Here is a 72,089-nt window from a genome sequence, read left to right on the forward strand (position 1 = left end):
AGTGTCTGAAGTGTCCATTCGACCCATGCCTAACCGGGGGTGTGCAGTCTGTAAAGCTACATCCTCTGTCGAGGAGTCCTCATGTACATATATATAAGTGGGTGCAATTTGAGTGTCTTTTAAAAAGTAAACCATCTTGCTGCATCAAGTGGTGTCACAGAGAACTTGGCCAATAGCCATAGAGTCTGTCACTCCCAAGTCTCCCATGTGGTGAGAGAACTCGAGGGCTTGGACTTGGAGCCAATCCACCACCGTATGCATAGTTCACTCTATCTGATCTATGCCACACAACGGGAAAGAAAAACCAATCAGTGTGTCTAAGGTCTCTGCACCTCTAGGGGCTTGAAATAGAACATGTACTCTGAATTAAGACGCCACGAGGTCATGAGATGTGTCCTCAAGAAAACATGTAAAGCCGTTCTTGAAGAAGTCCTAGCGACGACAAATGTCAAAACTGGTCAGCATGCGAGGGACTACCGCAAAGGGCGAAGCTTGCACTAAGATGGGCGTCCGCATGTAGGCCTGCTCCTCTTGTGCCAAGCGGCTCGTGGCAAAGACAATGCCAAGAGACCTCCGAGAGACTGAGGAGTGGCATGTTTCTTGGGTCGGCGGCAGGGCGTGGGAAGGGCAAGGAGACAGGGCGGAGGGACTGGAGGGGGAGATGGGTGGAGCGGGGGGGGGCTGGTCATGGCGAAGCTGAGGTGGAGGGGACATCTGTCGGCTCATCTTACTGCAAAGGGTCAAAATGGTTCCATGTGTGGGAAGCCACTGTTGCTAGCTTGGTGCAAATCGTCCATTGAGGAGTTCAAGGTGTCGCACCTGTCCGTGATGACAACGATCGCGAACCCTCACATGCCTGGGCACCTGTCTTGGAGGAGGTACTTGTTCGTGCACATTATGTCTATGCTGTTGAGCTTAGCTAGCCTTGGTAGGCTGAGTCTGTGTCGAGGATCGGGTACTCCTGCGCGGACAATCCTTTGCAAGATGGCCCATCCATTTGCAAATGAAGCGTTGATTTGAGAGTCCTGAACAATCCATGCTCTTGCGGAGCCATCCTCCACTCACCTGAGGTAGTAGGACTACATTCGAGAGAGAGTGTGTCTCGAACTAGAACGCGTATTGTAGGTATGCTTGCTACTCTCGCGTCAACTGAAGCTGCTGTACGCGGTCTCTCAAGAATGGTCCCAATCTTGGAACCAATCCTGGCAAGTAGCTGGAGGTATTCTCTCCTCAGGCCTGGGAAGCAAACTGAAATGGCAGAATTTGCTTCTTTGACAAGAACATTAGAAATTGGGCTGAAACCACGGTACCAGTGTCGAAGATGAGCCTGACTGCTCGGTTGGCCAACAGGATCATTGAAATGACCTTGGAATCCATCTCAAACTCGATCTAGTAGTAGCCATGCCCAAGCAGATCTATGCCAATAATCTTTCTCACCTCCACAAGAAGAGGGGCCTAGAGGAGGTCGCACAACTCACCTCTGTTAGGCAACTGTTGATAATCTTACAGATGACAAAGGTGGCTTGAAGACGCTCCACCTTTGTTGCAACGCTCGCTTGCTCCGAAGGTGAAAGAGCAAGTCGGATGGTGGGCTCTGTGAGGTTGGTCGAGGGGACTCCATTTGGGTCGAGCATGAGCCTCCATAGATTCTACAATTGAAAGTGGTGGTAGGCGTTTTGCTACCGAGGTGAACCAAGTACTGGATCAACCGAAGAGCATAATGAACCCGAGAAGACGATGGCAAAGGAGAGGAGAACAAGGTGGGAGGGGATGAAGTGGGCCGCAACGGGCAAAAAAAGGCGGGGAGGGGGAACGTGAGATTGGGAGGGATAGCATGAGGGTGGCGTGGGGCCAACACATGGCGACAAGGGGAGGGGACGATGGGCAATGCTTGCACGCATGGAGATGGGGGCCCGGGGGAGCAACAACAACGAGCTATGTTAAGAATTAGTCCCCACAAAATCTAGAACCAGCCTCGCCTTTGTCTCCCCTTTCTTTGCATGCTCTTCTAACGCTTTAGAACTCTCGGGTTTGTTTTCTGCTTGATCCTGCGATGTTTTGTTAGGACACTTCGCAAGAATGTGCCTCTGCTCTCCGCAACCGTAACACTTGCCCTCTTTGTAGTACTTAGTACGGTGCTCGACTGACAGTTTTGGGCCCATAAGACTTTTCTTCTTCTGTTTAACCTTCTTCTTGTTACAATTGAAGGAAGCTTGCCCCTTTTGAGCTGACACTGGCTTGTCTAAAGGGTATGTTAATGTATCGACATGCATACCAATTTCGTGTTTGGCATGCCCATAAGTCTTTGAATGGAGTCATACTTCTTTCGTAGCCACAAGTGCCGTATCTCTTTGGGTAAACCACAACAAAATTGCTCAACTTGTTGCTTGAAGGTAATTTTCTTGAAAGAAGAGGCAATATTGTTGCATCTCTTCTTTCACTAGAATTCCACGCCATCGCATTTGTGACACACCCCCTCTTGAAAGAAGAGTAATCGTCCGCTATTAGACTTGCAAAACTCACTTCGATTCTTTAGTAGACATTGTCTATATGCATACATGCTAATGCCCATCATTACCAGACAACACATTCTTTAGCACACATCACACTGCACAGTTCCACAATCTGAGGGTCATTTAGTTATCTCATCCCGCATCGGAGCTCTTGATATTCTGACTTAGCAAAGTTAGCCATCACACCCAAACCGCGTTGATCTTTGAAGGGGTATCTCAATGCACTAAGATCACATACCTATGCGATCTCATCCAAGTTGGAACTATTGATGCACTGGATTCATATGCTTCACAAATAATGATGCAACACAAATGATTATAGATGTGATAAAAACACATAAACTCTCCCATGTATACTTCCCTCAGAACCGACGTTGGGGCCATGAGTTATTCAAAGGCCATATGTACAGCTAAACACCTCCCAGATAGCAGCTTGCATTGCTTGGAGGTTTCCAGTTACAACTAAATGATGTCCAGACCCCAACTTGCGTCGTTCAGAGGACCAAATACAACTGGGCACTCTCTAGACTGCAACCTATGTCATCGAAAGGTTCTCAAACAGTAATTAAACCAACATGAAAACAAGAATCAGACAAACTCAATTGACACCAAAACAAGGTCAAACAGGTTCGAACAAGATTTAATCTAGTTCAAACAATTTTCCAAACAATATCCACAAACGATTTGCAAAACCTCAATCAAAATTCAAACAAGTGGTTCTTCTGGTTGGTTTTCACATCTCAAATGTTTATAACTACATCTTCCTCCATCCTGCTACCTGTTGTCCACAAAAAGCACCCAAAACATAATTTTGATCCATGTTGCAAAAACCCTAATCTGTTGTTGAAAACTAATTTTTTTCAAAATTATTGGAATCAAAATTCGTTCATGTGAATACATTGGACTCATCGAGAGGGTCAACTTTGACTTTTGTTGCATATCCAAATTATCAAAGGTTTGAAGAGATTTTTAGATGCCTTTGCAACATAGAAAAGTGTTAAAAGCATGCTTCAAGATCTTCTTAGGGCAAAAATGAACTCCTCTTTCTTCATCTCTTTCTATTGTGGTTCTTCTTCAACTCCATAGCTTTCCGTTAAACAACAAACGGCTGACGCTCTGATACGTGCCAACTGAAAAGAACAGTTTGGAATAGACTTTTAGCACTTCAAAACATCTAACTGAGAGAGAGAGAGAGAGAGAGAGAGAGAGAGAGAGAGAGAGAGTCCACACGAGAGACACAGAATGGTATTTCTTTCTTTATTGATTATTTGCAAAGTACAACCACCGCAATCTGCGCATTGCAAAGTGCTAAAGAGACCCCCAAGGCTCATATTTAAAGGCCCAAGGCCAAAAAACATCAGATATGAGAAGCAGGCATCAAAAAAATAGTTTCTTAAAATCACTTGTCCCTTAGTTCCGACCACTTGAGAACTTTGAACAAGCCCTATTTCACTAGAATGCCATTACATTTGTGAGAATTGATATACGGCCACGAGTTCATTGGGACACAATTATATTGCCTAGAGAGGAGGGAGACTTGGGGATTGTTGATCCATAGATGCAGAGCAAGGCATTGCTTGCCAAGATCATACTTCATTTTTAAATTTATTTGTATCAATTAACAATTTAACGAGGGGCTAAGTTTCTTCGTGCAATGTGCCATCTTGGAAATATATTAGTGTCCAGATAGTATGATAAGTAGAGCAATAGCCGGATTCAGTGGAGAACGTGTCATGACAAACACATGAATAAGGTGGTTTTCTAGTTTGTTTAAAGGGGTCACAATTTTATATTTTGATTGTGGCCACCCAAGAAAGTGGCCTTAATTTGGGACATATTATAAATACGTCTTTGCAGGAACATGCAGACTGAGTCTAAAGGGATGCGGAACAAGGTGGAAAGGTACGGAGTGTACGGTACGTAATCAGTATGTAAGGTACGTACTTCTATACGGATCACCCTTTAAAACCTTTAAAAAATGAGTGACTGGATCTGTTTGAAAGGGGGTCACATCTTATAACATTAAACTAAGACTAAAAACTCAGCATGTACCGTTGGATTTTGGGAGATGAGGAAGCGTAGAAAATTACGAACCTGCTTTCTCTCTCATGAAGCACCACCTGGCAATACATTCCATCCGATAGGTCATAAGAATTGAAGCGCTACCTATCTAGGAGGCTCTTGGCAGATTAGACACACATACACATAGAGAGTAGCTCTCTCTCTCTCTCTCTCAGGCAAAGGGTAGTGTACAGAAGCTTGTGTTCGTCCCTATGTGGATAGCAACACTCAGACAAGTGCTCTACTAGCTGTCTACAAAGTTTTTCAGCTCTCTAACGAGTTTTCAACGCCAAATTTTAGCATAGGCGACCCCGGTTTGGCTCTCCACAAGCAAACAGATAACAAAAGTGATCGCTTTCGCATAGAGGAACACAAAACAAGATAGACATAGCTGTTTACGGCTACAACTACATAAAATTTCAAACATTGGGCTAAAGATTAACATGCATTTCTGGCATGAGAATAGTTCAGGGACGGAGAACACTGCAAGCTGCTCCGGTTTATGTGTTTGTAAGAATCAATTGATAAAGTGATAAAAAAATTCTATTGAAGGGGGGAGGGGGGGCAACCCATCTTTTGGTCCTAGTGTCGTATCCCTCTGAATTACTAAAGTTTTATTGTGTGTGGATTCTTAACAATATAATTGGATAGTTTCAAAAAGTGTTAAGTGCTCGCTTCCATTTCTATGATAGTGGTATCAGAGCAAGGCTCTCTCTGTTCATTTTCTATAAGGAGAGACACTTCTTGTAAGAAACATACTCGTCATGGCAGAACAAGAAGAAAAGATTGAGTGCCTGAGGAGACAAATGACATAATTACAAGCTACTCTCGCTTAGCCAGAAGTGCAAAAGGCACTCAAGACCCTTGAAAAGGGAGATCAAAGATGGTGAAAGAACCACCTCAGAATCCCCTAGAGTCGACTCGGGATATACCTCAAAGTGGGGCTCTAGCACAGTCTTAGAGGGATCCTAGCGTGGGAACTTCCTGCCATCATGAAGAAGATCTGACCTCGCTTGAAGTGCGTGAACCCAAAAGATTTCAAAAATCATTTCTATGCTCAGTTCCTTCCTCCTGACTTCAAAACGATGTAAAGAAAGAGTGGGATTGTCTCTCAAAAAGAGCATGAAGCAGTTTTCGACCACATCGACAAGTTCTAGGAGATACTTCTTAAGGTTACTCTATTCATGTACCAGGAGTAGTCTAAAGGGGCCAAAGACAGAAAGTGTCGATCGTGTGAGTGTCGATCGTGTGTGTGTCATGGAGAGATGAATAAAGATGCAGATACACACAAACACATACTGAGTGAGGTGGTAAGAGCGAGCGAGGTCCGTCGGTAGGCGGGAAACACGAGCTAGTATATATTACAAAACAAACTCACCTGACATGTGTCGCTAATCCATGATTCTTAATCAATAGTCCAAAAAGTGTACCAATTCTCCACCCACTCTCCTATGGCCTTCTGAAGGCAACAAACAAGCAATTGTATTCGTGTCCTCCATCCGATTGACTTACATCCACGATTCGTAATTTGCACCCAAAATTCACCCACCTCACTCTGATCTTCTAAAGACAAAAAAAACTCATGAATATATATGTGTGTGTGTCCATAGGATGTCCTAGAATTATGCAAGTGAAGTTTCATTTTAATATTTTAAAACAATAGAATGCAAAAAAAAGTCAAGAGATGTGGATATGAAATGAAAGTGAAATAAAAAGATCCATTTACTATTTTAGAATTGAAATAACATTTAACTTATCTGTCAATCATCGCTGAAAACAATGAAAGTATGCCAAGGGAACTCAACTCTAAGGTTTTTTTTTGAAAACCAAAAAAAGAGTGTCAAATATCCAATGAAAGTTTTCGATTTCCGTGGGGCTAGCGTGGTACGACGCAATTGAAGAAATACAAGAGGAAAAACAGCTGACAAGCCTCGTATCGTGACAGGTGTGAAGCAGGAACTTGTCCTCTGCCTCTGGAGTCTGCACCTTTCGCTTACGAATTTCAATCCCTCTCGCTTACGAATTTCAATCCGGATTCACCTCCCTGCCTCGTTACCGAGTCCCTCTCACCACAGTTACTCGTGTAAATTGTGGGGCGCTCTCTCTCTCTCTCTCTCTCTCTCTCTCTCTCTCTCTCTATCTAGCTAGAGACGTAGTCACGTAGAAGTCGGACCAGATCATCGGTCTAGCAACTTGCAGCGAGTCCTAGCTGGGCCGGGTCCTCTCTCTCTCTCTCTCTCTCTCTCTCTCTCTCTCTCTCTCTGTGGACACTGGATAGCAAGCTATATATTGTAGCCTGCGCAGTATCGTCGCAAGTGACATCTCTCCCTCTCTTTCTCGGTTCCCTCTCTATTAGGAACGCAGATCAGAGATGGGGCTATTGCAGACTCTGCTAAGCTTTAACGCGGCTTTCATGGAGTGGCTGAAGCCGGAGCTTCCACCTCTCTTCTCCAAAATGACGCTTATCGACAAGTTTCTCTTTCTCGTATACTCTCGCCCTCTCTCATACTCTTATCATATTTGCTCGTCAGAAATAGAACGTTTACGTCTTGAGTTTCAAGAGTACACATCTAAGGTAGAGGAGCGAGTAAAAAGACGGGTCCTATTTAGGAACCCGTCGACCCCCAAATAATAAAACGTAATTTATCCCCTTCAGAGACACCAGCGCGCCAGTTTCTCTGTGATTAGCGTGGCTGAGAACGGATCTATGACATTCGATTGAAGGTTCAAGCCTTGCTGTCGTCTTCGTCCCTAAACTCCCCCCTTGACGGCTTCGTCATTGGACCCTTGTTTTTTCACACGCGATTTCGTATTCTTGGTTGATCTTCGCCTGTGGAGCTCCCTTCATGCTGCCATTTTTGTTGGAGCTTGTCGACGCCAAGCTCTTTCATTTGCACACCTCCACGCTCAAAATGGTGGAGTATAGCTCTGCCAATTGCGCGTGCATTTTCACCGCCTCTAAACTGGCTCTTCTACCCTATATATGAGGTCCTTGGGAATGTTTCTCAAATATGCACTGGCCCTTCCAAACCTTCTAAATCCATACACTACACAAGAGGTCACCAACTACTTATAATTGCTTGTTTTTTATGGTGTAGGAAATGGTCGCCTAGTGACCATTCCTATTAATCATGGGCGAGCGTTGGAGGCTGGGAGCCTTGATTGCGGGAATGGTCAATAGGCGACCATTATCGATTGTCCAAATTCAGGGGAGTGGAGGCTAATATACATGCACCACATGGCAGGTGACAGCGATTGTGCAAGCCGTGGTGAGATTGAGCGCATTTCCGTTGTTGATTTGTCGCTCATTGATTGCATGCACCCTCTGCAAATTCTATGCCTTGAGGTGTAGCTCGTTGAATGAGATTCTCGCTGTTGACCTTCCATGCTGTCATTGGACAAAGAAAAAATCATTTTGCATGTTGAAGGGCTGCAAAGCTAGGTTCTGCAAAATAATGTAGAGGGGATGGAGGGTGTAGATCTGTTTCCCCCGACCCTAGACTTCAACGGGTTCTAGACTATAAACTAGCATGATCATATTATATTTTCTTGTACTGATTCACTTTATACTCCATGGCACTAAGGTGGACGATTAGCTACTCAAGAATTCTATAAGCATCTCTATTGATTATGCCTTAGTATGCATTATTAGGTGGCATGAGGATTGAGGTGAAGCATTAGATATAAACGAAGCTTGTAGGATGACCTACAAGGAAGGAATCGTGATAATTCTCGAGCAGCTACTGATCACGGGGGCACTAGGAGATGCTCTTTAAAATTAAAGATTCTTAAAATCAAGGGAATTCGCTCTTACCATGGAGGCAGTGATGCTCTAAATTTAACCACAAGTACATGAAATACATCTTTCTTAAGGCATTTTAGCTTTGAGGGATTGAGCTAGGAGATCTGGATAATAGTTTGAAAAGTAATGATTTGCAAAATAATACACTTGTAATCTAACTCCCATTAGCAATTGGAAGACTGTTTATAGTGTTGATTTTTTTCTAAAATAGAATTAAAGAAACCTATCTTTTAATTGTAAATACATGCCATTGCTTGTCAAAATGATAAAGCCTATTGAGCACACATGTATGCAAAAAGTGTACCACAAAAACACATAACTCTCAAGACAACGGCGATTAAAATCCTAATTCATATGGCTAGTCGACTCCATGTTATGTGTTCATGCATACTACTTCATGTGTAGCACAAGACACCTCCTCCTTTCCCAATGAAATGACTCCATATGTGCCCTCATTCCCACCCTACCATTATCCATGTTTCCATATAATCAAGGTCAAACATATAACACCCTCTAGCTTTATACAAGGACAACAATTGAGAGGGGGACATGCTAGATATGCCTCTTTAAGGACTCATTGTATGAAGGTAATGACCATGTCATTGCGGATGATCTTTCAAAAGTGTTTTGATGTGTAATTCCCCAATGTCTAATTGCTTGAGCATACCCTTATTATAATTGTTTGTGTCAAGGTGATCCACATGGTAGATCAACATTATCCTTGGTATCATCTACCAGTGTTTTTGGGACTTGCATACTTGGAGGTTAGGCGAGGTCTACATCAACGGTACAGTTTGATCAATGTGGGCCAAGCCCCTATAAGTATCCGTTTCAATCCATCAGAGATTCCTTATCGCACTGCCAATGGTGAGTTCAACGACCCCTTCAATTCTGATGCTGGTGAGCAAGGATCATTTTTTGGTCGCAACATTTCACCTTCCCCCAACTATGATGTAAGTTTCCGATGTGCTCAAATTTTGGAAATTCAATGGTTATGTAAGAGTACTCCTCAATCCAAATGGAAGTATTGGCTAGAAACATAGATGCTTGTTGCTCTATTTATTTCACTCATGGATCATTTTTAATAGTATAATCTAAACTGCTAGAAAGTTTTATTGATAAGAATTTAATTGGTTACAATATAAGCTTTCGGTAGGGTTATTGATGAGGTCTTCTTTTTTGTAGAATAAGAAAGCAAAGAATTCAAGTCTAAACGATCCTCATCCAACCTTGGTGGCAACAAAGCTCTTAGCAAGGAAGACACTTGTGGATAATGGCACACAATTCAATATGCTTGCTGCAGCTTGGATTCAATTTATGATCCATGATTGGGTTGACCACGAAGAGGATATGAATTTACCACAGGTAATAAATATTTCAAGATTAAAGGCTAGCTTGTGGATGAAAGCATGTTAACGTGTGATGATTTTTGTTGTCTCGGCGGACAATGCTACTTAGCACAATTTTGACATATGCTAACTAGTACAATTACAAGATCTAGATCTCTAAGATCTATGACGTGTGATATATCAATAAAAAGCTCCTAAAACAAGGAATCCATATGTACAAACTTCAACAAATTTTGATATTATTTGTGAAAATTTTACTGTGAACCCAAGTTTTTTTAGACATGCTAACTTGAATATGCGAACTATCACAAAAAGCGTGTCACGTTAGTATGCTTTTACCCTTGTGGCTTTTGAATTTATGAAGAGTCTACCTTTGTTATTGACTTGACTTCATGTATGTTAGACTAGCTACACAACTTCCCAACCAAGTGACTTGCCTTGTCACTATTTACAATACAGCAGACAAAATAATATTTGTGCTTTCAAACTGATTTCTTTTTTTTTTGTTTTGTATGTCAAGAAAGAAAAAAAAATTAGTTCACAAACAAAGAGGTGAGTTTATAATGATTCTTTATAGCCATGTTAAATTCCCATTGAACTCACGATTCCCGCAATTGTTTGAGTTCTACAAAACCCACATTTCACAAGAAAACTTAGAAACTACTTATAGAGTGAGGTGTATCTCCTTAATATTTTACTATTGTTAGCTAAACATTTCCCAAAATTCTATCTTGGTAATGATATGACTCACTATATAGATATTCATAATTAAAGGATTCACTATATATAGATACTAAAGATGCCCTAATCTTGGTAATCAATTGGTTGTCATGTGAATTTTTGTAGTGAAAAGATGCAAAACATTGGTATTCAAGGATGTTGGATCTCTTTTCCTATGCGTAGTATATATAGATTGCTCAATTTTGATAGCTATAAGAACAAGAGTACCTTGTTTCAAAGTGCTTGAATGCTTGATGTATCTACAAAGCCATAAGTTACAAGATAGTCTTCTTATTGGCTGTGTATATCTTCAAATTAGTTATTGACACAAAAGAGAATATTTTATCGTTGGCTAACTTCTTCCTTTTAAATAGGTTGAGCTAGTGGCTCCTTCTTCCATAAGTTCCGGATGCCCATTGAAATCTTACAAGTTTCATCCTACAAAACAATACTCTATTAATAACTACGACATACAAATTGGACACAAAAATATAAGAACGCCTTGGTGGTAAGATAATTCTTCATTGAGGACATACATTGTGTCTTTTTTCTCTTGATGATAGAAATTTTGTGTTCTCCAAATACATGGGGAGCATGAGATCATCATCTTTTCTGATTTCTCAATGTGATGCAGGGATGGAAGTGTCATTTATGGAAACAATTCCAAAACGTTGGCCAAGGTTCGTGCTTTCAAAGAGGGAAAATTGATTTTAGGAGATAATGGACTATTGCAAATTAACACTGAAGATGGATTGCCCATCTCTGGTGACATCCGTAATAGTTGGGCTGGTGTCTCCTTGTTGCAAGTATTGTTTATCAAAGAACACAATGCTATTTGTGATAAGATCAAGGTATGTGCTCTAATTTTAAAAATTCTTCTAAACAATAATTGGTACCCTAAGGATTATCTTTTTCTTATAATCTCTCTTAATTGTCACAAAAAGAAAAAGAGTATCAAATTTTTCCTTTTCGTTGCACTGACATATTCATCACTAGCTATCAAGTTGCTCTTGTCATCCAAAATTGCAAGTGAAAAAGGTTATTTTAAGTTAGTTCAATGACTTCCACGAACAATGTGAGGTACAAGTTGATGGTTTATATTAGAAATATTGTCATTACCTAGTGGAAAGCATTTTTTAACTAATTATGTTTCTCAAAATGCACACCAAATGACATCTTTTTTATTTTCATACTCATAATTTTGAGTGGCAGTGTTGTATTAACTTAGGAAAGAATGTACATTAAGCCTCAAGCAAAGCCAGTGCCTTGAGGATCCCAAATGTGCAAAAAGATGCATATAGAGCCAAGTTAGTTGGGATATGGCTAGTATCTAAAAGATCAAATTTAGTGCTTTTTGAGTAATTGACATCAAGTAGTGCTTTCTTCTAGTCTTTGGAGATTTTGTGTTTTCCTATAAAAAGTATCCACTAATTGATTTCCTTAATAATTTCTTCAAAATTTGTCCATCGTGAGGTTTCTATTAAGAACTTGAAAGTTTCTTTATTTCCAAGTTTGTTGGAATAGTAGAAGCAGGTAGTCTATGTGCATACCAAAACGGCTTGGTTGTTGAGCACCTTTCCTCTAGGCTCTTAGAATCAAATAATTCTTTAAAAGGCAGATATTTCAAGTATTTTGCACCCATATACAAGTTATACCCATGAGACCTACTGTGGCCAGATAGTCTTTGAATAGATGGAGGGGTCTTTGATTGCTCCTTGAAATTCTACACATAGTTTACTGCCTATTACTATGGATTTTACTTTGTTCCCCATTGGTAAAGCCCCCCCACATCACCTTCCATATGATTTTTATTATGTAGGCCATGTAGGATCTCATATGTACTTGTAACTACTAGCCACTTTGTCTAAAGCCACTACAATCTCCATTGTCTTTTAAGCTAGTGGGAAGAACATATTTGTTTTGTCATAAAGTTTGATATAAGTTCCCTTTGTTTTGGGTACATCAAATTTTCTTTTTAGGGGTCAATGCCAGACTCTTTAATTGGATTTGGCCTCATAGATAGTCGCCACAACATTTAACACTTTGGAAATCATAGGCTTTCATTCTATTGATGTCAAAGTGGGTAGCCAACTAGTCTGCTTATGAGAGATCAGGACTAGCACATGCAACTCTCCACCCAACCGAGGCATATATAGACCCTTGGCCTACTAAATATAGGCCCCTTGTACCACATGTGTGTCCTGGCCCTTGGTTCAACCCATCTTACCCTACGCCTGACATTACTCCCCCCTTGGAGAAGCATTTTCATCCTTAAAAAAAAGTGGTGATATCTTTATAAGAATACTCATGTTCTCATAAGAACACTCATGTTTTCCCCAATGACATCCCTCACAGATTCAGTTATCCATTTGATCAATACACGATTCAGTAGGAGGCTCAATGTAACCAAGAAAAACATCTTGATTTTTCATGTTGTTTTCCCATTGCAACCATTTATGTAACTGGCTTATACCCAGAATAGCGTGTAGACTCGGTTTATAACTCACTTGAGTACTTCAAATGAGTTGTCACAACTAAGAGGTGTCTAAAAGCATACCTCTTCTCAATTTTACATGAAAGTGACATGTTGACATAACTCATTAACAAAGATTAAGTCCTTGGTTTGTTCACCATAACTAGTGATTGAGGTTCAAAACCTGATTGAAACATGAAGGAACTAAACCTAGTCGCAACATGCTTTGCCTTATAGTAAGCAAACTCCAACTAGGGAGATAAACTTTTCAATTGGATTGCTTTGTGCAAACGTACATGCTTAGCATATCCTTTAGCACAAGATTTACACTTGTAAACTACCTCTCCACCTATGGATAACTTACAATACGGAGTTGTGTTTACCAAGCATTTACATACAATCTTCCAAAAATGATTGGTAAATGTGGTTCACAATTCCTTGCAACATTACTGATTAATGAACAATGTTGTGAATCACCAACTTGGTTAACTTGAGAGATTGTATATGCTATGAATAAATTGTATAAAGTTTAGTCACTTATCTACAACAAACACCTAAACCGAGCCATGAACTCTAATGGTGATTTGAAAATCCACAATGAATCTCATAGAGATATTGCAAATAGTGTGTGGAGTTATTTATAAGCTATCAATTTCATGACTTTGCAGGTCACTCCCAATCTGCCTTTGCTGAACAACACTAGGGCCCATAACACCTAGTGTGCATGTATCTAGCAAAAACTAATCCGAACCTGCATTTTCATGACTGTAATTGCCATTTCTTACATGGCAGATGTGATGCTCATAGCACACATGATGGAGAAAGGTAAATAGTTATATGAAAGGAAACTAAATACTTGCTACTTCCATCACTTGCTAGCATTCTAACACGTTTGAACCATAATAGAATGTCAAATATAAATCACATCTAAGCACAAACAATGAAACATTATCAATAACAATATATAGCCTTGCTATACGCACAAACAACCATATGTGAATGTTGTTAAACAATACTTGTAAGCTTCACAAGTGTTACATGATATCCTCTCTGATATCTCACAATTTTTTTCCATTGAAATTGTTCTTGATAAGATGTACTCAAAATGGTCTAATACACGGATATGACCACCACCTATGAACTCTATTGCGAAATATAATTGGAATAACAAGCACCAATGCCAGTCCTAGAGACTCACATTATCCACATGTGGAATATGTGTCATAAAAGGATGTCCAATATAATGGCATCCATCAAGTACAAGATGTACTTGTTTATGGAGGTAACTGTAAACACTCATCGACATGAGTGAGGGACCCTCATAAACCTTGCTTCATAGTAGTTAAACCGAACTCCATAAGTTCCTAGACAATTTTGTACCCTTGTGACTAAGAACATGTGCTAAATAGAGTTGACTATGCAAAGCCGAAGGAGGAAGAGAAGATAGCACATTTCCATGTGGTGCTCGTTTGCAAGTGACCAAGAGACAAAAAATAGGACCATTGGCAACCCAAACTAGTTTGTAGCCGACTCCATGTGATTCTACACAATTTGAACTCACTCCTTCCTTCATGCAAGAGATTCTTCACGTGCCCCTAATTTCAGAGAGAGAGAGAGAGAACTCTGATACCAATATGAGGGACTCAAGACTAGCACATGCAACTTTCCACCTCACCATGCAAAATATAGGCCCTTGACTTGCCCCCTTGTACCGCATGTGTGTCCTTGCCCTTGGCCTGTTGCCCTTGGCCTGTTGCCCTTGGCCTGACCCGTCTTACCCTAGGCCTGTCAATGCTTTATTTAGTTTAGGTTGCTTCTATCCTAGAACTTTGTTAAGTGCATTTTCCTTTGATGTTGAGTTTGATGGTTATTCATTTCCAAAAGAGATTTACTGAAACACCTCCAATCTTCAAAAGCTAGGGAGACCAATGGGCGATAAAGTTCTCCAAGTATCTAGTTCTCTTACCCCATTGAAGTGATTTTGATGCTTTGGCACACTTGCACACAAGCTCGCCAATAATGCCTCGTAGTTTCATGTTTGGTACATTGGGCCTTTGCATGGATTTTTGAGTATATTATTCTAGTTTCACCCTGTTTCTTGGGTCTAGCAACCTACTTCCATTGGCACAATGTCATAGCTTTGGAACAACCACCACCACCACCCCCCCCCCCCCCCCCCCCCCCCCCCCCCCCTCTCCCCTTTTCTTTTCCATAAGAAGCATTTCACATGTTTCAAGAGCTCTTTCCAATTGCATTTGGACATCTTTGGGATAGGGGGAGAATAAGGACAAGTAAGGGATCGTGATCCAATCAACTACCTTTACTCTCCTATGTAAGGGAAGAAGCATGATTCCCATCTTTTCAGCTTGCTCCTAATTTTGTCCATGACCCACTAAAACTTTTTCTTGTCAAGGACTCTCACCCCTGTGTGAGGCCCCAATGTGGAAAAACACCAATCCTTTAGAGACCCAAGCTTCAAATGCAACATTCAAAAGTTGAGATTGGACCCGAATGCCAAATTTTTCTTTTGTAGAGTGTGCACTTGAGCTTGAATTGCTTAAAATTTAGAAAGTTACAAAGAGCCCTGGCATATGCTCCAAAAAAATACATAAGAGGGAACGACAATCCCGCCTAGCCTTCCTTACTTAGCTTGCAATTCTTACTACAATGTAAATTCCATGAGAACCTTTCCAGAACAACATTTGCGACTAGGATTTCACACTTCCCTTGAAACAGTAGCGCATTTTTGGACTGCCAGATATCTCTCAATACAGTAGCTCTTACAATGCACACATAAGTCAGAATATCCAAACCATCAATGAACCTGGAGCCCATAGCAAGGTCGCACCTAAAGAAGGGGGTTCCCAAATGAGTATACACCTTCCTGCATATTGAGCCTGTGAAGTCTCTGATTTTTGGACATCCCCAGAACAGGTGTGAGAGGGATTTTTTCGGGTGCTTGCACCTAACATAGGTACCTTTGGCAAGACCTCTAGCTTTGGCTTTATCTCTGGTTAGGATGAAATCAAGCAAAAGTCTCTAGAGAAAGACTTTGTCCCTCTCTTCACACTTGGCCCTCCAGATGTTCCCAAGTACTTGTCTCCATTTGTTTGCTATCCACTTTTTGGACCAAATCCTTTTGAGGTGTTCAATCCACCCCTCCATAGAGCAAAGATTTTCATAGATAGTTTTAGTCTTGGGTGTGTTGAATAGTCTTTCACCAGGCCACTTCCAAGCTTTCCAATCAAGCAGTGTGGTGAAATCTGAATGACATCTTGAGAAGGAAACCAATGGGGGACCTTTCAAAAAACATATATCAAAATAATGCATGCCCTATTTTTGGATTAGGAGCCATATACTTTAGTAAAAGGAGTACTGTATGGTATGCTTTGCAATAGTTCAGTAGGCTTTGTAGAGTTTCCAATGAAATTGTAGATATTTTATGCAAATAGTGTAGTAGGCTATGTAGAATTGTAGAGATTTTGAAAAAAAAAAATCGGCTCGTTTATTACAATGATTGCATACTTTGGGGGACTAAATATGTGAAGGTACATGATAATTAACACGCGTCATGACACTGTTACTAATGCATGCAATAATATTTCAGTCTAGTCATCCAAATTACTCTGATGAGCAACTATATCGTCATGCTCGATTGGTGGTAGCAGCTGTGATAGCAAAAGTTCATACGATTGACTGGACGGTTGAGCTACTAAAGATGGACACTCTTTATGCAGGATTACGAGCTAATTGGTGAGTTCTTTGATACAAAAGGCTCCCTCTCTCTATATATTTTTGTGTTGTGTGTGTGTGTGTGAACACACTTGCACTCATATATGATGGTTTAACTATACATATGTGGAGAAAAAAGAGAGGGGAGGGCATATTATACATTGAGAGGAAATGGCTTTTATATTTTTCAATGGCTTTAAAATAAATAAATCACTACCTATATAGTGCAAGGAAACTCTACCTACATAATGCAATGCAAGGAGAAACTCTACCCGCGTCAAAATTATTTGACACATCTGAGATGACCCTTAAATGTACCTTTGATTAATTAGCTCAAATGAGCATTTCAAAAAAAAAAAAAAACCTTCACATTATATAATGGTACAGTAGTTCTAAAGCATGCATGCAGCCACAATATTTTCTTCCCCATCTTCTCCACTTCAGCCACTCTCTCCACTCGGCCATTTCTGGCATGGTGCTCCTACTTATTGCTCACTCCTTGAACTGAGCGCTAACTTCTTGAAGGGCGGCTTGTGAAGCTCCTACTAACAACCTAGGTTGGCCTTGATTTGAGGGAAACTATTATATTTTAGGGCTAATTACCAAAATACCCCTCTAATTTGTGGAAATTCTCAAAATACCCCCAATATTTTGTCATAAATTCCCCAAATGCCCTTCAAATTTTCCAAAATTTTGAAAATACCCCTGGTTGTGAGAGTAAATTTCTCCAAAAATAAAAAGTTGTATAGCTTTTCATAATAAAACTAATTGTCTATCACACAAGATGCTAAAACTAGAATTTGAGTTGGTTACGTAGGCCTTGGAGTTGAATCGCTTCATTATTTTTAGGCATAGTTGCCTTTTTTGCGAGGTAATTTGTGACAAATTCCATGCTAAGCACTCAAAAACGGATCTCATTGTCAAAAAAGAATCAATCCAACCAAAATAGATGCAAGGGTATTTCGAGAATTTTTTAAATTTGAGGGATATTTTGGGAATTTCCACAAATTAAAAGGGTATTTTGGTAATTTTCCCCATATTTACACTTGCTCTCAACACCCAACTCTTTAATGACGTTCATTGCTCTGCATGCGCCCTCAAACATAGCCAACCTTCATGTGTTGCAATGCTTCTCATGGAACTCTACCTTCGACCTCCCCAGGTCCCCCCGGCATCTGCCTTCTTTGTGCTGATCATGATCACCCCTTTAACTTTCCCCACCCTTTACACCCACACCTAAGTCCTCAACCACTAATCCTATCAACTTCCATCGAGTGTAGGAGCACCCATCTTGATTGCCATGCAAAGGCGTCTATGGTCATGGGGGCTTCTCTTAATCATCACAACTACCAAGAAGAACATCATGCTACTAAGAAATGATTGTAGGTCAAAGCAAGCATGCCCAAGAAAGCCCGCTCTTTAATTTTCCGCCCTTTGTTTTGAGGGAGCCGGATTGGGGGGGGGGGATTTGTTGACTGAGGTTTGCTTTGGGCATGTACATGTGACAGGTCCTGTATGCCCAAAAATCTGCAATTGCCCCTTCAAAATGCTACCCATTTCAAAGAATTCTTCACAAGAGGTTTATTTTCTTGAGAATTGTTAGTTTGTAGTGAAGCAAATTCTACATTGTAAAATGCAAAGTTTGCCTTATTATTGTATACCTATAAGCCTCTGTATGTAGACTTGGGTAATCCAAAGATAAAATCCATGTATATACTCTCCCATGATGAATTAGAGATTGGCAATGGCTCGAGTAATCGAGGTTGCTTCTCTCTATCATACTTAGTCTTTTGGCATACCGCATATTTTGAAACATACTCTTGTATATCCACTTTCATGGTAGGCCAATAGAAATACGTCTCTACTCCTCAAAGAGTAGGTTGAATGACTCTATGCCCCGCATAGGGAAAGGCATGGGATTCATATGGTGTCATCATGGCATGAAATGTAGATGGGGGAGGGGGGACATGCATGCACGATGAATAATAGTAGTTGGTACTAGCATCTTGAGTCAAGGGAACAATTTGCTTGCAAATCCAATGAAAGAGAAATTGGGCCCTAGCATGTGTGTACGCGTGCGTGCGTGTGCACACACACACACACACACACACACACACACACACACACACACACACACACATATATATATATATATATATATATATATATATATATAGAGAGAGAGAGAGAGAGAGAGAGAGAGAGAGAGAGAGCAAGCAGGGATAATAAGCCCTCATGACCACTAGGAAAGATGAGAGAGCCTACTGCCTCCCCTCCTTTGCTCTTGTTGTCCCGTCTGCATGTCGCCTTGCCTCCCCCGGTTTCCTTTACCTGTCACTTTGCTGTAGATTTAAAATTAAAATCCATAAACACCATCGGGTGAGAGACGATAAATATTATTTAACGTGATAAACTGTATACATACTGAAGGGAGGCTGTAGGGCTAGAGAGAGAGAGAGAGATTCCAAGAGTGCATGGGCCTATCTGCTACACACACACACCACCCCCACCTCCCTAGGGAGGTGTCAATTAGTGATTTCATCCACATGGCAGCGTTGGTGGCGGTGTCGCAGTCGAAGTAGTAGTATCTTATTAATGTGGCAATATAAGCATGTAGTAGGTCTACTCAGCGATTTTTTGGGACTTTTTTAAAGGGTATCTTCAAAGATATGGTTTCGGGAAGAGTGATCCTCCTTTATAAATAACACGGGGTCCAACTCACGGGATCAACGGCAGGGGCGAGTGGATGGCCGAGCGCGTGATTTGGGCCGTCGGATCGACGCAACAAGGGGGGGGCAGGCTTTTCATTGCGCAAAGTCGCATAGTTGTCAGCAACACGCGATAGGGTAGGTGGTCAAGGCTGTGAGGTGCGGAACGGGAGGTCGTGGGTTCGAAGGGGCGGACGTGCAACAAGGAACGCTGTTTTTTTATTTAACTGGGCATGCGATCAACGGCTGATCTTGCCCCTGCCGTTGATCCCATGAGTTGTGCTCGTGTCAGTAATCAACGAGCAAGAGTGATGAAAGGAGTTGGTAGAGGCGTGAGTGTGTACGCAAGGAGAGCATTGGAGCAATATCGAAAGCTAGCACGACAGATGGAGGAGAGAAGCAAAGACAGGTCGGTCAGTCGCCTGCAGTTCTTTGCATGCCAATGCGCCTCGCTCTCTCTTTTTCTCTCTCTCTCTCTCTCTCTCTCTCTCTCTCTCGTCTGCAACAAAACCTTGTGGAGGCGATGATGGTAAGGAGTGGAGGAGGGCAGACGAACTCTGTCTTGTTTGTGACGGGCCTGCAGGAGGGAGACAATGCTATAGGAAGGCGGATTCGAGGCAGGGGAGGGAGCAGGCCCATGCAGAGGTAGGTAAGGCATACCTCGCAGCAGGGCGGGGTGATGATGGCGACATGGGCATGATTCTCTCTCTCTCTCTCTCTCTCTCTCTCTCTCTCTCTCTCTCTCACAGAGGGGTGGCCAATTTGCGGATGCGCAAAATCTGTCTCTCTCTGGCTTTTGCAAGAGTGGAGTGTGCTGGAGATGGTCACAATAAGGAGATGATAGGGATCTTTGATGGAATTTGGTAGGTGCAGGTGCAGCAGGCCTTATGAGGAAGAACTTGGTGAGTAACGGCTTGCTCCCAGGCGGAGTGGAGCACGATGAAGAGGCGTTCTCAGAACAAGTTTGCTCTGGTTTGCAGCGCAACCAGCACAAGAGGGAGTTGAAGAGATGGCGAAGGCAAAATGGGTGTGCGCGCGTGCAGGAACAGGGTGTGTGTGGGGAGCTTATGCAAGGCAATCAAGAGGAATCTTGGGCATTTTTTATTGAGTAAATTTAGGAGTAGTATGCAGAATTATAAGCATGTAGTAGTAGTTGTAGTAGTAGGTAGGGGGTACCAGCTGGGGTGAAGAGGGGGAATAATGAGAGATACCAGCGAAGTAGCAGTGAAGCAAAAAATGGTAACTGTCGGATGACGCTGCAAGTAGAATATTGGGAAAATTACCAAATTTGTGGAAATTCCCAAAATACCCCTCAAATTTCAGAAATTCTCAAAACACCCCCAATATTCCCAAAATGCCCTTCAAATTTTCCAAAATTCCGAAAATACCCTTGGTTGTGAAATTAAATTTCTCCAAAGATAAAACTTTTGTAGCTTTTCATAAGAAGACTCATTGCTTATCAATACGAGATGCTAAATCCAGAATTTGAGTTGATTATGTAGGCTTTGGAAATGAATTGCTTCATTACCTTTAGACATAATTGCCTTTTTTTTTCATGGTAATTTGTGGAAAATTACATGCTAAACGTGCAAAACGGATCTCATTTATAAAAAAGGAATAAAGATTGAAAAATCTTGAACAATCCAACCAAAATAGATACAAGGGTATTTTAAGAAATTTTGAAATTTGAGGGGTATTTTGGGAATTTCCACAAATTGGAGGGGTATTTTGGTAATTTTCCCTAGAATATTTGTGAGTAGGTGTAGGTCGGAGCATGAGCAGGTGTCGAACGAGGCGACAAGGAGACAAAAAGGGGATTGAGCAGGTGAGAAGGGATGCGTAGTGCCTGCATGGTAGAGGTAGACTAGCAACTTTTTTTAATACAAAGTGTTGCCAAACATAGCAACAGTGTGTCGTTCGTGTAGTGGTTACCAAGGAAGTTCCGAGATGGTTTAGCGTGTGTGGGTGTGGGTTCAACACCAGCTTCTTGTTTTTGTAAGGGTAAAAAGAACGTTGAGTTCCCTCAGACCCTAGAGAAAAGAAGAGCATATGGAAGCATCTTGGTAATGAATAGAATAACAAAGCGAAGCATGTACTAGGGTAGGTCTTACACGTTTGGAAAACGAAACAATTCAAGAATCTTGTGAGATCCTTGTAAGGAGATATGGAGAAAGGATGATGGAAAGGGTCCTTGTGATAATTATGGATGTATGCCTCTCTCTCTCTCTCTCTCTCTCTCTCTCTCTCTCTCTCTCTCTCTCGTCTGTTGCAGAAGGCGCACAGGAGTTGAGGAGAGGCTGCTTGGAAGAAGGCACACTACAAGCCACATGTCTAATTGGGCACACACAACTGCGCGCCTCCTATTCACGACATGCCTTGTGAGCCTGACCAGCGACTATGCTACCTCAGATTACACCCAATGTTGGCGCTAAATAGTTGGTGCGCAAGCCAGCTGCGTTCTCTTGCTAGATGGTTGTGGGCGAGGCTGCAGGCGGAGGTTGTTGGGAAAGGCGTGATGTCCTCCTGTAGTAGACAGTAGAGGGCATGCCGGGTGGGGGGAAGGGAATCTGATAAGGGTATCTCCAAACTATTGGGTTTTTCTTAAAACGGAGCCAGTAGTAGAGCTGATTTGATAGCGAATCATCTATTAGGTTACATAAAAAATAAAAACACAACAATAATATCACATAAATTTTTTATTTTTTATTTGCAAAACTCATAATTGTGAGAGAAAGCACATAGATGGCCATTTTTGCTCTTATCGGTTCTCAAGAGCAAGTAGAAAACTGTGTCATTCTCACAACAAATAGTAACATACCATGACATACCCCAAGAAACATGTTGTAGTGGTATAAAACTCAAATTACTTAAAATATTTAAAAATAGCATAGCATTAAAACAAATTTGGGTTTATAAATAATCATGAAAAACGTTTTTATTTGGAGTGGAACTTAAAATCTTTGCAAACTACAGGCTTGCGTAAATTATGCATCAAAAAGACTTCTAAATATATCATCGCTAATGAATCCAACAAGTTTACATTGTTAACATGACGTAAAGATGTCATATTACGATCAGTGTTAGAAAAAACCCCAGGTCCTATGTATTTTAATTGGTTGAAATCCTGAAATCCCGGTTAGATTTTGAGCTTGCCTTGAAGAAAATTGGGAAATTTTCACAAGTTTTAGTGTAACCGAAAAAAGCTTCAAATTTTGACATAAAATCGGAAGAATTTCATGTTTGCCTTATTCTCTTTGATTAGGAAAAATGTTTTTGAGTGGAATGTATTCTTAGACTCTCATTTAAATGTATGTGTAGGCAAGAATAATCAAGAATGCTCATTATTGAACATCCGTTTTGCAGGTATGGAATCCTTGGAAAGAAGTTCAAAGATTTGTTTGGTCATACAGGCTCACAATTGCTTAGCGGATATGTGGGCATGCCAAAACCTCAAAACCATGGAGTACCCTATTCTCTTACAGAAGACTTTGTTGGTGTCTATCGAATGCACTCTCTTTTGCCTGACTCTATCACTTTGAGAAACATCAAGAAGACAGCAAGCAAAGCAACAAAAGTTCCTCAAATGGAAAGCGAGTAAGTGATTTTATCCTTGCTACATTTAATGACGAGATAGAATAATAAAAGAAATTAAAAAAAACATCATGTCCATGATAAACCCACATGGTATAAGTGGACTATTTAAAAATTTCCAAAGAGCCCTAAAATGGATAGATATATGGATGGAAGTATAGTTACACAAATGAGAGATTGTAGAAATATTAAACTAAATAAGATTTGATTATGGTTATTGTTATGAGACTCAAATATATTTACAAGTCTAAAATTCATGGTAGAAAATAAAAAATAAGGTTTTGACATCCCAAAACACCCCCCCCCCCCTCCTCCCCCTTTCCTTTTTTTTTTTTGACATACAAGTTATTCCTAATAAGATAAACCACATTAAAAAAATATTGCACACTCTATTTTATAAAATTGTCCATAAAAAGATGCCATGTCAAGGTAATCGCGTATTCGTACAAGTATTTTTAATTGGATTGAGATTAGCACCCCCGCTCCTGTGAGATATATGTATAGCTCTTGGCATGGGGTCGCTGAAGTGGCAAACATGGATGGCAATGATAGAGTAAACACAATGGCTATTATGAAAAAGTTTAACACTAGTCTTGTAAAAAAATAGCCACTTTTGTGGCTTTTGTAAAAAAATAATTCAATAGCTATTTAGATGTCTAAACAAAAAACCCTCTCGGGATATACACCCAACACATAGTATGAGTTGCTAGACAGTGACAGATTAAACATGATGGCTATTATCAAAAAGTTTAAACAAATTCTTTGTATTAGTTTATACACAATGCAAATTATTTTCACACATTTTGTTTTTGGGCAAAATTCACAATGGTGAGTGGATTATATTGATATATCCAAACAATTACATATTGGTTAAATATTAATATATTTTCACACACTTTTACTATAGCCTGGTTGCTACCCTTATTTATGCATGCAGGATCCCAATTGCTAACCTTATACACGCTGAAGGTGAGAAACTTTTTGCAAAAGTGGGATTTGATGCGTTGCTCGTCTCCATGGGCCATCAATCTTCTGGAGCTCTTACACTTTGGAATTATCCCACCTGGATGAGAGAGCTGATACCCCAAGATGTTGATACAAAAGATAGAGAAAACCCTGTGGACCTACCATCATTGGAAAGTGAGTAGCGCGAAGTACACTTACAAAACAATTGCTACAATTTGTTAGTGCATATTTTTACAAAAGTTAATGTGCACAAGGGAAAAAATAGCACAAAACATGCTTCTAATTGAATTGTAAAATTTCTAGCATCCACTCAATGCAAAACCAAAGATAAAATTTCTTGATTTCTTGAATAGTAATTCAAAGTTCTAGGATGAAATTTTGTACTCTAGATGAGTGCACACATGCATGCATGTGTTTGGGTTTTTCTTTGCGTGTGTGTGTGTGTGTGTGTGTGTGTGTGTGGAGAGAGAGGGAGAGGGGAGGGGGGGGGATTGTGCACTCTAGAATGTCTTTGCATGCAGAGCTCACCTTCTATTAGTAAAGACAATGAATGTTGTGTACTCTTGTAATCAAAACACAAAACACTTTTGCTAACTCAAGCTCAAACACAATATGGATTTACATTAAGTGGTTACTATAGTATAAAATTCAGTTGACTGAATAGATACAATTTTATACTATAGTATACAATAGTATCTATAGCTGCTGGAGGGGTCATGGCTCTCACGAGCATGACTTGAATTTGTAATTTTTTTAGTTTTATTTTTTATTTCTTTGTTTTTTTGGCAAAACTCACAATTGCGAGTGATTGTATTAGAAATGCCATCGAGAATTATACAATTGACATCAAGCTCATGCCAAACCTTGAGAGACAGACGGTTAGATCAGAGCCTCACATCCACGCTAGCTAGAAGTACAATCACCAAGAGCTAGGTCCTTTACATAACGAGACTTGTCCGGATAGCAAGTATTTCCCTAATCCAATCATCAAAGCTTTGGCTTTTACCTGTCACATATATTATCCTTGTACAATCTCTGAGAAGCTAGCTAGTGAGAGGTCGCTATCAAAAACTTGGTAGTTTCAGGCCTTCCAAATGCTACTAAAAAATAGTATCTAACAATTTGAGTACATATTAGAATTGGTGGACTTCGAAATTGTCATAGATCCTTCTTGAAAAACCCAATGTTCCATGTTCTTTGGATCCATTTGCACACCTTCCCTGCCTGGCCTCTAATCGTCCGACATTCCATGAAGAGGTGGACAAGGTCTTCGCTAGCCAATGTGAACCTTGAGCACCTATCGGACCCGATACCACATGCTTGAACCTTAACGCCTATCGACCAAGCCCCCCAAAGCATCTTCCACAGAAATACCTTCATCAAATGAGGCCATTGTGGATTCTACATGTTCTTCGTGACCTCAACCCGTCGATCATCCCACCATTGTGTCTTCCAATGTTTGTTCAGACGGAGGGAACCAATCAACCTCATGCATTAATGCTTGGTAAATGCCCTTCGTATGAGGTTTAAAGAATTGGCTACTCATGGGCCATTTCCAAGCATCCCACTCAAAACTAGATTCCCAGATAGGCATCATAATATTGTCCAAGCCTTCTACAGCTCTCTTGACAAGTAGCCTCCAAGTGCCATTGAGTTGAAACTCGATAGCCAGCTGGTCAGAGGACTTCCAACACTTTTTGTTTTCGTCCCAAAAGCGGATCAACCACTATAGTCCTTTATTGTTCAACTTTTTGGCAATTTCTCTCCAATATGGGTTAGAAATATATGGCAGCAACTTTAGACAGCCAAGGGGAAGAGTGCGAGACATAATTTTGTAAGTATCTGGTTACTTCCCCCATTGTAGTACGTGTGTTGATCTATTGCACTTTAACACCAACTTCCCCATAGTGCCACTCAGCCTCAAGCCAGACCACCTTGAGGCTAATAGTTTATCGTGCACCTCTATCCGTTTCCACTAGCCACGTTTAGAGCAGAGTTTTGTGTCCATCATATTCTTGGTCATGATAGCCCAAGATTGATCCTATTTTGCAATTGAGACCACAAACTTGGCACACAAAGCCTCAACATGAACAACATGGTCGAGAATTTTGAGGGCACCCTGGTCCACCGGTCGAGCGACAACCTCCCAGTGTGCCCACTGCCATGATGATAGGACTTTAGTGTTGTTCCTCTTAGTTTTGTTAAATACAATTCACACTCACAATTGTGAGTTTCGAAAAAAAAAACCATTTCCAAAGGGTATAGCTAGTAAGTACCATCTCATGGTTTGATCTTTTTTAAGGCCTTGTATATTAAAGTGATAAACAAGGATTGTGGTAGTCTTTGTTCGAGTTTCACTACAATAAAGGATGCACATATATTGCTATTTTGAAATTATTATCCATTTTTATTTCTCTTAAAGACAACCAAATATATTTTTACAGACGTAGATTAAACAATATCAATTTTGAAAAGTTTTTCTACTACAGAATCTTTATCGTAGGCTTTCTTTTGTATTAAAAAAGGAAAGCATTGGGTTTTGGGTTAGACTCTAATAATCAACTTGTATTTGTGCAGTTTATCGCGATAGAGAGAGACATGTTCCTAGGTACAATGAGTTTAGACGCAAACTTCTTATGGTGCCCATAAAAAGTTGGAAGGATCTTACAGATGATGCGGATGCAATTGCGACCCTCCATGAAGTTTATGGAAACAATGTTGAACTACTTGATCTTCTTGTGGGGCTTATGGCAGAGAAGAAAATAAAGGGCTATGCAATTAGTGAGACTGCCTTTCATATATTTTTGCTCATGGCCTCAAGGTAAAAAATACATGTCATAGTTCTTAAATAATAATTCGTATAATATTTATTACTGATTGATGTGGCACTTAAAAATTTCAAAGTTTTATCTATGCCCAAAAAAAATGGTAGTCATGCAAATCTTTGTTTATTAGCTATGGATGCATTTGCAGATATGGATGGATGATATGCATTTGTGTCTAGCTAATCCATTCAAATTTGAAGCACCATTGTGTACACACACACACACACACGCACACGCACATACATACACACACACACACATTGTGTGTGTGTGTGTGTATACTCACACTTAGATGAACATAATAAATTAATAAATATAAACACACACACACACATTGTGTGTGTGTGTGTATACTCACACTTATATGAACATAATAAATTAATAAATATAAACATACACACATATATACATACATACATACATACACATATATATATATATATATATATATATATATATATATATATATATATATATATATATATATATATATATATATATATATATGACATACATCCCCATTGATGCATTCATAAGCACATATAAATATGTGCTTTTTCAACATACATAAGTCTGTGATTTGAGTAGAATAAGAATTTATACTTTTGCTAAATAATCATTTTGTTGTTTGGAAATTAATAGGAGATTAGAAGGAGATCGTTTTTTCACATCGGACTTCAATGCTGAGGTGTACACAAAAGAAGGTCTAGATTGGGTAAACAACACTGAAAGCTTAAAGGATGTGCTTGCTCGCCACCATAAAGAGATTACGGACCAATGGCTTAATCCAAATATAAGTGCGTTCTCGGTGTGGAGTGCAAATACACCCTCAAAAAACCTTGTACCGTTATTATTTCGTATCCCATAAAATCAGATGATCTTTCCTAGTTTTAGGTGTCTTCTAATCTTTAATTACCATCACAGCTATGACAAAATGTTTGGCTATCCCTTTAGATTTTTTTAAATTATATAATTACTTGTTTTTATGTTGGTCATATATACTCAATGTTTTGCAATGTATTAATCAAGAATGGCTTGAAAAATCTTGTAAGTTTCTTCAATCTTAATCTGTTTGAAATGATAGATATTACTACATTTACTTGTTAAATATCGCCATAATTAATTAGGGTGATGCTCTTGTTGATCATATTTGGATGTGTGGATATTGTTCATAGAGTGGTGCACCTCTCTATGGTTGTCGTTATCTATACTATCTATAATGGGAGGAGGGATTCCGGCTCCCTTCCCCTGACACATGGCATATTTTCCTTGCTCTGGCCAGCTTTGTTGGTGTGCTCTGTATCCAGCACTCAATGCGCTCAGACAAAGAAAAAGAGAGAGACGACGGAGCTGCCGATCATACTAGTGTGTGTCATTTGTGAGAGGATTGCGGGATTCAATGTGGTTTTATTTTTTTTGGAGTTTCTTTCATAAAAAAGGTCTTAAAAACTCAATCACATGAAGCTAGGAGATTTGTTTCTAGAGGCCATGCGATATATAATTATATGGGAAATTTACATTGGCTTTGGGAGTTCCTCCCGCTATTTTGCTTGTTTTTTGTCGTAATAATAAGTACAAACAACCATAAAATGGAAAAAATTATTCTTTGGACAATTTCACGAAGCATGCTTATCCCAAACATTAGACATTTCAATGTTTTTTTAAGAAGACAGCAACAACGGTCTTTGAGCTATACTTTGTAGTCCCACCCTTTTTTTTTTCTTTTTGGGCCAAACGCACAACTGTGAGTGATAGATAATATTAAGAATACAGGATTTCTTGTGAAATTTTTTGGTGTTATGCAATATATTTCCACTCACCTCTTGGTAAAAAATAAATTAATACAAGGGGGTTTCATCCACGCGGGTTTATCAAAGGAAGGTCAATATATGACAACAACTTGGCAGCAATGTTGGCATTGAGTACGCAGCCTTCACAAAGCAGGATTGTATTTTGCTTCGGCTATAGACCTCGACAAGGCGTATAAAAGGATTATGTGGCTCATCATTGAAGCTGTCATGAAATCACTGGCCTTTGGGCCTTGCCTTTGTCGACTTATACACACTCTGGGTGCAGGCTGTCAATTTGAGGTCTTGTTCAATGATAGAATTGTGGGCGCTCCTTTGAAGCCAAAAGATCTATCAAGCAAGGATGTCCCTTGGCCCCTCCTCTCTTTCCCATCGGGTCACATTCTCTAATAACAATGCTCGAAGCTGCTGCTGTGTGGGGTGAAATTGAAGGTTTAACTTTGCATGGTAACAACCAACTCCTGGCCAAGATGTTCACAGACAACTCCCTCCGCTTTTTGAAAGCCCTCCCTCAGGTACTCAAGAAGGCGCTAGAGATTGTGCAGACATTTGCTATGGCTTCAGAGTCGAAGTGTAGTATTGAGAAGTATAGACCGATCTTCTTGATGGAAAACGACTCTTTTGACCCATTAGTCTCGTCAGGGGAGATTGTGTCTAAAAGGAGGATATTTCGACATCTGGGCACTCCCTTGGGTGTGGATGTTACACACAAGCAAAGGTTCCAGTGAATCCTGGAGAAGATCCAGAGAAAAAGGAGACGGTGGGAGTATGTGATACTTCCCTTCCCAAGTATGTGTTACTTCCATTCCCGACTCGGGTCAAAGTGATCAATTCATTTAGGCTTCTTTATATTGCCTTCACCAGCCCGCTCCTCAAAATAGACAAATGTAACTCAAAGAAGTATTGGAAACATGTTAAAATATTCTTATGGAAGAACAATACTAAATCCTCATCACCATGGCAATGGGAAAAGTGGGAAGTTATTGCTCAACCGTTGGTCCAAGGTGGCCTTGAAATTCTCAACCTGCTATTCATGTTGAGACCATGTGTGCCAAATTTGTGGTCGCAATCGTAGAACAAGACCATCCTTGGGCTATCATGACCAAGGATATGATAGACAAGGCAAAACCTTTCTCTAAAGGTGGTCAATGAAAAGGGATCAGGTTGGCTAAGTTGACCCCCATGTCACACTGCAAAGAGAGAAGAAGAAGAATATTTTTTTAATGTCTCCTTGGCTATGTCAATCTTTGTGTCACACTTCAAGGGGGGGTTTAGACTTTAATTGTTTCATCCCTGGCTGTTGCTGACCTCCGTGTCGCACTGTAGGGAGTAGCTTAGGATTTACAATTAGATCCCCCATCTCTGGCTGTTGCTGACCACCACGTCGTACTGCAGGAAGGGGTTAAGTATCTTAGATCCTTTGTTCCTGGTTGTTGCTAAACACCACATCGCAGTGTAGGAAGATTGGGTTTAATAGATTCCTTCTCTCTGACCGCTGTTGATCACTGTGTCGCACTGCACGGAGTGGTTAGGTATTTTAAATCTTTGGTACTTTGCTGTTGCTGACCATTGTATTGCAGTGTAGGAAGATTGGATTTAATAGATTCCTTGTCTCTGGATAATGCTGACCACCACATTGCACTATAGAGAGAGAGTAGGTATCTCAAATCCTTCATTCTTGGTTGTTGCTGACCGTGTCGCACTACAGATTGATTGGATTTAATAAATTCCCCGTCTCCAGCTGTTACTGACCACCGTGTCGCACTGTAGGGAGGGGTTGCTGACCACAGAGTTGCAATGCAGGTTGATTGGGTCTAGTAGATTTCCCATCTCTAACTGTTACCGACCACCGCGTCGTACTGCACGGAGGGGTTAGGTATTTTAAATCCTTCGTCTCTAACTTCTATTGGCTACCACGTCGCATTGCAGGGAGATTGGTCTTAATAGATTCCTCATCTCTGGATGTTGTTTACCACCACCTCACACTGCAGAGAGGGATTATATATTTCTAGATCTTTTGTTATTGGTTGTTGTTGAACATAGCATCGCACTGCACAAAAAGGTATCACATCATATAGTTTCTCATTTTCAAATGTTACCTGTCATTTTGTTGCTTTGCAAAGAGGACTATTGTAATTTAGAATTGTAAATAAGAATTTCAATTCATGAAATGTTTTTATATTTTTTCATTTGAAATCTTATAAGTCAAAGTTATTTCTATTCTAGTCTATCTTATTTGCTTCGTGCATTTTTAGGCTTCAGTCATGGTAGATACAAAGTTATCATGTCAGCATCACAAAATCATTTGTGATCTCTTATTTTATCTCTCTATGGAGTATCCACTTCATACAAAGTTTAATGATTTTGTGATTGAACTTGTGGAGCAGTACTGACTGAAACTGTGCAGTGCATTCCTTGTTTCATTTGACCCATCTCTGCACACTGATGGAGTTATGCAGAACATAGGAGAGAAATTATGGGGCCAAGTCATTAGAATCTTTGAAAGTATGGTTGCCTTACTCTGTCTGCACACGGAATGGTCGTCAAGTCCTTTACTTCAAGTTCTGGTAGCAGAACCATCTCAAAAGATGTGAAGATACTATAACAATTGTCCAAAGATGTCAATTGGAAGCTAGCCATGTAAGCTTATTGATCATATAAACAAAAACACTTTTGTCTTAGTATACATCCAAAAACAAATCTACTGCCAAGTAGCCTGCTCTACAGGAAAATAAATGATATCCTTGAATCTGCAAGTTGCTCTTCAATAGCTCCTAGGATCAAATGGGATAATAAGAAATTGCCCCAATAGTGGAGTAGCATAATATCCACATGAGCATACATATCCTGTATCAATCAACTTCAAGAATTTCTGCTCCAAATATGCTATTCCCTGGATCTAGTAGAAAGAAGCCACAATATATACCCAAAAATATCCATCCATAGTGAACCTGCTTTTGAAGATCTGTCGAATCACCTAGATCAAATACCATTAAGGTCACATAGCATTGATGGGCTCCGCAATATACTAGAGCTTCACCTGAAGCATAGTGCAACACCCACATCTCATACAATTTTGGTAACTTAAGGTTTACCAGCAAGAATGAAAGAATTATGACTCCCTTTTACTGGTAGCCAGGACATCATTGACATAAGAATTACTAGGAATAGTATCAAAGTCCAGCCACATTTGGCACATTGTCCAAAGAAATGAAAAACCCTGCGCACTTTACGCAGTATCAAGGATGATTTAGCATCATCACCCCCTCTAGCTTCATAGCCATTATGAAAAACCTTAGGACTTCCTGGACCTGTATCATCAGAGAGATTTTTACCTGGTTTTTGAGTTTGATAATGGATAATAGCTTTATCCTGAAGATCTTCATCCATAGTATCCTTGGGAAAATCACCCTTGGAAGTCTCAACATTCATCAAAGCTATAGGAGTTGGCTCCTTTTGCAACCCGTATATAAGCATAGATGTAAAATCCATGTTAATATCCTGTTCCCAATCAGCATGATCTAGGCAATCTTCAAACTCATCAATATCGTCCTCTGCTTCTTCATCTGCATCCATGCTACTTAGCAAGTCATTATAACTTTGAAAAGGTTCATTAGGCACCCCCTCAGAAGGGGTACATGCATCACAAAGCTGTTCTATATTGCTATAACCTTCTTCTTCAGATTGGGCCAAAAAACCATCGATTATGGAATTTGCTTCTGTGATAATAGAATCAACAAGCATATTGCTAGGAGCAACCATAGGTTCATTGGCATTATTAGGTTCATCCTATGTTCGCTCCACAATCTTGGACACTTCATCAGCTATTGTATATATAATAGATTTATTTATGCAATCATCTGTAGTAAATCTACTGCCGTGCTCAACTATAGTGCCGATAGATCCATTAGAAGCCTGTAGTGGATCATCTTCTTGATAGAATTTTGAGAGCATCCCATGCCAAGGTCAGTAGCTTGAAAAACTTTTGTTGTACAGTCTAGCTCTTCACTAGAACCATTATTCGAGGTAGCTTCCATGCGAGCAATCTTTGAAAAAAAATCATATATTTTTGTTTTAGCATTAAGTTCATTATGTACCTTTGCTAAGTTACTCAAAATATGGTCCATTGAAGTGGAATCTGCTACTTCCGAAGTTGTATTTGCCTTGGCTTTACTTCTTGCAGAAATATGATCCCAAAATTGATCATAATTAAGGAACTGCATCTGATCCCCTTCTTCTTTATAGAAAACCATCTGGCTTCGTTCGCTAATCTCCATCATTGCCAACTTGATAATGATCTTTGAGCTTTCGTGAACAAACCCATCTGCAAAATAGTCCCGTTGTGTGGGATATGTTTCGGCTAGTTCTCGAACCTTATCTTTAAACTCAGAGGTTACAACTTCTTCAAAGGTCGAAATCATCCGATCTTCTGGAATTCCTCGGCTCTTCATCTCCACTTGATAGCATGCAAGGAGTCCATTTGGATAATGTCCTTGAAAAATTCCACACTGTTCATGTACGGCATCAAGTGCCATCTCCACTGCATCATCAATATGCTTTTTTCTCTTCATAGCTTTTACTTCTTGCAAACATCCCTGAACTAAGCCCAACATCTTTGGCAAATTTATAGCTGCTAGATTATTATCAAATCTATTGAAATTGTAATCTTCAATAAACTGCATCAACTCTGCTAGAATCTCCATCTTTACCTCCCACCTCGGCTCGTTTCGCGTCGGGTTCACCAAGAATGTCGGGGGATTTGTATTCGAAAGGTGAGCAAGAAGGCACGGGGACCTTGGCTGTGAGAGGTGCTAGGGGAAAGAGTTGCAGTAGACGCAATTAATGAAGACGGAGCTTAAAACAGATAGTTTGAAACTTAATAACTCAAATCGAATATTGAACAATACCCTTGTTTTACTCAAATGTTAATGGAGGAGTTTATGCTCCTTATTATCATGCCTTAATCCAAGTACTAATTAAGAAAATCAAGCTTCAGTAACGATGATAATGTCTGATCCAAGTACTAATTAAGAAAATCAAGCTTCAGTAACGATGATAATGTCTGATCCCATGAAACAATACCAAATAAAATCTTTTGCCTTAATCGGTCTGCCAAAAACTGCCTTGAATTGCTTCGCTTTCCTTCTACTTCTTCCCTCTATGACTTTAGGAGCTTCGACTTCCAATGGCCCTAGGTGGTCCGATTCGGCTTAAGGTTCCCACCTTAAGGTGTTTGGCTTAGGATTTATGGCTTGGTTTAGAGCTTAGGATTAACTGGGTTAAGGAGATTCGAGACTATGCTTAGAGAGTTTATGGAAGCTTGGCTTAGAGCGTTTAGGCTTAAGATTATCTAGGCTTATGAGATCCGAAAGTTAGGATTATGATGGCTTGGAGAGCTTATGGAATCTTGGCTTAAGCGGGGCATGCAAGCTTGGTTAAAGAGCTTAACGTTGATGGCTTAGAGAGCTTATGCCCAAGATGTCTTAGCGTTTAGGATTGATTACTCTGGCTTGCTTAAGAGAGCTTGTGATTAAGATGGCTAATGAGATTAGAGAAGGTTTTGGCTTAGATCTTGTGATCCGCAAGGCTAATGATGGCTAAGGAGATTAGAGAGGCTTTGGCTTAGAGCTTGCTATTCTCCTTCGGAGAGAAGAAGATAAATGAAAAGAAGAGACTTCCAAAAGAGAGCCGTCTCCCTTATTTATAGATTGCATGCATTTGCTTTTTAAAATTGGCCAACCCATTAGAGATGTCCCTTATGGGTAGCCACCCTATGACATGGAAACCCGAAATTCGATCTTCACAAAAACTCGCACGGGTGGTTCCGAACTTGCTCGCCATGGGCTGCTGAGCATTTTCTCCTTCTTATGTACGCTCCTCAAAGCAACCCACAGGCCGTTGCGAGATCCTCTTCTTCCCCTACGCTGCCCGCCATGGGCCTTCTTGTCATGCCTTTTTCTTTTTCCCTTTTATTCACACTCAAGCCTTTTTCTAGTTTGTTGGGCAGCCTTTAAGTTGGTGGGCGGCCGGCCTTAGTGGACAGTCTTTAGGTTATGGCCTATGGGTGGCATTATGAAGGGCACCACATTTGGCTTTCATATCGGCCATGGCCCTTGGGTGGCCACACTTGGTACACATATCGACAAAAGCATCTTCTGACAGTAGATTTCCTTTAAAAAAACACCGTATTTGGTATAAATATCGACCAAAGCTTTCCTGAGTTCTGGCAATTATCTCAGGCAAGCACTGCTCCTCTTTTGCCATCCATAAGTGGCCATGGTTTGCTGCCGTGGAGACCATCAGACTTGAAAATACACTTGCTAGTGGAGACAGCCTTCGATTGACACCATGCCTGGCATATATATTGACCAAGGCTCCAATTGACAAGCCATAAAGACAGGCATGTAGAGTACTTCAAGTACTATAAGTTTGATCAACAAAATTCCAGCTATGACCACTTCACGCATACTCACCGTTTAACATTACCAAGACATCATTTGGGCCTTAGAGCCGCATCTGGCACACTTTTACCTTAAAATTGGCTTGTTAACAAGCCCTTATTACTGCTGAACAATCCTGTAGGATTCAAATAAACCTAATTGGCATCCTTTGCTCATTTTCTTGTCATGGAAGCAGAGCGGCACGACAACGTCTGAGCCATACACACTTAACCGTAGGTGTGAAGACTGCCCTGTACTCAGCCTCACAACTCAAAGTGGCCATAATAGGTTGCTTCTTGCTCAACCATGATATACATGAACTCCCAAGCATGAAATAAAAACCACTTGTGGACACTCGGGTGTCAAACCAACGAGACCAATCTGAGTCTGAAAAAGCATGTATGCTTGGCGGAATGATCCCCCCTTGGGATAAAACAAGCCAAGATGTAAAGTGGCACTAAGGTAGAGAAATATCCTCTTGAGAGTCTGCCAATGCTTAGACCCTGGGCTATGCATAAATTTGCTGACTTGTAAGACTGCAAATTGGATATCTGGCCTCGTGTTGCATACATAAATGAGGCATCCAACAGTAGTTTGGTAAAGAGTGACATCAGCAGCATCACCAGCATCATGTAGACTCAACTTCAAACTTGTTTCCATAGGAGTGGCAATAGTTTTGGAATCCTCAGTCCAAACTTACATAAAAATGTATCTATGTAACTTTTCTGAGACAAGGTAATACCACCTTTACACTGCTTAAACTGTTTACCCAAGTAATGATGCAATAGTCCCAAATCTTTCATCTTGAAACTAGCATTCAAATCAACCTTGAATTTAGCAATATGTCTCTCATTTGTTCCAATGAAAAACAAATCATCTACATAAAGAACCACAATGATAAGTACATCACCTTCACGCTTTACATACAATGTGCTTTCTGTTGTACTGTTACGAAAGCCTTGTTTGCCAAATGAGTGTCAGCTTTCTCATAACAAGCACGAGGAGATTGCTTCAACCCATACAAATCCTTCTTACATCTGCAAAATTTGTCCTCTTGTCCTTTCTTGACAAAACCGCGAGGCTACGTTACATAAACTTCCTCAAATATGTCACCATTCAAGAAAGCAGTAACAATGTCTGATTGATGTACATCCCAACCAAAATAGCTGCCAATGAACATAGAAAATGCACAGTAGTCATACGACAAGTGGGAGCAAAAGTCTCTTCATAATCTATGCCTTTTTGCTGTGCATAACCCTTTGCAACAAGTCGAGCCTTATGGCGATCGATCTCACCATCCGGCTTGCGTTTCAACTTGTAAACCCACTTTGTACCAATGGCCTTTTTGCCAGGAGGCAAATCACATAAAGTCCATGTGTCATTTTCTATAGGTGCATCATATTCTGATTGCGTGGCAGCCATCCAAATTTCTAAATTATGTGCTTCATCAAACAACAGAGGCTCCTCAACATCATGTAAGATAGACACAGCCAAAGCATAAAAATTTGATGCATAAGATGCATGGTGAGAGCCTGAGCAAGTACGACTAGACAAAGGTGCATCCAATTTACTATCACGCAATGTATGCACCAACCATTTTGGCATACCTCTAGCCTGCTTATTTTCAGACCTTTCCTCATCAAGTACATCATGTACATTTGCATCAGTAATAGGCTGATCTGTTACATTTTCAGAAACCCCTATATGCTGTATTTTTGCCTCAGTTGACTTTACATTCGTATTTCCACCACTGAAAAGAGGCAACAAAGTGTCATAAATGTCCTATGAGCTTACATTACTATCTCTAGTACATGACAACAAGGGATGAATAGAATCTTCCACAAACACTACTTTTGATCAAACTAGAATATGCTTTGTTTGCGTATGATACAACCTGTAACCTTTGCTTTCAGCACTATAACCAACAAAAATACATTTGACAGCGTTATCATCCAATTTTCTGTGCTGTGTTTGTGGCACTAAAGCATACACATGTGCTCAATAGAAGGCTTTCTATCATGCCACGCTTCATATGGAGTAATAGATAACAAAGCTTTCGTAGGAAACCTGTTTAGTACATAAGTGGCACAGATGATGGCCTCAAGCCAAAAAGAATGCGACAAAGCTTGACTTTTGACCATACATCGTGCCATTTCCGTAAGTGGCTTGTTTTTCCTCTCAGCAACACCAATTTGTTGAGGTGTATAAGGCACTGTACATTGGTGTTTTATCCCATGACTAGCAAGAAATGCATTAAATTCATGAGACATATACTCCCCCCCCTCGATCGGAATGGAGGGTGCCCATAGTACATTTTGAGACATTTTCAGCCATAGCCAGAAATTGTTTGAAGCACATAAAAACTTTGGACTTCCCTTTAAGCGGAAATACCCATGCATGCTTGGAGTAATCATCAATGAAAGTCACAAAGTACAAGTAATTGCCCAAGGAAGGAGTTTGCATGGGTCCACACCAAGACTGAGATCATGAACTGTATATTTTCATCCACAAATTTGACTACAAGTCCAAGTCTAGCAAGTGCAAATACAGACAAAAGATTCTTCTTGATCCCAGGTACATAAAGTGCATCAACAAGTGTGAAAGAGTTACCATTTGCAGCAGTAAGCACAATCTTTCCAACTCCTTGAACCAGATAAGAGGCATTGTTGGCACAAGTGACTGAATTCCCATGAGGGACAGACTTGAGAGAGGTGAACAATTCACGATGTGAGGTAATGTGCTTTGTAGCACCACTATTGAAATACCACACATGTGAATCTGTATCAACTGACATGCATGCATCATGGACAATCAGATTGTAAGTGCACTGTGCACTAAAAGCCCATTATGCATCAACATCAACATCACACTCTCCTTTCACAGAAGACTCAACAATGGCTGCATTGGTAGTGGAACCACCCTCTTTCTTGTTAGCCTCTTTGGCCTTCAACTTAGGACAATGCTTGATCAAGTGATCATTAGCTTTACAATAATGGCAATGCATCTTCTTTTTTCCCTTATCACTAATATTGCAAGACGAAGTGATGCCAGCAAAAGCATTGGGAACAGAAGTTTTGCCACTTGTAGCCAAAACCATAAGAAGTGGCTGCATTGCTGTTATCACCCTTTCTTTGAGAAGCAATAAAAGACTATTTAACTGCACACTGTCTAGTCCTGTTTTTTATGGAAAGTGACTCTTGCAAGAGGAATGTGCATAATGCATCAAACTTGACAACTTCAGGATTTTGTTGGGTCATAAGGCTCCAGGTACTAGCAAAAGTCTGGTAAGAATTTGGTAAGGCATCAAGAACAGTCTACACAAGGGAACTATTTGAAATGACTTCACCTGCAGAAATAAGTTGCTCATTGATATCCTTGAGACCATCAAGAAAAGTGTCCACATCATCTTCCTCATGCATAATCTTCGACTTCAGCTCTTTACACAGCAAAGCAATTTTAGCCCTATTGCGGCTGCATAAAGACCAGCCAAAATATCCCAAGATTGTTTTGCAGATTTTGCTGAACAAATGTGTGGAACAATGGTGTGCTTCACAGACAATGCAATCAATGCATGAGCTTGCACATCCTTTACATCCCAACGAGCTTGTTCTATCGTAGGTAAAACAACTCTAATAGCAACAATCCTTGCAACAAGACCTGCAACATCCTCAACATCGCCTACATCCTTAGAACCAGGACGTACATCAATGCCCTACACAATATTCTAGATGCCCTTTCACACAAGAACATGTTGCATCATATAAGCCCACATAGGGTAATTGTCCCCATCCAACCTGTCCTTAGCAAGAAACATCTTGAACACATTTGTGTTGTTTTGAACCATGATAAATGTTGCACGTGATGTGAAAACTGCCCGAGAAGAGGAGAAATAGAGCGAGAATAACACGTGCTATATAGCTCAAACCATAAAAGACTATAAGGAACCCATTGACAAAAAATTTGCACAAAATGACGAAATTGCCTGTGCAGACCTGCCTGTAGTGGAAATAGAGGCCGAAATGAGCCCGAATCAAAAATCTGAGCAGACGACCTCCGTACGTTTGCCAAAGCTCACTGAAATCAGAGAAAAAGAACAGGCGTGTGCTGGAGCAGCTGGCGACTAAGCTTGAGAGGACACAACCGGCTCTGATATCAATTGTTGGAATTAGGGTTGTAGGGAAACGCACACTGCTTGGAGAAGACAAAGGAAGCTCAAGGCACACAATAGAGAGTGTGTTACTTAGTGTGCAATGGAAAGATAGATATCCCTAGAGTGATGGGCGTATATACAATGTACGGGGAAAAAAACCCCTAAAGAGGGGAAAAATGCCCTGGCGGTCCTGGCGTGTTCACACACATCACTACCACATGTATATGGTAACACAAAAAACTGTAAATTTTTGGTTGGGGAATTTCTTCTAAATAGAGCGTAAGAAAATGAATGATCTCTTATAAACTTCACCAAGTGGTTTGCATCTAGAAGAGTTTGCTTAATAGAAGGAACCTTTTGAAAGTCCTTCAAGAGCATATTCAAAGTGTGGGAAGCACATGGAACGTCCCATGTAGTCTCTAGATACTTTTTTTCGATTGATTTTTCAACTACTTTGTAGTTAGATGGATTATCTATGACAATGGATGTCACATTTTAAGACCCCCTTTCTCTTGTAATCGAACTCTCATATACACTAGCAAGATATCCACAAGTTTTCTCTTTTAGGGACGTGTCGATCACTTCCAAAAATATGGATCCTGTTGGACGAATTAACATCACATTAATCAATGGTTTCTTTTGGAAATTTGTCCAACCATCTAAGGCGATTGTGCATCCATACTGTGGTGCATAATCAAGATTTGTGTGGTTTAAAATATTCTCTGATGTAGCTTTCACTTTATCTAAATATTTTGTATGAATCTTATTATAATCAGATATCACAAAACCCTTCTTCACTGTGCTCAAGCATCTTTGAAGATAGGATTTTGAATGATGTTAAAAGGAATTCCACATGCAACAATTGCTTGCGTCCACTTAAGATGGAGTTCAAGCACCCATTGTTTATTGAATGCTTGATGCGAAGTAGAACCACTTGGTGCAGGTTCTCCTCCTGTCCATGCTTCACTTCGGCTCATGTTAGTAGAGCTTGCGGTGGGATTAGAGCTACAAGCCCAAAAAAATGATGAATGAAACCCTGCTTAATTATAAGCAGGGGTTAAGGGAGGATTTTGATCATTCTCGAGTGTCATCTCCAAGTCCCTAGCCATAGATGGAGCCATCATTTTGGGACCACCCGTTTTTTCCCCCCTCAAGATGTACTCTCTTTGCTTTGAGAGTTCCCACTTAAGAAAATTTTCTTCAATACCTCTAGGGGGGTTTTTGCAAGACGCTGTCCGAGTGCACGGTTCTCCAGGGTCGACTAGGATGGCACCGGGCCTTTGGCTGTAGACAGGAGCTTAGAAAGCACTCAAGCTAGGAAAATAGAGTACATATAGACTTAATTAATAATTTAATACACATAATACTGATGATTCAAGAGACTTTGAGAGAGAAGACCGCAAATAAGAACAATATTAATTGATACGATGAAGAAACAGAGCTTCAAGACTCAAGAGATGTTGACAACTAACACTAGCAGATACATTGTAAGTTTTTTTACTGCTCTTTTACAATCCTGTTGCATACGCCCGCTTTGGTCTGCCTTTTGAATTGCAACCCTCGCCTCATAATTCTTCCCCAACTTGTCCCACCATCCAGTTTACTTGTGCTCTTGACGCTCTTCTAGCCTTTCCCTTCTCTTCTCCAATTGCTCTCAAGCACAAGAATTCCCCACGGCTCCAGTCGGTTCCCCAAAAGGCCCTCTCAAAAATTGACCCTCCCAAAAAAAGGAAAAAAAAAAACCCTTTTTAAGTGGAAAAATACCCTTCTTATAGGAGGCACCAATCCAAAAAAGTAAAAAACTTGGATACTTCTTGCTCGTGTATCCCTTTTTAGTCCCTTTTTAGCATTTTCTATGCATGATTACACCCCCCCCCCTCCCGGCCCCCCCCATGGCCATCCATTTAGCATCTAGATTGCATGGCTCGCCAAGTGTGTAAGCTTCGAATCTCTCTCTCTCTCTCTCTCTCTCTCTCTCTTTCTCATAGATGCATGTGAACTTATCCCTTTTGATCAGCCTTGCCCCCTTGCTTTGCCGGCCACATCCTTTTTAGCATTTTCTATGCATGATCCCCTCCCCCCCCATGTGGCCCTCCATTTAGCATCTCTCTCTCTATCTCTCTCTCTCTCTCTCTCATAACTGCACGTGAACTTATCCCTTTTGACCAGCCTTCCCCCCTTGCTTTGCCTGTTCATATCCCTTGCCTCTAGCTTTTCTCGGCCCCTAGCTTGAGTTTCCATTGCCCTACCATTCACTCTCCCTCCTCGAAAATTCCCTGCTGGAGCTCTCTCTTTATCTCTCATGATTGACCTTATAGGCCCTCCCCAAGGACTAGCGAGATCTAGTGGGGGGTCCTCTTGCTCGTCTGTCAAGATCCTTCAAAAGGTTGTTGAGCCAGGCAGTCTACAACACCCATCCCATAACTGGCCTGCTACCTCATCATTGTCTGCTCAGGACTGCCGCCCAGCGGGTGCCACCAACTGCCGTTGCCGGCGCCTTCACCAGCCAAAACACCAGGGCCGCGAGCACCACCAACAGAGCCAACGTTCTTCTTTCATAGCCATGCTCAAGGGGAGCATATCTCCCATGTGACGATTACAAAGGGTAAGCCTTACTGCTCTTATACCCAGTGCCCTAAGCTCCAAATTTTGCATGTGGTTTCATCTTCCTGCCACGTGGTGCATATGAGGTGCCCTCCCTTTTTGTGGCTTGAAAAAAGATCCCCCTTAGCATAGGAGAAACACATTTTTTAATTTATTTTGAATGTCAATTCATTCCCCTACCATTTCTTGCATGAAGCTCCAATTTCCTAGATATAAAGACCGATTAAACCCCACTTTTCCAACTTCACATCACCTGCTCCTTGCCTCATTTCGAGATTTCTAAGCTCACTATCCAAAGCCGCAAAAACGATAAATTTCATCTGCAACCTACCTCGATCAACATCACCCAACCTTCCAACTACTATAATTTTCCACTCTGGGCTCTGTTTGATAAGCACTTAGTTCATTTTGCCTCCATACACTATGTAGCACCTTCTTGAACTCTATTGAGGCCCAAAAATCACCAGATGGAACGAATCCCCATGTGGTCAAGTGGGAACCAACCTGGCCCCCGGCAAAACTTCAAATGGTCATAACTTGCAATCCGTGACTCTAATCTACAATGTGAAAAGACGGGTATGCTACATAACTCAAGCACTATGTGTCTATACATTGACATCCACATGGGCCACCTGTCCTTATCCACCCTGCCCGACGAAGATCAGCAATGAACTCCACCTTCAAACTCAAATATATTGGGCTATGTAGCTCTATTTGATGAGTCGTCTAGACTAGTTTACTCAGCACTTCAAGCTCTACCTTTCCAAGCAGAAAACCAACGCTTCATTGCTTCTTCACCTATCAGTCCAATTTGTTCACTTTGGTCCAAAAAAAAACAAATAACGCATACATTCCAATCATCTTTTGATTTTATGGCAGAATCTGGCCTAAATGATCAGTTTGGCAAAACCTTGAAAATGCACGTAGATCCTCGTCTTTCACCCCGTTCCCACAAAGCGGCACGACATCCACCACCTCTAGACCCACACATCCTCCGGTATGTGCCAATCTTTATTTAACTTTGAAACATAAACCTATAAGCACATAACTACTACCCCATTGCATGCATGCTTTGAAAAATTTTCCAACCTTTGGCTTCATTAGAATATGCCCGCCTCCAGGATCATAGGAAAAACATAAGAATTTCCCAATAGTAGAACATAAGTATGAATTGGCCCATAAACTATAATTACCACCACCTCAATCATATGGTATAGAAGTCAACTGCTCCTGGTCACCAACATCTCCAGCTCCACCCAGATCAGATGGCATATCCATCAATTGGCTTGGACCATGCATATAAACCTCCCCGCCTAGATCAAAAGCTAGTAGAAAGTCCCCTATATCATAGGGTAACATCAAATCCCATATATCATTAGGCACCATTAGATACTGCCATATCCCTTGTGCAACCTGCTCCGCCAATTGTTGAGCATCAATTACGGGTAGATGGTAATGTAGCTTCATCCCTTCGAGAAGTAAAATTTTGGTGCTACTCATCTAAGTCCGTGAGTGGAAGAAATCTCTTCATGTGGTTTTCAAGAATCATCAAGAAAAGATCCCCTTTCTGGTACATACCCAAAATCTAGTAGAACCTCATCCAACAATTGCACAAGGTCCTCATCAGCTACAATTGGAGAAACCTGTTATACACAAAATGAGATTGCTCAGTGCCCTTAGCATCCAAAACTGAGAATCCTTCCAAAGCTTCATCCAATAAACACATCAGCTCTGGGTCCACCACTTCAGAAGAATTCTCTACCGTGCACATCTCAGTATGGCATGCACAGCCATACCTGCTATAGACTGATCTTGAATCTTCTGTTCCTCATCCAAATATCTCTGAACTTCTGTAGTGCAAAGCTCAGCATGCTCATGGAAAATAGCATCCACCGTCCTATCCATATGATCAGGACAATGATCCCAATCATAGGCAACACCAAGAGATTGCACTTGATCATGCACCCCTCTGAATAAGCACCATTAAATTGGGGATCAATCTGCCACATTGTGTCCCCTGCATCACCAAAGCTTGATAAAGAAGGTGTATGCACCCCCTCTTAATCATCACCTTACGGATCTTCAAACACATTTTCTTGTACATTCAGTCCCTCAAAATCTAGTGTATCCAAACCCTGTAAATGCTCATGCACAACCACACCCTGTGATCCCACCTGTGTATACAAACCCTGTGATTCATCATGCATTTCTCAACCCTGTGCGTCTTCAGCTTCAACTTTTATCATGAAATCTACAGTCCCCGCTTTGCATAGACTGCCCGAACAACTTCTTCATCATCTTTATCTTGTAGCAGTCTTCCATTCTCAAGCAAACACTCATCAATAGCAGTGTCAAGCTTAGACTGAATCTGATTGCAAACCTCCACATAAATAGGCACATTATCACAATTTTGATCATCTTCATACATGCTTGGATCCCATCGTTCACGGATAACAGCAGCTTTAAACTTACTCCAATTATGTAAATTTCGTAACTGAAGCTCCTAGACACGCTCAATAAAATCAGGAATCACAAACTTGTCAAAATTTAAAATCCGGTTCTCTTTTGGCACCCTATGAATATTTAGTTCCTCTTCATACACTACAAGTAACTTGCAGGATCATAGCCATAAAAAATCCCCTGTTGATAAAAAACTGAGCATCTGGAATTTTCAAGGGCCAATTGCTCCACCATCTCTCGCTTCCAACTTTCTCCCTCTTTAAATTCCCTTTTTGCTATATTTGGTTTGCTTTGCTCTTGAAATCCACCTAGTTCACCTTTTGCAGACTGCTACAATTCCGAGTTCTTCTCAATTTTTAAACCAGTACCAAAATTTTGGTGCATAAATTACACTTGATTTGAATTCTGTTGCTGCAAAACAACAGCCATTAGCCCTATAATTTGTTGCATCTCTTTCACTTATATTGTCACCATGTAAGGCTCTGTCTACCACAGTCAGTTTCACGTCGGGTTCACCAAATTGTCAGAGTGTGTGGTTCTCTATATTCAATCGGGAAAGCACCGGGCGTGTGGCTGTAGATAGGAGCTTAGCAAGCGCTCAAATTAGAATAACAGAGTGCAAATAGACTTAATTAATAGTTTAATACATGTAATACTGATGACTCAAGAGAGTTTGAGAGAGAAGACTTCAAATAAGAACAATATTGATTGATATGATGAAGAAACAGAGCTTCTGAGTTCAGGGACTTAGTGCCTATGAGCTATAGCGGAGATAGGTACCTAGATGACGAGGGTATCATGTACTTGGTAGTCGTGAATCCTAACTTGTAGACAAGTGGGGATTAATGGGCACAAAAGCCAAAATAGACGAGGAACATGAGGAAAAGGCACCAACATTGAGCTTACCTAATGCGAGATTAAGGCAAGAAAACGAAACATTGAGAGTCAACACGGATAATGTCTACTTGGGGTTATACAAGTATAATAATGGAGAGCAAGATCTCTATTATAGATGCGAGGAACCCTACGTCGGAGAGATGACTGAGCGGAAAAGACTTTATGTCTTCACCTACACCGAGGGGGCGGAAAGCAACGGAGAAGCTTGCCTATGAGAGCGCAAGATTTCAGAGACTTAGCAGTTCATACAATAGTGTCAAAGGCACTCTAACAACTTTGATGGCGAATCAGGAACGTGTTGGGGCATTGGTCTCCACACCTGACGATGCCACAACAGTGAACACTATAGCGGTACTAAAAGTGGAGCTAGAACAATAAAAGATTCAAAGACAGCTGCTCGTATCAAGAATGGTGTCCCAGACGGCGGCAAATGAGCTAAATCTAAAAGAACTGGAGCAGCACAATTAGCTGAAACAAGCGCCGAATTACAAACTCAGAAGCAGATCGGTGACACACTGCTAAAAGAAAAAGAAGATTTTCTTTTTCAACAACAAGTCAAAGCAGACAAAGCCCAGAGTCAACCACAACTGCTACCCGGACAACAAGTGCAAGATTTGCCTAGAACATCACACCAAGGGAAATAGGAGACTGAATTTGAAGGGCCAGATCTGGATATAAGAGATGAGCTCAATGAGAGCATTCAAGACATGCCAGAGGGGCTAGCAAAGGAGTATATGCTCTATGAAAATAAGATAATGGAGTCAGTAGCCCTAGCCTACTTACAGCAGCCAGAAGAGTAGGTGGAAGGATTTGGCCATGAGTACCTCCCGTTTCCTCTGCTATGCCATGAAGCAATACTGTGGAAAGAAAAGATGCGGCCAGCCCTGCCACAAAACAAAGATGGGGGTTACGAAGGCATTGCACTAACAGCGGAAGAAACTCAAATTCTTGTCGATGACCACCCAAAGTGGAGGCAGAAGTGGTTGGACAAACGGCCACAGGATCTAACCAATTACCACAACGCTCCTCAACATATACAAATAGATCCCACTCTACATGGTCAACACACTGAATTTGACAGTCACATTGCTGCGGGATGTCCCCGACTTGGCGTGTCAAATGCTAGTAAAGATAGCCCGGATGATCGTCACCTGCATCCAGGTGTTTAAAGACACTGAAGGCAACGATCATCTCTGAAATATGTTCTTGGAAGGACACAGAGGCATCTGCTGGAATCTACAGGATTCGCCGCCACGACACATTTTGATGGCAATGTACTCTAGGCTAATGTACCTGCCCTCACACTACTTGCATACATTCGAAGAGGCCTTCTTCACAGGATTCTTCAAAATTGACTCATGGATTTTCCATCCCATGGCGAAGGACCTCAAGGCACAGTACGTAGCATACCAACACACATTATCTGAAAATCCATTCAGATAGCATCAAGAAGCCCAGGAAGTTGTCCTTCGAACAAGAAGTTTCTCAGCGACACTTGCTTCATTGGAGCCACATCAACGGCCAAAGCACTGAACATGCACGAGGGCGTGCAAGGATGAGGAAGGGGGGAGTGTTTGGCGGACGAAGCAACAAGCGGCTATTTCTAGAGAAGAATCATATTTTTATGAGAAACCATCGTAAAATTCTTTTGTAAGGAAGCATCTTTAAGCCAAGAATTTGTCAAAGGATTTATGATTATTCTTATGGGAGCAATTGTATATTAGAGAGCCAGTTAGAAGATTGGGAGATTATGGCCGGACAAGCCATTTGTAAAGACCTAATCTATAAAGGTCATTTTTTGTAAGTTTGGCGATGATCTTTTTTATGAAAAACTGAGAAGACAGCGTACGTTTGAGAGCTCCTTCTTGTTCAAACTTGTAATCTTCGCCATTGTGGCTATGGTAATCCAAATTTAGATTTGTTTATTGCATTGTGTTCCTCTCATCTTGCTCTTCCATTCAAGTGTAATCATTCAAGATTCGGTGTAGGTTTTCAACTACAAGTTTGAGGCCTTAAATCGTTGTTTTGAGTGTCTATATGCGTGTTTTATGTTGTTTTGACCCTAGGAGGGGCTTTAGGGACCCTAAAACGACCCATTAGGATCATCTGTTTGCTGTCTTTGTTGACTTTGGGATGAACGATCGCGATATTTGTACCTCTCGAGAATATTGTGACAGTGATAGGATATGTTCCTGATAATCCCCTGTAGCTTCCCTTCAAGTTTCGTGCGATTTTGATATGATTTGCATGGTAAACGGACGTGATGACTGTAGCGCTGTGTAGGAAGATATAGGCACATTACTTGGCGGTAATGCGTTTGATTTTCTTGTAGAGTTAGTAGTTGCATCTCTTCGAGTTCACTTCATTAGGAATGACACCCTAGTGAGTTTCCATGCCTCATCCAAGTCACTTCCCCTGTATTGATAAATATGTTGATGCTTGAGAGCTATGCTATGGACGTCCGTCGCGGCGACCTGCAAACATTTTGGCTTCAAATCGTCTATGCCTTGCTTGATTTTGCTACGAATCCTCACATCAGAGGCCCGGCGCTTTCCTAGTCTCACTACGCACTTCTTGACACGTTTTTGGTGAACCCGACACAAAGTAGGCTAGGGTGAGGGTTCAAAAGCTTCATTGAAGGTCTCAAAAGAAAGGTTTAAAGCTATGGAGCAACAAGAGCAACAGGGGGTTTGGTCTGATCCAGTCACAATGCAAATGTTTCAAGGTTTTGCAGTGTTTATGCAGCAACAACAAGCTGCAGAAAGGAGGGAGCTCTCCTCAACCAAAGCACTTCAATCTGTGGTGAAGAAATTGGACCAATTTAAAGGTAAAGATGTAACAAAGTATCTTTGTGGATATTTAAAGGAGATGGAGCTTCATCAAGTGCCCGAAGTAGAGATGGTGGAAAGTTTTGAAAATGCTGTAGTTCCCGAGATTAGAGAGCATGTAAGGGGAATTAGAAATGAGCATGGGGCAACTTGGGAAGCATTCAAATTAGCCTTGAAGGAAGAGTATTTCATGGAGGACTCCGAAAGGGTAACAAAGAGGACTTTCTTAGAGTGGGTAGTTCGGCCAAAAGAGGGGTTCTCGCCTGCCGAACTCCTAAGGGAATTTGAACGCCGTTATGATCAGCTATCAAGGACTAAAAAGGTTACGCTAAACTCAGAGAAGACAGAGCTCTTTTTGCAGGTAGCAGGTAAAGAGATTCAAGAGAAGTTAGAGCTACTACTTGAGGATAAGGATGCGGAACAAGGCTTAAAGACTAATTGGAATGATGTTGAAGACGCCATTTCGCTGCTAACTAAGCTTCAACGACAAAGAGACAAGATGATAGTTAACCCTACTCAAGTCCCAAGTGTTTCCGAGAGTCCTATAAAGCATGTTATTGTGGTTCCAAAGAGTGACAAGTCCATTCTAGATGATATTGTCAAGGGAATGCAAGAGCTCAAGTTAAATCTTACAAGGCTAGAAGAAAAGGGACAACCATCAAGTCAATCTACAGGGCAACGACCGCAAACCAGAGAAGGATTTGTCAATAGATGCATATGGTGTGATAGTATTGACCATGGAAGGAGGAATTGTGAAAGTTTAAAAGACGCTTTGACAAAGGAGCTCGTTTTCTTTAAAGATGGAAAGATTCACTTAAGTGAAACAGGTAAGCTCTTGGGAAAAAACTTTGGCAAAGGCGGGATGAAGAAGCTAGGAGGACATGGCTACTAGCCATGCCATCTCAATGGTTGAGGCAACCGCCTATGGGTTGAAGGTGGATCCTATTAAAAGAAAAGGATCAATCAAGGTTGGAGAAGAGGAATCTAATGGTATTGGAGAGCTATGGCCATGCACTATAGAGTCTGCTATGAAGGGTAAAATGACTACAGAGGTGTTACATGAAGATGGAGATTGCATTCGGCTTGAAACAGGTTGGAATGACCCTGTGGACTCTTTGTCAGTGCATGCATACATTGACAAATGTCAAGCAAATGAGGCCATTGTTGAAGAGAAACGTAGGAGCGAGAATTGGGATAAAGGGCCTTCAAAGCGGGCCACAAGGAGTGGAGGTAGAAATGACACAGTGCCTCCTAGATCACCTTCCCCGCAACAGATGCATGTCCCCGAAGTGCCTATGCAAGAAGCCTCTAAAGAAAATAAGAAGGATGCAACAAAATCCAAAGCAAAGGGTCCGGCCTACAAACTCCAATCCGATATAGAGGCAACAATGGATCTCAAAAAGGTTTTGGAAGAGAGGATTCTAAACAGTAAGGTGGAATTTACCTTGGGTGAGGTACTTAGTATAGCGAAGCGAGAATTCCACGAAGAAATAATTGATATCATAAAGAGAAAGCGGCAGTCTCTTACTGAATCTATCCATGTACAGGGTGAAGAAGAGACTTTAAATGCACAGGGTGTACAGGTCTATGGCAAACAAGGTGATGAAACTATTGTTGGATGCTACAAGTCTAGGGGAGGACTAAAACATGTTCGCTTCTTGGATGATGAAGATGAAGTGGAGAACGCTCACAAGAGCTACTACTTGAATAGTCATTGGGAAAGAGCAACTACTGAGACGCTGGTAAAAGTGGGAGACTTAGAAGAGCCATACATTGCGTTGATAGATCATGGGTCAGAAATTAACCTCATGTCAAAGAGTCTTTACCAAAAAGGAAAATGGCCGATTGATATAAATCATGGATGGATGATTCGTGCAGCAAACAACTCATCAGGGGAGCTGTACTGAGCTTGTCCAAATGTAAAGGTGACTATTGGGGATGTGGAAGATGACCAAAATTTAGTTGTACAGGAGATGTCTACATATCCTCTTATCCTTGGACAGCCATACATCACAGCTACTCGCATGGAAACCAAGGTGATGGATGATGGGTCACCTTATGCAAGAATAAGGAGCAGGGATGGGAAGCATGCAGTACAATTCCTTAATGTTTGTGTGGACCATAGTTGTAAATAATCGCGATTATTTACTTTGGTTGCAAATTTTTGTTTTGACCATACAATTTTGTTCCTTGCATGATTTTATGCATCTTTGCTTGTTCAAAAATTGATTTGAAGCAATTTGGACCAGATTATCAGCATTTCATTCTAAAAGGACATTCTAGAGAAAAATCCGACAAATCTGCTAACTTTGCACTCTATTCACTGAACAGGAGCAATCAAAGTCCCGGAGAAGGCCAAGAAGAAGCTAAACCAAAAAGAGAAACTTCAAGATTTGCTGCGTATCAACTGGACTTCGAGTCAGTCAAGGCGGCAAAAGCATCCTATCTTTCTAAAGAACAGCTGGAAGAACACCACACCACGGTCTTCACTGGCAGGTTCAAGAGAGAAGAAGGGCATCAGGTGGAGTTGCAGCTCTTGCCTAAAGAGGTCTATGATGTAGCTGCAAAGCCAGAAACCAACTGTGCCGTTTCGGCAAGCTTTTAGCAGACTCTTCACATGACTTGTATGATATTTTGGCAGATCTTGTAGCTCAAGGAGATGGTTGAGCTGACACTATCCAAGTGTTTTGATATGGGGCAGGTGGTAGGTTGTCGGCCATCCGATGGCATGGTATGCAATCATGGCTGTGCACTCTAGGTATGTGATCTTTCCTTCTTTCTTTGTTCCCTTCAAAGTGGTCAAGACATATTGTGCATGGTCAACCGGTTGCCTGGTTGTTGACTTGAGGACTTGCGTGAAGGTGGTGGAAACCGCATGGTTTGGCGTTGTATACCTTGGCAGCCACTTAGCGAGGAAATGGAAGTTTGTGAATAAGGTCTGCAAAGGTGGCCCCGGTGGTTCCTTTTGTGAAAGTTCCAGCCGTTTTCATGTCCCTTGCCCTCATTGTCATTCCTTTTGTGGGTAGTCTCAGTGAGTCTGCCACTGTCTCCTTGGTGATCACCACCTCAACTCTGTTCCCTTGTGGGTCCAAAATTTGCACTGTTCCATCTTCTTTGATTGTGGATAAGAGCTCACAAGCTTTTTGGAAATCCACTCCACACAGCTCTTGTTCATAGAAATCTCTGAGTCCTAGCACTAGACTGGTAACCTAACAGGACATAAAAGTGTCCTTTCAGAGTTTTGGAAAAAATTCCAAAACCATAGTAGATCCACTCATTTTGAAAAATCCTTTCATGAGCTTATAGTTCAAGAACTACTACATATGGTAAAAATGAGAAAACTTTGTAAGTTTTCTCATCCCTTGGTCACTACAAGCCTCCAAAGTTGACGAACTAGTGCATTTTACCCAAAACAGCAATTTCTTACGGTTGATTGCATATAAATAAGGTTGGGGTTTTTGTAGGGCATGAGATAAAATGCCCTGCTAGCTTCAATGGGTTGGTGATCAAAACATATGGTTGCTTTTACCTCACTAATTGTTTTTTGGACAAAAAGATAGGTACAAAAAAGTTGCATTTTTGCCATTCTACTGACCTATCATTAAAGTTTCTGTAGTCACGCCGCTCAATACAGATACTATATACATGTTTTCTTAGTTCCCTTTGGGCCTTTTGATTCGAAAGGATCCATGGAGCATGTCAAAAGGATAATGAATCTCTTACTAAGTGGAACCTTGGGGGCAATGTGCTAAATACAACAAACATGAAAAAATTGGGTTTAGCATTATGACCTCTAGAAACCCATAAAAACTGCTCAATATCTAGCCAAGTTTGTAGTTTATGATTAGATACAATTAATACCTACAAAATACACACAATTGGCCTAAGAAACTAGCAATATTGAGAAAGTTATATTTGCTACTCTAAAATGTATCGTATTCTTCAGCAATCAAAAAACTCAACCGTCATCATATACTATGCTATATAGTGTATTAGGTCCCCCAAAACTCAAGGAAGATTAGCTTTATGTTATACATTACATTTACAAAATCAAAGTTGAATTTGGATATCAAGAAAGCCACCAAAAAAATCATTAAAAAAATCATAAAAGTGCTAATTTTGGCCCAAAAACAGGATTATGCAATTCTTTTAAGTTGGTCATAACTTTCAATTTTAACACTTAGCTCTCCCTACAAGCATCAAAACATGTTGAGAACTATGAATGCCTAACCTCTAGCAATCTAAACCTCACAAACATGAAGTTTAGAGTGGTATAGTTGCCAAAAATTGAACAAAAAAGCCAAAAACAGAACCCGTTTTTTCACACAATTTAGGTTCAAAAATGTTGTGCAAGAGTAAAGTTAATGGTGAGATCTACTTATTTTGGTAGGAGTTGCAACTCTACCTGATGTCCCTCCTCGCTCTTGAATTGTCCAGTGAATACTGTGGTGTGGTGCTCTTCAAGTTGTTCTTTTGAAAGACAAGTTTCCTTGGCGGTTTTGACTAAATCGGGACCTAGTTGGTATGCTGGTACTCTCTCTCTCTCTCTCTCTCTCTCTCTCTCTCTCTCTCTCTCTCTCTCTCTTTACCTACACACAGCCCACACACTTCACCTCTCTCCCCCACCCCCGTTGACTCTCTGTCTCCCACGTGTTTTCGTGACAGTTCAGCCCGAAGGCCCAACCAGATGATAACAATCTCTCTCTCTCTCTCTTTCTACTCACACACACCACACTAGCCCCCTCACACTCCCTCTCCCCATCTCTCACTCTCGCTCTCTCTTCTCCTTGGCCAGCAGCCCGCAAGCGTAGCAGGGAGCAAAAGATTCTCTCTCCCTCTCTCTCTATACGCACATACACGCACACAAATGCACGCACACACCCACACACTCAGAACATACCCTCAGTCCCTCGCCACCTCCCCCCTCTCACTCACATCCTTTCTTCCCCTCGTCCTGTAGCCAAATAAGTGGAGCTGCATAGAATTACAAAATATATAATAAGTATTCCCTATGTTATTGTTCACACGCACACACACTATCGTTACTACCATATACATGCACACATACATTCACAAGCGCACACACACTCACAGCACCTACACCCTCACACGATTACAAATAGTACACACACGCATTTACGCATTCAGGAACATATGCACTCATATACGCGAGCACACACGCCTATGCGTACGCACATATTCAAATAGTATATACACGCCATATGCACAAAAAAATCAATAAAAAGTAAAAAGCAAAAGAATTCGACATCAACGCCCTCGGCACAGGAAGGAGACGGACAAGTCACATAGTGGAAACATAAAATCAAGAAATGACGCCAAAGACATGTCCCGGCCGGCCCCAAAACTGGCAAACGCACTACACCGACACACCACTGAGGCCCGCCATCCGCCAGCATCTCGTCCACGATGCATCTCCGGAGTAACATCCGTAGGGTATTATTATTTTTTGGTTTCAAGCCAAAGTATTGTATAGAAACCCATTGTAAATTGCCACCTCTCTTTAGGTGACGGTCACAAAGGCCCACGTAGGAGATATCATTTTAAAAATTCTCCTAAGACAAAGCAAGGGTCAACCATCTAGGACCCAACTCCTTGCTTTGTCTCTTATGATTAGGGCCCTAAACTAATCAGATTATCCTAACCTAATGCAGTATGCACCTATAAAAGGGCACTGAGAGGTCACTATCAAGGGGGCCAGGGGAAACACTTGAAGAGGAGGGAGAGGGGATTTTGGGGCAGAATTTTTGGGAGAATACTCTGGAAAAGTAGTGTTTCATCTTGGGTGGTACATGAGCATTGGGGTTTGGGAAGTCAGCACTATGAGAAGGAAGCCATGTCTACACCTTGACTCCAAGGGTCGTCACACACTCACGAGAGTAGAACCTCTGTGCTTATGAATCACCTCTAGAGAATGCCTTATAGGCTCTCTCTCTCTCTCTCTCTCTCTCTCTCTCTCTCTCTCTCTATCACCATAGTCACCATCTTGCCAAAGCTAAGGTTTCTGTAAATATTATATTGAACCAAGTTTTCCTCACATCCCAAGGGGTTTTCATCATGGGCGCCACCAACTACCGTCGTCCCCACCTTGACCAGCCAAAACACCAGGGCCTCGAGCACCACCAATAGAGCCAACATCCTGCCACCATAGCCCATGGGGTGAGGGAGCTCCCCTCACTCCCCTTTTGTGCAACATATAGAGAACCCACTTTTGGGCTATATAACTTGTGTTTCCCGCTTGGGATCCCCCATGTGAGATTTCATCGCCGCCACGTGGCCCCCCCTGGTGATCTCCATCCAAGGCATTGCCAAATTCACTAAAAATTTCAAAGAATACCCTTTTATTGTCCCCAACTTGAGTGCACGTCAGTTTGATGCCAAGGGGTCTGATGAACGAGCCGTAAATAATTGCCAAAACTTCAAGTCACTTGGTCCTTGTCGCATTCCAAGATTTTGAAGCTCGCCATTTGAGATCGCAAAAATGCTAAAGCAACCGCACCCAATTTTTGACTGGCCATAACCTGCTATCGTTGACGAGCAATGTTTTTTGTATTAGCTCCATACATCTCATAGAATGCATTCTATCCCTAGCAAAGCTCCAAAATCATCAGATGGCACATCTATCGATGTGACCAACCCGACACAAACTTGGACCTTGACAAAACTTTGGTTGCTAGTAGCTTGACATCCAAGACTCAGATTGACAATGTGAAAAGACCCATAGATCATGCTCTACACATCCATAGCCCCAAATTGTCTTGAACCACGTGGCTCCACCTACCCTATCCGTCAAGGATCTGCAATGCACTGTAACTTCAAACTCCAATATCTTCGACTTGGTAGATGTGTTTGATGAGCTATCTGAACCTGCTCTTTCAGCAACATGAGATGTATATTTCTAGTCAGAGAGACTACACCTTAACACTAGGTTGGTAATGGGACACTTTTATGTCCTAGGACACTTTTATGTCCTGTTAAGTGACCATTTTCCTTGAATTATTTCAAGAGTTTCAAAATGGATTTTGAGGTGCTATCTGTCTATAAAGTTGTCTCATGAGCTGAAAAAAACTCGACATTTTTTTGGAATATCAATTCCATCTTTAACCTTGTCCTTGCACAACATTTCACAACCTAAACTGTGTGAAAAAACGGGTCCTATTTTTGGCTTTTTTCAAAATTTTGCAACTATACCACTCTAGAATTCATGTTTGTGAGGTCTATAATTCTAGAGAGCTGTCTTTAGTAGTCCTCAACATGTACTGATGCTTCTAGGGAGAAATAAATGTTAAAGTTGTAAGTTATGACCAAATTACAAAAATTGTCAAATCCTGTTTTTTAGCCAATTTTAGCTCTTTCTATGATTTTTTTGGTGGCTTTCATGATATCCAAATGCAGTTTTGATTTTCTATGTCGCATATTGTAACATAAAGCTAATATTCCTTGAGTTTTGGGGCACCTAATACCCTATTTTTCATAGTAGACAACGATGGTTGATTTTTTCAATTATATGAGAAAACGAAACATTCTAGTATATCAAGTATAGCTTTTTCAATATTGTTAGTTTCTTGTGATAAGTACATGCATTTTGTAGGTAGTAACCATATGTAGTCATAAGGATCAAATTTGGCTAGATATTGAATACTTTCTATGGGATTCTACAACTCATAATGTTGAACCCAGTTTTTTCATGTTTGCTGTATTTAGCACTTCATCTTTGTCCCCAAGATTCCCCTTGGTAAGAGATTTATTATTCTTTTGACATGCTCCATGGATCCTTATGAACCTAAAGGACAATAGGGAACTAAGAAAACATGCATATATTATTTGTATTGAGCGTTGCTATAGAAACTTTGATGATAGGTTTGCAGAATGGTAAAAATTCAACTTTTTAGTACCTATTTCTTTTGGCAAAACAAACACTAGTGAGTGAGAAGCAATCATATGTTCTAATCACCAACCCATTGAAGTTAACTAGGGAATTTATCTCAAGTCCTACAAAAATCCCTAATCTTATTTTTATGCAACAAAACGTAAGAAATGATTGTTTTGATGAAAATGTACTGGTCCATCAACTTTGGAGGCTTGGTGTGACCAAAAGATGAGAAATTTTACAAGTTTCTTATTTTTTCTATGTGTAGTAGGCCTTGAACTATAACCACATGAAAGGATTTTACAAAATGAGTGGATCTACTATGGTTTTGGAGGTTTTTTTCAAAACCCTGAAAGGACACTTTTATGTCTTGTTAGGTTACCAACCTAGTGTTAAACCTCATTCATATACTAACCAAATTAGCCCCATTTTGGAGCCTTTCTTGGCCAATAAGCCACATCATCCATACATATGCGCGGCTACATGTCTGCCCAAGATCTCTGCAGCTGATCTAGTCCTTTGCTATGATTTTGCTAGCCTACACATACCTGCCCATGCAGTCTTCTTTGGTCTACCAACTTTGGCTCCACCATCATTGTCCACCCCCAAGTTGAACATTTATGCTCAGCCAAAAAAGAGCTTTATTCCATATCTAGCTGCAAAACCTGGCACACACTATTAGAGAACCAAAATCATATATACATAGTCTTATTGCAGTCTACTGCCAAACCTTCAAGTGGGTTGCCCCACCCCCCTGCATCACATAGCTTTTACGTAGATTGAAAACTTGTCCTTGGTGTCTTCCACCCATTTGGAACTTCTCACTATGGTGTTGCACTCTAGCACATAGACCATTATGTGTGTGGGCCATCCGCACTCTTCCTTCAACACTCCCTGCATCCCTTGGTAAACAAGTATCCACTCCATATCAAGTAACATCAAGCATACCACCATCAAAAAACATATACCTGACAACAAGCTCAAACACATGTCTGACCCTCCCTCCCAACCAAGTAAAGTGGAGGCCTCAACCATAGACCCCTGCACCTGCTGAACCATCAATCATATAGTTGTATCTACCACCATATTCAGCAACCAAAGCTCACATACCTTCAATAGAAGTAAATCCATTACATGGGATTATTCTTCATCCACCACTAGTGGACATGTCTACTGCATCAAAATCTCCACGATCTTTGGCAACACAACCTCCTCTTTGGCCATACACTTGATTCCAACATCCTCAAGCCCTCTTGCTATACCCAACTGCTCTTCAAGGTCAATGAACTCCACTTTCCTGTGTCAAATTCAGCTGCTTGTGCTTCAATCACCTCTTCCACCACTGCATCATCCTCAGCCAAGGTAGAGAGAAACTCTCTCCATACTACATCCTCTTGGTCATCATCCCTAGGTAGGGCCACTCCATCCCGAGTGGCAAGAATCTGCACCTTCTTTATCTGTATAACTCCGTGTGGGCATAGACTCCTCCACTTTGTGTCCATTAAGCACATTGGCGTGCTTTGTTCCTTGCTCTTTTGAAACATGGGCTACTACCATATCATCAAATACATAATACAGCAGCTTTACCTTTACCAGCTCAGGTTCGTCAGACTCTGTTTCTTTGCCATATGATGTGAGCTCATGCGCTCTATCCTCCTCACTTGTCTCCGAGCAGCTTGAGATTGTGTCTTATTCATCATTTGCATCATATACCGACTCCCCCTTTGCATCTTCATCCGATTGCTGCTCCACAAAGGCTTGATCATCTTCATGACTTTTCTCACTTTCTCCATCTTCTTCTAAACCCTCAGTCTCTGCAACCCAGTTGCACTCTGCTACCTTTTCATGAAAAATTTCCACAAGAACATGCTTAACCTCTTTAATCCACACTGGAATCTCAACATCAACTATCACTTTTGTATCTTGGATCGCTTCAAAATGGAGCTTCTCCTAGTTGAAAATCTCCTCCAGCCTCGACATATGCACACTACAAACCGGAAATCCCCAAGGAACATAACCAACCATAGGCCGTACCTCCATAGGCTTTGCACTTCAATTGGAACCGGACCAAAGAACACTCTACTACCACCACAACTGGCACATAATCTACAGGATTCAACAAGCCCAATTCTAGCTTCCACTTTACCTTTGTGGTCTTCATCTTGGCAAGATAGACCATGTATTCATATGTATCCGCACCTTCCTAGACCTCTTCTCTAATCCTCAGATGCAAGCACTCTAACAGCTTTGACAACTTCAAATACTGATTGCCTTTTATTTCAGTTTTCGCAACCTCTAACTGCTTCCAACAGGCTTCAAACTGCTCAATGAAAATAGAAAAATCCTTACTCACATCGTGGGCATACCACCTTCAGTTTTGCACTAGCTTCCTCTCTGAAGTAATCACCTCTTGAAACCGCTGCAAGAATTGGTTTTGCAACTCCTGCCATGATCCTCGATCACTTCTCTTTAAACCATCGAACCACATGTTGGCCCTTCCATGCATCAAGTATGGCACCGTCTACAGCTTCTCTGCAACGACATTAGCCATAACTCAAAATTGTCTAACCAATCCACTGTATCTTCAACGCTCGTAAATATGGGGCCAATACCCAGTTCCACCATGTCTACGAGCTTCAAAATTGTCCACCAAACACTTCAACCATCAGCCAACCGCTTTCTCGGCAATCAATGCCTTTAAACCTCAAATAGAAGCATCAAACAACTCCTCAATGGGGGCATCAGAGGATGGACAGGGGGAAGGGAACACACCCAATACACAACACAATGCCTCACTACAACCCAGGGTATACACAAAGCCCCAATCCACTAGAGTTCACCTTCAAAACTCGACACTATCTGCTAGCAAACCACCGCCTACACTCAACCATATGCACATATTACTTTGCAAGGCACCAAACAGACCCAGTCATTCTGTTCTACCCAAATCACAACCTTCCACACACAAAAATCTCTCTCTATCTCTTATTTCATGAAAAACTTCGGGGGGGCACACACGCCGACACATGCTGAAAACTGCATGCACACAAGTAGAGAAGAGAAGGGGGAAGGAAAAATTGACGCCAAGAGACATCAAAGATGGATTCCTTGTATACACACACAACCATTTACAATCAATTCCCTACCAGCACAACCCTTGACCAAAACAAATGCTATGGCAAAAAAGCCCAATGGCAAAAGCCCTTTCAAAATCACGTACATCTCCTTTTATAGCAGTGGCTAAAAGACCCCAAAAAAGAAAAAAAGGAGAGCTTCCCAGCTTGTGCATCTCACCTTGAGATCATTTCGGTATTTTTTGTGCATTGCACCCACTTGGCATGCTCATTCTAGTATCATTTCTACATGGTAGACAACTCGCTCTGTTTGGCCTGCTTGGAATTGTTCACTTGACTTTGCTCGCTTTAAACTGCCTTCTTGGCTATCCTTTGAGATCACTCTCCATCTCTCCTAAGTGACCTCTCCCTTGCCTTTGAATTCCCCTCTATTCCCTTTCTGCCAGCTATCGTGGGACACCCCTAGCACTAGCGATATCTCTAGTGGGGTGACCCCCTTCCCCTCAAAAAACTTGGCCCCAACAGGCATGTGAACTGCCCCTAGCCAGGCACACTGTCACGTCATCAACACACGTAGGACCACTACTCAATGTGCGCCACCAATTTCCTTCATCGCCACCTTGATCGGCCAAAACACTTGGGCCGCGAGCACCACGAACAGAGCCAACATGCTGTAGCCATAGCACACGGGTTGAGGGAGCTCCACTCTCTCCCCCTTTGTGCAGCATATAGTGAGCCCACTTCAACACCACCATGTGGATCCCCCTGATGATCTCCCTCCAAGGCATTGCCAAATTCACTAAATTTTTTAAAGAATACCCTTTCATTGTCCCTAACTTGAGTGCACTGCAGTTTGATGCCAATGGGGCCTGATGACCAAGCCTTAAAGAATTACCAAAACTCCCTGTTCCCAACTTCAAGTCACTTGGTCCTTGCCACATTTTGAGATTTCTATGCTCTCCATCAGAGGCCACAAAAACGCTAAATTTCATCTGCAACCAACCTCGAGCAATTGCACCCAATCTTTGACCGGCCATAACCTGTAGTCTATTACCTTGTTTGGCAAGCAATCAATTCTTGTTAGCTCCATACACCACAAAAAATGCATCCTATCTTTGGTGAATCTCAAAAATCATGAGATGGCATGTCTACTGATGCGACCAACCCGACACAAACCTGTCCCCTGGCAAAACTTTGGTTGCTATACTAACTTGACATTTGGGACTCAGATTGCCGATCCGAAAAGACCACTTGGCTCCAAAAATCAAGCTCTGCACATCCATAGACCCAAACTATCTTGGACCAATTGGCTCCACCTGCACTATCCATCGAGGATCTGTAGTACACTGTAAATTCAAACTCTAATATCTTGGGATCTGTAGCTCTGTTTGATGAGCCGTTTGGACCTGGTCCTTCAACAACACAAGCTCTACATTACTAGGGAAAGAGACTACACCTTGAACCTCCTTCATCTCCTACCCAAATTAGCCCCTTTTGGAGCCTTTCTTGGCCTATAAGCCACAACAGCCATACATATCCGTTGCTACCTATCTACGGAGAATCTTTGTAGCTTCTCTAGTCCTTTGCCATGCTTTTGCTAGTTTGCACATACCTGTCCATGCCATCTTCTTTGGTCGACCAACTTTGGCTGCACCAACGTTAATAATAAAAGAGTCCTCAAAATAGAGTGATGTGAAATGCGATGTGAGACCAAAATTGATGGCCGCAGCATGAATAACAAAAAGCTAAATTTGCTTTAAAAAAATGATGCCAAAATTAGAAAAATTATCATAGACGCTTCACAAAGACGCACAAGGACAATAACATTACGAGAAATATGAATTTTGCATGGGCTTTGTAAGGAATCCTAATTTTTGGGGATCAAGGCTAATGCTGTGTAGAGTTAAGGGGACAAGGGCATTGAAGAAGGTAGTTTTGAGTAGGCTTTTCTAGCCTTTTTTTAAGACAAATGTAGGATGTGGACCTAAGAGGTTACTTTCTCTTTCTAGCTTTTTGAAAGTGAAGGAAGTATAGGGGTGTGGTCATATTAGCAAAAACGTGGGTCTCTAAGAGCCAAAATTTGACCTTTTTTCAAAAAGCTCATTTTTACTTATTTTTTACTTAAAACTCTCTCCTAGCATCTATACATTTTCAAAAATCATTTTTTGATCTTTTTTTTACCTACAAGCTTTGAAAGTCCATTTTTTCAAAACCTTTTCTCCAAAAAAGTAAAAAACACTTTGTTCTCTCCTTCTCCTCCTCCCTCCCCTCCCTCCCTCCCTCCTTCTCTCCTCTTATCTTCCTACCTCTCCCTCCCCCTCCCCCTCCCCCTCCCCCTCCCCCTCTATCGTTTCATCCTTTGCTTCCTCACGCAACAACTGCCATGGTACTGACGAAAATCACAAATTGTTTGCTTCCACCACCACGTATCTTGCACACCAAAAGTGTGCATATTTGCTTGCCCATGGAGTTTGCACCGAAGGCCATATGTGAGGGTGATCAAAGGTCATCATAGGACCGTCACGCGGCCGGGGAGACGAATGTTGACATTTGGGTGGACGGCCATTTGTACCTTACGATCCTATAAGCCGCTTCCATCCTTCCTTTAAATATCCTTTTGACATTTATTCAATATCTTGGGAGGGGAGAAGCAAGCTTGTTAGGCTATTGCAAGTGGTCGTGTATGGGTGCAGGTGCTTTGTTTCATATGTGGATGCATGAATGTCAAGATCTTCAGCTCAAGACAGCGGTATTACAAGATAGTATTGCCTCTTTGAAGAGGGAGGTTGAAACTCTTCAACAACAAATGCAAAAAATTGATTCCCACATTATGAAGCTTGCCAACACCATCACGTATTTGAAACAAACACTCCTAATTGGTGCGAGGACTTCTTTGATGGGTTGAACTTGTGTGGAATTGAAAGAAGCCCCAATTTTTAACCAAGGTATATAAGGCAGTGTGTAAAAGAAATTAGGGTTCTCAAGCTCATTTGTTGAGAGCACTCTTTTGTGAGAGCTTTTGAGGTGTGTGGCTATGGAGTCCTTGAGCTTCTCCTTGCTCATGAGACTTGATTAACACTAATCAATGATTCATTCTCTCTCACTATGCCTCTCTCTTACCTCTTATGATTACCTATGATACTTAGATTAACTAGATCTTAACTAAGTTGTGGTTAATCCCTCTCTAATCTTGTGTGATTGCCCTCTTTTGCTTGTGTGTGCATGTAGGTTTTATTGGAGTGTGGTGCTCGATAGATCTATGTGTGTGTGCTTGTGATTAGTGTGTTGCATGATATGATTAGTGTTGTGTGAGTCTTGCAATCGTAGTGTGTGTGATTTGGGTTGATTAGAGGTGAAGAGAAGTGGATATGGAGATTTCCCTTCATTGCGACTTATCTCCTCCATAGTCCGAGAAGGTCACTTTGTAGAGTTAACCATTTGTGTTGCCACAATTAGCTCACTAAGAGTGTGAGTATTTCCATGCCCTAGCCGGGTAGATCATCCCTCCGGATTGATAATTTTGTTGGTCATTGGAGCTATTGCAGCAATGGGACCCCCAATATTCGACGCCGTTGCCAGGGACGATGGCCTACTCTTATGTAATTGTGTCATAATCAAATAAATTTCCTCACTAATTTCACATGTGTGTTATGTTTTTGTGAATTTTGATTTTGTGTGCATGAATCATTGTGTTCATAATTCCCTAATGTGTGACCTTATCTTGCCAATTGTATGTTTACACACTCTAATTGCTCACTAACCCCTTGCTAATTTGACTAAATTTTTTTAACTTACTAATTTGCTATGAAGGCTTGGAGCATTCGACCATTCAATTGATCTTCAATGGAAAGGTAATCAAGGTGGTATTCTCAACTTCCCTAGGATCTAACTATGTGTAGAATTATGTAGAAATCTCACCATGATGTAATGTAATGTTGATGCATTGTAATGCTACGCTATGTCGATGCAATCCAATGTTAATGTTATGGATTGAAAAGTTTATGATTATTCATTTTCACGTGGTCGTAATGCCGAAATTTTAAAGAATTGGTGGCGCATGAATTTGATAAGTTTCAATTGCTAATGAATGAATGTGTATTACTAATTGGGTGCGTAATTGAGTTAATTGCATACTTGGATGGTCAATTTCAAGTGTGTGTGCACTTAAATTAAGCCTTGTGTATGCTAATTTTAGGTGTGTGATTTTGCCCATGTTTGAGCACCTAAAAATCAATGTGTGCATTATGATTTTTCAATTGTGATGATTGATTTGTGTTGTGCTCGAGCCCAAGTAATTTGTGAAATCACATTGCAAATCCGACAAGTTTAATGCTTTTGTGTGGACCTAAAGATTGGTAAAAACTGCCAATTTTTTATTGTGTGTGTGCCCAAAAAGTGTTTAATTTGCATGGTTAATTTTATGTTTTGATTGCATAATTGATGAGTGTAATAATTATATGCTATATTTTTGTGCTCAAAACAGGGATTTACACACTCTAATTGCATCAATTTTTGACATAATTTTGTCAGTAATTTTGCCAGTGTAATTGCATAGTCTTGATTTTATTGATAAAATTATTGGCAATTGAATTGATGTGATTTGTGTGATTTTATTTGGCTGCACTATTCCCCAATGTGTGGAGAATTCGCATAAATTTTTTGGGTATTTTTCAGATAATTTCTGTAAATTTTTGGATAATTCTATAAATATTTTATTTTGCGATCTTTACAAGCTATTTTGCCAGTGCGTATTTACGACATCAATTTTTTTGCATTCGTGCCCTCCGTGGTCGAGTTTTGAGCGTTTTGCTATTTTTGGGGACCGGATTGATGATTGTGTCGCAAATTGCGTTTTTGATAAAATCTGCTATTTTCGGTGTGCTTTTGCGTGTTGAAAATTCTCTCTTGTGAATAACGATGATTTTCTAAGATTCTTAGATTTTTCCATGAATTTTTCGGACTTTCCTGGCAAGTTTTGGGATTTTTTGGCAAGTTTTTGGAGTTTCTGTTAATTTTCGGCCCATTTTTGGCATTTCTTGAAAATTTGAAAATAAAAAATAAATAAAAGGAAGCGGGTTTCAGGCTTCGGTACCGTGCCTTGCGGCGCATAAAAAATCTCCGAGTCGGATAGATCTTTACGGTCCCTGGGGATAATTTCCTATGACGTTAAAACTTTCTTCTTCTTCTTCTTCTCTCCGGGTGAACACCACCCATCACACACACACACACACACATACATTCACTAACTCTCTCTCTAATTTTCTCTCTCTCTTTCTTAACTCTCTCTCCTCCCTCTAACTCACTCTCTCTTTGTCTTACTCATTCTCTCTCTCACTAATTCTCACTCTCTCCCGAGTCCCCGCTTTGTCTTGTAGCCTACACACCTTGTCTGCCCATGTGCACCCTCTCTCCTCTCACTCTCCCACTAACTCTCTCTCTCCCCGTCTCTCTCTAATTTTCCCCCTCTCTCTCTTAACTCTCTCTCTCCCTCTATCATGACGTGCCCAGCCTGTAGCCGCCCACATAAAGCACTCTTCCTTCGCTTCGAGAGTCCGGCTGCCTGTGGTGATGCGGTGCTGCACGCACCGCTCTTTCTGAGTTTGCCCACGTGCGCCTTGTTGATCGCATACGGTGCACCAGGCCTGCAGATTTGGCGCCCTCAGTCACCGCCAAGGTCAACGTCCGCGTGCCGGTAAGCCAGGTAAGTCTATTTCGTTAGCTTAAGTTAGTTAGTTCAGGTTAGCACTAGTTACTTCGTTAGCGTAGCAGTCCATTCAAAAATCTGGCTTCTCGTCCTCCCCACGTGGCACATGACCTTTCCAACTTCCTTTGCTCATATTTTTTATCGACACCTCGCTTTCACCTATGCAGCATGGTGAAGGCATGTGGCTTTACACATGCATCTTGAAGGCATGTGTAGACAAAACAGTCCCATTCAAAAATATGGCTTCTCGTCCTCCCCACGTGGCACATGACCTTTCCAACTTCCTTTGCTCATCTTTTTTATCGACGCATCGCTTTCACCTGTGCAACATGGTGAAGGCATGTGGCTTTACACATGCATCTTGAAGGCATGTGTAGACAAAACAGTGACGGCCATTGTTCAAGAGCTGGAAAAGAAATCTCAACCTGTCAAGGGCCGTGATGATATCAGAGCTGTGGTGACTATTTCTTAGCTAAGTTATTTGTGGACAATCTTTACAGGTTGTATGGATTGCCAAGTAACATTGTGAGTGATCGTGATCCCAAGTTTAACAGTCATTTTTGGAGGGTTGTTTTTAAACCATTGGGTACACAACTTAATTTAAGTACGCCTGGTCACCCTGAAACAGATGGTCAGAATGAACGAGTCAACCAAGTGCTAGAGGATATGCTACAAGCATACGTTAGCAAGAAGCAATCAAATTGGGAAGATTATCTTCCTATTCTTGAGTTTGCATATAATAGTGCTAAGCATGTTACAACTGGTTTTAGTCCATTCATGCTTATGTATGGTTTTCAACCTAGATCACCAGTGACGGTGGGGTTGGCAACTGAGAAGCTCCAACAGGTCAAGGAGTTTCTCCAAGATCATATGGAAATGCTGAGACTTGCTCGTCAAAATGTTCGACAAGCACAGGATCGGTATAAGAAGTATGCTGATGAGAAACGTCGGCAAGTTACCTTCACGGAAGGGAAAGAGGTATTTTTGCGAGTGCCAGAGCATTTAGACAGTCTAAAAACTGGGCCTACACCCAAATTATCTCCACGTTATTGTGGGCCATTCAAGATACTCAAGCGAGTTGGTGATAGGGCCTACAAACTTCAGTTACCTGCGCACTCTCGTGTCCATCCGGTATTTCATGTAAGTCGTTTACGTAAACGCTTACATGGGGACGAAAATGTTATCGTCCAACAGATAATGGTTGATTTCATTGAACCTCCCATTCAACCGCATGAACCTGAACGCATTTTAGATTTTCATGAACTACGTAATCGTCAACATGTACAACAAGCTTTAGTCAAGTGGAAAGATCGATCTGAGGAAGGTGCCACTTGGGAAAACATTAGTGTTCTTAAGAAGAAATTCCCCACTTTTGTTTTTGAGGACGAAAACGTTTCTCCAAGGGGGGAGTAATGTCAAGCCAAGGGCCAAACCAATGGGGTCACGGACTCGACCAGGGGCATGCTGCCAGTGGGAACGGGTTCAGGCAGGCTGGAAGCCTATAAAAGGGAGGTTGGGCGGATGGACCGGGTCTGGCAGTCCATTGGTTTTAGAAGCCTCAGGCTCTCAAGCGCCAAATGGACTAGTCATCCATTGTGGAATGATGTCATAGGGTAACATAGGGATCCTCTACCCGCTAAGAAAAGGACTCATGAACATGCTTTATCTTCTCTACACCATAGTCGAGGATGACTATGATTTCAAGAGAGAGGTAATGTCATAATAATCAATATCTAATTCTCCTAAATGATTTTCTCATGTTAAACTGATCATTTAATATGGGGAAGTGCCAGGGGAGAAAAAGCTACAATATTGGTTAAGCTAGCAGACCGGCCACAGTAGGGATCCAAAGGGAGGGCCATCTGCAAAAGGGAGGGCCATCTGCAAAAGAGCCATGTGCAACAATGGGCTAAAAAAACCCTAAGGTTCAGCCTATTAAGACTTCCAAAATGCTAAGGTTCCAAAATTCAAAGGTTGTGTCCAAAGGTCAACCTTAAGGGAATTGGATGCTTTGTGTGTGTACAAAAAAGTCTTCGCAATCCCTACTCGGGAGGGGGTGAGCCTTGCATGTAGGGGATGAGAGAGAAATCCATACACACACACACAAGCTCCCTTTACACAAAGGGAATGAGGGACACATGTCAGCTCCCTAGGCCAGATGCCCACAAGGTGTACCCAATTCCTATTGGATGGCCTTGGAGGTGGACCAATGAGAATTAGGCTAGAGTAAATCTAGTTTAATTAATTTTAAAAAAACTTAATAAAAGAACCAATGAGAATTAAGTCCTCTAGAATACTATTGGACAGTCTCCCAAGGGGTCCAATGAGCATTCAACAGCCCAATGGCTTGCTTGATTCCTATTGGCCAGGAGGCAAAGGGGTCCAATGAGAGTTTAATTGAATTATTAAATTACCTAAAGCTCTCACAAAAGGGGAAAGGGGGACACATGTCAGAAGGCTATCACTTATGCTGCTTAATAGTCATTGGCTTGACCTAGGGAGGTCCAATGAGGGTAGAGCAAGAGAAAATAGCAAGAGGGCTCGCCCAAGAGAGAGAGGGGGCTGATTTTTGGAAGGCATTATCACACACACACTCTCACACAATCTATGTGAGAAGTAAAGAAGACTATCTCTTCCCAAGCTTTAATGGAGAGCTCATCACCTACTCCAAGCTTGTGAGATAGAAGCCTACATCGACATACTCTTGGCATGTGGATGCAAATCCAACCAAGAGCCAAGCTTCAATGCATGCTCATCTCCTCTACCAAGCTAATTACTAAGCTAAGCTATGCTAATATGAGTGATTATGTGAGGAGATGTACATCTTTCTCGTAAGATACTCCTTCCTCTCAATCTACTCTCATACCCTGCTAGCTCTCACCATCTTTGAAGGTGTGTGAGGTCTTGGGTCTGAGACCGGGGATAATTGGTGTTTTGTTTGCTAAGTGTTTTGCTTAGTGCATGAAGCTTTCATCTTCATTGCACTAGCTAGTCTTGAAGGAACACAAAGAATTGTATTGTACAATGTCTCTCTCGATGGGAGAAACCATAATACAAAGCCTTTTGGAGGGGGGACCGGCTCCATGCAAATCCGGTTCTCAACTATTGTCAATAGCTTAATTTCTCTCTCTTTTGAAAGTATTTTTCATGCTATCTAACTGTGTTATGCTTTTTGTTGCTCTCTCTCCACCCAAGCACTCTTGTAATACTCATTAGGAATCTATTCTAATGAAATGCCCACTATGTTCATGCTAATTTCCACTACACACAAGTTTTTAGGTCATTAAATGTTACAAAGTACATCTGCTAAGTACTTTGATTTCCCATTCTTTGTATTTAGAGGTATGTCCCCTACATGAGCAATGGGGTAAGCTATGTCATCTCCTATCTGCACATAGCCTGACACATCTCGTTTGCGCATATCTCTAAACCACTCTCCACGAGACATCATGTGATTAGAGGTACCTGAATCCACATACCAAACATCATCCTGGGTGGAATTCTCTGCAGTCATTGTATTCATTACATGCAGCATAACTGTAAGGTCTCCAAACCCGCCGACACCAAAGCGGGATGGTACCATTGACAGGTCTCTAGGCCTACTAAAGTCAAAGTCTTTAAACAAGAAAAATTCCAAGGAATTCACCCTTACCATCGGCAATGGTTTAGGTTTATAGCCCTAGAAGAGACCTAGTCCTATCTCGCAGTGGAAACGGGACCCTGAATGAAAAAAAAATTCCGTCCCTAAATCTTCATCCTTTAGATTAAGGTTTCCTTAGCCAACGCTTTTTTCCCTCTAACATATGTGAGGGCACAGCTGCTGGTGGATTCCTCGTCCAAGTGAAGAAGTTTCAAAACGTTTTAGTGCGCGGGAATGGATAGTTACCTGACTAATCAGGTCCACCCGTCCATGATTGACAACCTTAGTCAATCCCCACTTACCACCCCGCACTCACACATGATTCTATTGTTATTTAATTACTATCACATTCTTTCCACAATTAAAATAATGGTTCCTTTTTTAACTTTTCAAACTGCATTTCCTTAAGACAACCTTTGAAAACAGCATTGAAGACATTCTTTCAAAAAACAGACATCTTTAAACTTAAGACAAGGTACTGTCATTTTAAGGTATCACTGACCAGTACTAACTTGTCTCAAGACCACCTATACAAGGGTGAAAAACGGCACCCATTCCTTATTTATATAACTGGGGTGGAAAAGTATTCACCCAAAGTCCGGGCGCCCATACGCCAAAACCACTTGTCCATACAACCGGGCAGTTCCTCTAGGATAAACTTAAAGTACTATCCATAAACATAAACAAGCACGGGGTAAAGACTCCACACGTGCCGAGGTAACCGACTCCTCCATGATGGTATCTCCATCATTACTCATTACCTGGAGTAAAGATATTTCCAAGGAATCAGAGGTGTCTTGAGACAAGTTGTCTTAAGGATGGTCAAACATTTCCTTCCTATTTCAACCAGTAATAACCCAATCATTCATTTTCTAATTACAATCATTGATTGTGGGTTTCGTAGAAGTTACCTTCCTTTTACAGCCAGTGTCTTCCTTCCTAACCTTTCGTATGCAATGCTCAACTTAAAATGAACTTTAAAAACTATTGAATTCAACCTGGGACTGGTCGTCCATCTCCTGCGGGGCAGGTGCCCGTAGACTCTCCTTTGTTGGCCTATGGCTAGGCCCTGCTTCATGGTCATTACTTGCTTTGTTGCGTTTGTTACTATCATCTTCAACTTCAGTCAAAGAATTCCCCCGGGTTCTCTTGGGAGCCATTTCGGCAGCCTTATAAAAAGGACTTAATCCATTAGAGGATTACTTGAATAACATTTATTTTCCTTGTTTACCTAAAAATAAGGATTTTTGGACTAGTTAGGGATCTTTAATAGTCGTTCTGACAGGTTACTCATCCCATAACTTGATTATGCTATAGATACTTTTTCCCCCATCCTTCCATAAGGATTTTGGACTTCGGTTAATTCTTTGGTAATTAGATAATTTTATGTCTTTTTTTCTTGTCCATTATATACAAAAATCGGTTACTTTTGACCAAAATACTTACCTTAAACTATTTATCTAAGGTTAGAATAATTATCATAGATTTTCCAAGGTATATTCCTTCTCTAGTATTGATATCAAAGGGTTTCTATTTACTTTACTATATTTCCCTTTTATTTTCTCCAAAAATTAAAGTAATTTTAATGGATTATATAGTTAAACTAATTTTCTAATGGTAGTGTAATTTCCCGGGTTCTCTGAGGTCTAATGAACCTCTAATAAACATCTCATTTAAATTTAAATCCATTTACTAATTTCCCCTATTTAAATTACTCAAAAAACAGGGTATTTTAGCTAAAGTGTTTATCTAGGTTAACTTTCTGAACTTCTCCTAATTATCACGGGTTTTTGAACACCTAATTAACCCGTGATAATTATATGAAAGCATTTGAATTACAATTACTAATTTCCCCTATTTAAATTGCTAAAAAAAAAGGGTATTTTAGCTAAAGTAATTAGCTAAATTAACTTTCTGAACTTCTCCTAATTATCACAGGTTTCTGATCACCTAATTAACCATTGATAATTATATGAAAGCATTTAAATTTCAATTACTAATTTCCCTTATTTAAATTGCTTAAAAAACACGGTATTTTAGCTAAATTAATTTTTTGAACTTCTCCTAATTATCACGGTTTCTTAAATACCTAATTAACCACTAATAATTATATGAAAGCATTTGAATTACAATTACTAATTTCCCCTATTTAAATTGCTTTAAAAACAGGGTATTTTAGGTAAAGTAATTAGCTAAATTAACTTTCTGAACTTATCAGAATTATCACGGGTTTTTGAATACCTAATTAACCACTGATAATTATATGAAAGTATTTGAATTACAATTACTAATTTCCTCTATTTAAATTGCTTAAAAAACAGGGTATTTTAGCTAAAGTAATTAGCTAAATTAACTTTCTGAACTTCTCATAATTATCATGGTTTTGTGAACACCTAATTAACCACTGATAATTATATGAAAGCATTTGAATTACAATTACTAATTTCCCCTATTTAACTTGCTTAAAAAACAGGGTATTTTAGCTAAAGTAATTAGCTAAATTAGCTTTCTAAGCTAATCAACCACTGATAATTGTATGAAAGCATTTGACATCCATTTACTAATTTCCCCTATTAAAATTGTTCAAAAAACAGAGTAATGATGCCTAATTAATTAGGAAAGCTTCTCAGAAAATTATAGGATAATTTTCCTAGATTAATAACTATCTAACACATCTCTGATAAATAATTCAAATTAATATTATCCTAATTACTATTTTTACCATTAATTCATGGTTAATTTGGCTAATTTCCGCTTTAATATGATAGGATAAATAATCAGCTTAGTATTACTAAGCTTAATTATAATAATCAGCAGAGATTAATTAATTTAAAGAGGTTTAAGGAGCATGCATAGGCCTAATCTTTGATTTATTAACAATTTATCTTAATCTAACCTTGCTAATTAAGAAGGATTAGGTTAATTACCATTAGGGTTAATCAATTAGAGATTAAACTCTAATGATTTTTGCGTAGTGTTCTCTCTAGATGAGAGAGAGAGTAGCAAGGCTCCGAGTCTAACAAAATATGAAGAGAATGGTCCTATTTATAGCTTTTTCTGGGCATCTGACAGCTTTTGGCAGCTTTCCCCTAGTCCAAGCAGCCCCCCAGCTTGAAAATGGCGCATTTTTTTGCCATCACTACCCTTGGAAAGTTTCCACAGCTTCCACACTCACCCCATACCTTCCAGAATTTGCCTGTTTGATTTTTGCAGATTTTCCATGATGACAATTTTATGTCATTGAATTTTTTGTATGCCAATTTACATTAAAATATTTTTTAGTATATATGTTACTTCAAATTATTGATGTAATAAGTAATGATTTATCTTTCCTAGAATTTTAAACTATGAAGAAAAGGCTCATTGCATGATACTTTTGAGCAAAATTAAAGTCAAAGATCTTAAATCAATCATTATTATACTTGACAATATACATGATGAAACTATCATTACATGTTTAAAAAACAATATCAAACTTATTTCAAAATAAAAAGCTTAATTACATGACAAGTGGGTATAGAAGCTTAGATCATACTTGCTTCAAGGTTCAAAAAGTATGTACTGATATAGGTGTCTCACTTGTTGATGCTCCTATCGTATTTGATACTCCTTTGTCATCAATGGGCTGATGTAACTGATCACTTTGAAGTTTTGTCCATTTTTTGACATCATCATGGTGATTTGCAAAGCACAAAAGTCTTGTTTTAAGCTTTCTTTGGTCGTCAATATTGTCCACAAGGCATAACACTTCCATTTTTTGCTCGAGTCCCAACTCTGTTATGTAGCCATCACTGAACATGTCAATAAGCTTTAAATCTTCTTTGCAATACTTTTGAATGCATTGCTTGATTGCCAG

At 40.7% G+C, this 72,089-nt stretch overlaps 1 protein-coding gene across 1 annotated transcript; it reads left to right on the forward strand.

The window, feature by feature from the left end:
• Positions 1-6,848: 6,848 nt before the first annotated feature.
• LOC147465465 (alpha-dioxygenase 1-like) lies at positions 6,849-27,774 on the forward strand. The gene is made up of 10 exons (XM_086520328.1): positions 6,849-7,059; positions 9,069-9,329; positions 9,562-9,741; positions 10,820-10,953; positions 11,080-11,296; positions 16,526-16,671; positions 22,722-22,952; positions 23,887-24,089; positions 26,493-26,736; positions 27,383-27,774. Exons 1-10 carry the CDS (start codon positions 6,946-6,948, stop codon positions 27,606-27,608), a joined length of 1,956 nt encoding a protein of 651 aa, XP_086376454.1. The 5' UTR covers positions 6,849-6,945; the 3' UTR covers positions 27,609-27,774.
• Positions 27,775-72,089: the final 44,315 nt, after the last annotated feature.

Source organism: Adiantum capillus-veneris, chromosome 1 (assembly GCF_014529385.1).
Source record: "Adiantum capillus-veneris isolate H3 chromosome 1, ASM1452938v2, whole genome shotgun sequence".
Classification (NCBI taxonomy): domain Eukaryota; kingdom Viridiplantae; phylum Streptophyta; class Polypodiopsida; order Polypodiales; family Pteridaceae; genus Adiantum; species Adiantum capillus-veneris.

What these genes read in the sequence shown, in the direction of transcription:
- LOC147465465 (XM_086520328.1), top strand. Translation starts at nt 6,946, where the DNA reads ATGGGGCTATTGCAGACTCTGCTAAGCTTTAACGCGGCTTTCATGGAG. An exon ending in AATATAAGAACGCCTTGGTG is followed by an intron (nt 10,954 to 11,079) that starts GTAAGATAATTC and finishes AATGTGATGCAG; the next exon opens with GGATGGAAGTGTCATTTATG. An exon ending in GGACCTACCATCATTGGAAA is followed by an intron (nt 24,090 to 26,492) that starts GTGAGTAGCGCG and finishes GTATTTGTGCAG; the next exon opens with TTTATCGCGATAGAGAGAGA.